General features: G+C 40.2%; 2 protein-coding genes across 2 annotated transcripts; both read right to left on the reverse strand.

The window, feature by feature from the left end:
- Window positions 1-12925: 12925 nt before the first annotated feature.
- Window positions 12926-37547, reverse strand: GRXS17 (thioredoxin family protein). Its single transcript, XM_088944138.1, has 3 exons — window positions 36775-37547; window positions 36451-36525; window positions 12926-14416 (listed from the first exon to the last, which is right to left on the reverse strand). The coding sequence occupies exons 1-3, from the start codon at window positions 36943-36945 to the stop codon at window positions 13175-13177; spliced, it is 1488 nt and encodes a 495-aa protein (XP_088800264.1). The 5' UTR covers window positions 36946-37547; the 3' UTR covers window positions 12926-13174.
- A 3534-nt stretch (window positions 37548-41081) lies between these two features.
- On the reverse strand, window positions 41082-44291 carry LOC148877798 (acyl-UDP-N-acetylglucosamine O-acyltransferase). The gene is made up of 4 exons (XM_088944148.1): window positions 42068-44291; window positions 41659-41922; window positions 41419-41538; window positions 41082-41319 (listed from the first exon to the last, which is right to left on the reverse strand). Exons 1-4 carry the CDS (start codon window positions 43259-43261, stop codon window positions 41266-41268), a joined length of 1632 nt encoding a protein of 543 aa, XP_088800274.1. The 5' UTR covers window positions 43262-44291; the 3' UTR covers window positions 41082-41265.
- Window positions 44292-72089: the final 27798 nt, after the last annotated feature.

Below are 72089 nucleotides of genomic sequence, written 5' to 3' on the forward strand. Positions count from 1 at the left end.
ACGTACACCCTTATAATTATTATTTTATACTAACTCTTATAATCCAAATTGGTTCGAGTTCAGATCATCTACAGTTCTACTTGTAATATTGGGCCAATACGCCATATATATATTAGTTCTGCATACGTGGGTTGTTCCACATAATGAGGCTGACATAGCAAATTATGATTGGCTCGGTTTGATCCGGGAACCATAATGAATTCAAAATGAATTGCTTCCTGTTTATAAGTAATATTTTCTAATATCTATTAACTAATATTTTTTTGAAAAAAAAAACAACTTCGTATATTATCAGATATTAGAGTGTGCTTAATGTGTCTTGCTACCAAATATGGAGATGAGGGCAATAAAATAATTTCCAATGTCCAGTGCCGATGGGTCCTACCTGTTAAGAGAAAGAAGATGTTAGAGGCCCCGAGAGTTATTTCAAGGTCAAAGACTAGGACGGTTAAGTTAGCCAAGAGTTGTAAAGGGTCAAATGAGCAAGACAGGAGATTTAGAGCTTAAGTTCCATTGTGTGTTTATCTCAATGTGGGAGCCCTTTTTAATAGTTGGAGTTGCCTGAGAGGAGTACTTGGAAGTAGGTGGCAGCGGTTGGCAGTGGTTGGTGATGGGTGGGTAGGATACGTCCGGCCGACGCCACATGTTAGGGTTTGCAGGATGGCCGAGATATGTTTGGCCAATGCCTCGTGTTAGGGTCTGCAGGATGGTCGGGATGCATCTGGCCACGTGCCAGGGCCTATAGTTCAACCGAATACCACTATATCACTTGCCCTCCACTCTCAAGACCATAGAGATCAGGGTTGTTTGGTGCGTTGCATTGAGGCCTCAATTACGGCCAAAGAGAGTATAGTGTACTTGCATGGAGGCGTCGGCCTTAGCTGCAGAGCTCTTCTTAGAGGGTTGTGTGGCAATTACTCCTCTGCTTTCCCTTTACGTCAATAAAGGACCATTTCAGGCCGAGGGGCCGTGACCGTGGCCCGTGTTGATATAGGTTGTCTGCGTCCGTTGTCTGTTCCTTGCACGAGCATTGATGTCTCCCATCATATATCCGTACGTAGGATGGGCATCACATTTCCGTATGCAGGACGGGCGTTGCGTGTTTGTATGCAAGATGGGCATCGAGGTCGATTAAATGAGGTCATACACAAGACGGTGTGGGGGTCCAGTTCAGCATATCCGTGAGCTAGAGTCGATGGGTGAACCGACCCCGTCTCTTGGCATCGTTTCATCTTCCGAGGTCGGTGCCACGTGGAGCTCGTCGGTTCGAGCTGTCAAGTCGGCAAGTCAACGGCAGTTGGATCAATTGGATTTGAATCGTACATTTTTCTTTAAATAGGGAGGCATGTTAAGCAACTCCTCACCATTTGTTTGAGACCTTCTACTTGGGAGCTATTAAGGACACCTCGGCTATCGACAGCCAATTCCCTAAACTTTTTTAACAAACATCTTTAAGTAAAGGATTTTTGTCCTCAACATATCGGCCTCGGATTCGGGTTGTGAGGAGTATAACCTTCCTGATTGGAGTACTCCTAGCAATGCTCCTAGTAGTGATGAGAGTGGCAGTAGTGACTCTAAGAGCTCCTCTCGGATGTCTAGTGCCCATGTGCAAAGGGAGAAACTCGCGTCTCGTGGGGTTGACTGTGATCAGCAAAGTGCGGCCTCTACCAATGAGAGTACCGGTTCCATGCGGCCGAGGGCCAATTGCCTAGGGAATATTCTTGGGCACCCTAATGTGGTGGGTGTGGAAGAGGTCGTGGAGCGAGCCGAGGCTGAGCACTGAGGTGTGATGTTAGGGCATTACCCCCGCTTTAGCTTGGATAACACTCTCGGCAAGGAGCAAGTTAGCGCGTTGGCCGAGAGGTACCACATTCCGGGGGACTATAGGGTTAGAGTCCCTATGTGGGTGATAGGTTGTGGCTTACTCCTGAAGGGGAGGTGTGTGTCCATGAGCATTACCTTCAATTTGGGTTGCGGTTTCCCTTGCACCCCCTTATCCCCGAGATCCCGCCCCCTAATGCCATTTGGACGATAGCGGTCGTATTGATGATGTCTCATCTCTAAGAGGTGACAGTGACACTGAATATATTTCAGTGTTTGTTTGCACTGAGGAAGCACCCTAACGAGGAGGGCCTATTTTACTTTCGGTGTCTGTCCACAATTGGAAGAAGAAATTCTTCTTTGTGAGTTGCCCCAAAGGCTGGTCCCTTCGATCTAGTTAGAGGAGACAAGATACGTTGACCGAGAGGATAAAGCCATGCAGCAACGATGAGGAGAAGGTCGTGATGACTCGGCTTCAACTAGGCAAGACGATTCACACTGGACCCTTGGTGAAGGAGGAGGCCTTGGTGATGGCCAACCTTAGTCCTACCCCCCTCGATATAGATGCTCCCGTTGTCTACCAGTTGTGGAGTTGCTTGAGTTTTGTTGGCATTCTTCTAATTCATTTGCTTCTCTTGTTCATAAAAATGGAGAGTGGTAGCAAGGCAAAATTGCTCAAGGCAACGCCAAAGAAAACTGTCGGGAAGGAAACTACCAGGAGCACACCTCGATGCCAACCGAAGGAGGGGACCACAAGACAACAATCGAGGCCAAGGTGGCCCGTAGAAAGACGTAGGCGTAGAAGCGCCTACCGAAATGGCCAGAGACCCTCAGGTAAAAAGGCTTTAGCTACGTGAGCAGCGCCGACCCAAGGGAACCTTGGGTGGGTCACATCAGGTGGAGCCTTGGTCACTTATCTACGGGACAACGAGCTACTCATCGCTTGTCGGATCTTCTAGCCGACATGGAGTGTTTGAGAGGGGGCTTCCTTGTCAGTCTTGGGTGTCGAATGACAATTAGCGGTCGGCATGGTCCTCCTCGGGAACTACCAGTCCTAGACTCAATATTTGATGGGCTCGGTCTGGGACACATTGTTGGACAAGGTTGTTGAGGTATGTGTATACTACTTCAAGTCTGTCGTGTCATTGAGGTCTTCATGGTATGTGACTAACATTTTTCTTTTCTTATGTGCAGATGGTCTCTTGCTCAATCGACCTCTATGACAAGGTCGAGGTGCTGATTCAACAACTTCGGCGGGCACAAGAGGAGATCAAGTGTCTGAAGCAACAAGGGGCCGAGGTGAAACTCAATCGAGAGGTGGCCGAGAGTCGGATATGCAATGTGCACGAGCATCACAAGAAAGTTGAGGTCAAGGAAACCAATAATAAAGAGCTTGTAAGGAATTGAAGTCCTCCTTGGCCTCAATAGTGAAGAAGCTGGAGGAATCATCCATGAAGGCAGTCAAAAAATACAAGGCCTCAGAGGAACATGAGACGGACCTGACATCCTTTGCATCTCAAGCTTACTTGGAGGGCTTCGAGGACTGTAAAGCCCAAGTGATGAAGGTCTTTCCGAGATTCGATGTCACTCAGCTAGATCTATTCGTTGTTGAAGCTCACCAAGTAGTAGATATACTGGGGACGGATGACAGCCCAACCGTCGATGCCTCCCTCATAAGAGGCCTTTCTTTAAAGACACTTGTTTTTCTTGCCAAAGATGTTCTTCTTTAGTTCTTTTATTTTCTTCTTTTTGCTTTGTGCTTGGGGCCGATACCTCCCCCCCAAAGAAGCATCTTTGTAAAGAAACTTGCCATAGTAATCCTTTACCTCTAAAGCGTCTTTTACTTAGTCTTTTTGTGAGGACGTTTTGTATTAGAGTCCTTTAGGCTGATGCTAACACCAGTAGTCATTCTTTACATATTCTTGGAGCTCTTTGCCTTAGTAAAAAAGAAAGAAGTTGATTATGGCCAAGGCTGACATCATGCTCAGCGCATCATTGCATAGGGGCTTTGTGCCTGAGGTCACAAGTGGTTGTCTTAGTGGAGAATCGCCATTTACTTAGTGTATTGTTCATCTTGTGTTTTTATTAAGTCATTGGCCGACATCAACTTGTTGTCCTCCAAAGGCTCGCTTCTTTAAGGGACTTTGAGGCCGAGGCCAGGTCGTGACCAAACTTATCAATAGTAGTCGATGTCTAAGAAGTTCTTGCCTTTCTCACAAAAAGTTAAAAGGCATCTAGGCATGTAACTCACAAGGTGTCGTGTGTGTTGGGGCCGAGGTCTGGTCTGAGCATATAACCTTAAAGAAGGTTGTATGTTGTGGTCGGTCAGCCAAGGGGTCTTGGCCACTATAGGGAACAAGAACGTTTACACAAAAGGAGATCCAATGTGAGAGGAACTTTGCACTTTTCATTCAGAGATTCTCAGAGTTCCAAGTGCGAGGCACCAATCTTTCAATCATGTGTTATAGCCAAAAGGTGTCGAGTCCTATTGCTTGCTTGATCCATAGGGCCCTTCCTAGTTTGCGCTAAGCTTTCTGATGCTGGGCTCAGGGACCATGACTTTTTTGAAGACGAGGTCGCCTTCCTTGAAGTGATGCTCTCTGACTCGGGAGTTGTAATATCTTGCGACTCTTTGTTGGTATGCCGCGAACCTGATTTGGGATTGTTCTCGGACACCTTTTAGTAGGTCAAGGTTGTTCCTTAACTCATCACTGTTCTCAGCTTCCTGGTGGGCCTCGGTTTGGAGCATCGGCTGGCCGATCTCTACTAAGATGATAGCCTTTGTCCCATATGTCAGGTTGAAGGGGGATTGACTTATCGCAGTCCGAGGTGTCATTCAATATGCCCAAAGAATATAGTACAATTCATCTGCCCAAAGCCCTTTGGCTCTGTCTAATCTTGCCTTCAATTCGTCTAGGATTGTTCTATTGGTAACCTCGGCTTGATGGTTCATCCCTGAGGTCGAGTCCCTCCAAGGGTAGGGCTTCCCTATTTGTGCCTTTAGCGCTACCACGTAGCATTATCTGATAGCTTGCCAATTCCCCCTAACCTCTCCTACACCATGCTCCATGGGGAACTTCATGGCAAGGTGGTAAGATGAGTTGACCGCCTTGAACATGTGAAGAGTTGGCCTCTCTATGATGGCATTGTAGGGCAAGCCTATCTTCATGACCAAGAACTCAGTCATTCAAGTGATGTGAAGAGGTTCAGTCCCTATGGTGATCGATAGGGTTATTTTTCCTTCAGTCCTGACAACTGCCCTGGAGAAGCTGGTGAGTGGCATGTCGATGGGTTGTAGTCAGTCTGGTGTCAACTACATCATCTCAAACGTCTCATAGAATATGATGTCGATTGAGGAGCCATTGTCTATGAGGATCCTCTTCACCATAAAGTTGGCAATGGCCATTAACACCACAAACGCGACATCATGAAGCACGAATACCCCTCGTAGGTCGTCATTCGAGAAGGAAATGAGGTCCTCCGACCTTAGCTTTTTTGTTGCTTGGCCCCAAATGTTGTATTGTCAAGCGTATGCCTTCTAAGATGAGGCGAATGCTCCCCCCGAGGTCGAGCCTCTGGATATGACTTCAACGACTTCAGCTATGGGATAATGATTGCAAGGCTCGGCCTATGGCTATTAGGAGGACGATGCCAAACATCGCCTTCAACAAAATCCTTTAAGTGCTCGCGGCAACTGAGGGACTTGATCTTGTTCTTGAGCTCATTGTAGTCCTCAGTGTCATGGCCAGTGCCATGGTGGTACTTGTAGTACTTATTCAGGTTCCCCCTTCTCGGGTTCCTCTTCAATTTGGCCAACCACTTCTTAATTCCTCATTCCCTACTTGCTTTAGTATGTGCGATCAGGAGGAGTTTAGTGGTGTCTACTTATTGAAGGGGTCGGTGGCTTCTTCTCTCCACCTTTGTTTATGGGGCCATTGTTGCAGCTGTCTTTTTTGTTCCTCTTCTTGTCATTGGGCCCTCAGCTTCTAGTTCTTGGAGGCACTTATTGGTTTCAACCTCTTTGGCAGTGATATACTTTTGAACTTTCTTCAAGAACTCAGCTTTGGTCATGGACGAAATCTTGGAGATGAACTAGTTGAGGGGTCCAAGCCAAAGGCCACTAATGGCCACGTGCATGGAGACTAAGGAGTCTAGGTCCTTAACCTCAAGTTCTTCCTAGTTAAACCTCTTCATATATGCCCAAAGGCTCCCCCTACGCTTTTAGTTAACGAACATCAGGGAGATGACTGTTTTCTAGCACCGTCAGCTACTCATGAAGTGTTGCAGGAAGAGGTCTATGAACTGTTCCCAAGAGCTGATGGAGTGTGGAGGCAGTGTGGAGAACCATCGATGCGCTGCTCCCTTGAATGTGACTTGGAAGGCCCAACACATGAGGGCACCGAAGTACACGTATAGGAGCATGAGGGCTCGAAAGCTTTCTAGGTGGTCTTCGGGGTATGATCTCCCACTATAGGTTTCCATGTCAGGGCCTTGAAATTTGGTGGGAGGGACTTGAAGATAATGGCATCTATGAACGCCTCCATTCAGTTGGATGAGGTAGGGCAACTAGTAAAGGCGTCACCTCACCCCTCCTTTACCTACCAAAGCTGGTCCTGAAGGGCGCCAATTTGTGCTTGAATGTCTCCAAGATTCTAGTCAATGTAGGGCATCATTGTTGTAGAATGATCCTGGTTCTCTTGTACGCAGGATGCCAGCATGTCCTGAGCCTTGTGAGTGCAGTGATCATTGAGGGGGTCATGGAGGTCGGAGATTGGCAAGGAAGAGGCGTGGCATCGGCCTTCCGCCCTTGGAGGGGGGCTATGGTGGCCTGAGCGCCCTCTATCATCCTGGTTGGTCGCAACACAATGGTGCTAATAGTCATGATTCTTGCGATCAGCATGGGATCCCATGGGGTCGCCCACTCAGTTGGGGAGTTGAGGGGTCTTGGAATGAGGTTTGATAGCCCATCAGCTGCTACTATCAGAATCTGAGGGTTGGCCCCTTCCAAGCCCTCCAAGCATTGGCTTAGTGGGGTATGGACGGATTGCCCTTCACGTTGTCAGTAGCTTCTAGTGGGGCGGCTACCCTGTGGGTGGCTTTTTAATGGATGCCCTATGTTGTCTAATTGTTGGGTCATGTTGTCTAGCCTGCTTAGGACCAACTCGAACTAGTCAATTGTGACTAAGTTTCGAACGTCAAGGATGGGGTCTTGCTTGTTAGCCAATTTAAGGGTGCTAGTTGATTAAATTAGATTAGTTTTTTCTTGATGGAAAGTTTTGAATACATTTGCCACAAATGACACCAATTATTGTTGTCAAATATGAAGTCAACGACAACAATGTAATTTCCAACATTTGAGGCCAACTGGTCCAACTTGTTGTCAGAGGCCCCATAAGTTATCACAAGGGTGGAGACTTCGACAATCAAGTTAGTCGAGAGCTGTGAGGGGTCGGACCAAGCAAGAAAGGAGACTTAGAGCTTAAGTTCCAGTGTGTGTTTACCTCAATGTGGGAGCCCCTTTTTATAGTTGAAGTTGCCTCAGAGGAGTAGTTGGGAGTAAGTGGCGGTGGTTGAAAATGGTTGGTGATGGGTGGGTAGGATACGTCTGACTGATGCCACATGTCAGGGTTTGCAAAATGGATGAGATACATCCGATTGATGCCACATGTCAAGATCTACAAGTTGGTCGAACAAATTTGTACCCTTCATTCCTTAATTTGGTTTTAGTGACCCCAAAATACTAACATCAATTGTTTTTTATTATTTATTTGGCAATTTGTAAACATTATTATTTTTAAATAACTCAAACCCATTTTTTTAATTATGGTGATATTTAGTGTTGTAGATGCTTCTACTCAAGGCACTGTCATATCAGCACGACTTAGGCATTTTGAGTTTACACATGATCAATTTCCCATTTGATTGATATTGTATTGAGTTAAAAAATCATAAAGCATAAACATAAACCTGGGGTGTTGGGGAAGTTCCAAATTGATGATTCCTCCGTCAGATGCAAATAGTTCAATGACTTTGGTTGCAATGTAAAAGCAATGCAAATGATTTGAGTGTAAATTCTGACTTATTTTTGTTTCAAATTTTAGTTTATTTTGTTTGATTGCATTATAAATGGGGTAAATTAAGACATGAAGTAGAATAATGCAAAATTCAAAATTAAATTAAATGAGAATTTGCATTTTTTTCATTTGTACTCCCATGCATTTGCACTAGTGCAAATAAAATTGCACTGGAACCAAACACGACCTAATGTTAAGTTTGGAAGGAGTACAAATACAAATATATAGAGTACAAAACCTTATATTTTGTATTATTTTCTATATATTTGCACCTATATATATTTATATTTGTACTTTTTCCAAATTGAGCCTTCAAAAGAATACAAATACAAATATGTAGAGTGTAAAACCTTGTATTTTGTATGTATTTGTACTCTAAGTCTCAGTTAGTAATATCTCATTGAAGGCTGGACACAATTGACTTGGACAGTGGAGATTAGACCTACTTGGAAAGGGTAGACTTCAGCTAGCTAATTGGGCGGCATGGAAACATCTGGGTGGCTCACCTTTGTAGTAAAACTAAGTTTGGCCATTTCATTTACCAAATAAAGAAAGTTTGGCCGTTTCACTGTTCTTTTAATCACTGTATAATTACTTCCTCATTTAGAATGTCAAAGGCCCAAAGTTCACACTATCCCCAAACTCAAATCAACTATTTGCAACCTTTGGAGCTGGAAGCCTGAAAGAAATTTGATTAATGGATTAATGTTAATTTAATTTACCAATTGTATTCAATAATTAAATCCAAAATTCAATGGATAAAATTTGATGTGGATCTGAACATTAAGAAACCAAATTTGAGATCTAAGTATATCATTTCAATCGAATCCATTTGCACACCTAGACCCAATTTTCTAGAATGAACCATACTACCAATCCAGCACTTCTTAGGGCCCATTTGTTTCATTGCCAAGTTTTGTCATGCTTGCCATTTCTTGCTGGAAGCAGAATTTGATTCTAACCAGAATTGGGAGCAAAATGACACGACTTCCAATTCTCCCTCTCTCTTACTGCAGAGGAGAATTTGGTTTAATGGTACGTAAGTGCTTTGACCATAGAGATGGCAATTTGACTCGTTCACAAGGGGCTCTGCCTCAATCCGCCCTCACCCTGGTCGGGGTGGGTTTTTTGACTATTGGTCGGGGTTCAGAGAAATCCGAAACTCTAAGGCAATGTTTGGTTTAAAGGAAAAAGTAAGGAAAGGAAAGAAAAGGTAGAAAAACATTTACAAATCTTGTATAGATTTTTCTTCCTTTCCCTACATTTTTTTTCAAACCAAACATAGCCTAGCGATTGGGGGTGATAATTGTCCACCCCACCCTGAATCATTTGATTTTATATATATATAACTGTTAATACCTATTATATTATATTATATTATTAATATTATATTATATTAAAAAGGTCTAAGCTTTAAAATAATAAAAAATAAATTTATAAATATACAAATAAAATTGACGAAAATAGGACGGGGCAAATTTGGGGATCCCCATTCCCATGGGGTTATGATTTCTAACTCGAGGTTCGGGGCAGGCAAAACCCAGCCCCGCCCCGCCCGTTGCCATTCCTATTTGACCATCCATAAAAATAAATAAATAAAACACGTTTGCCAGATGCACTCACGCTCTGTTTTAGAAGCAGAAATATGCAGTAGACGGTGCTTAAGTCAATATATTTTCATCAACCAACAACAACATGACGAGCTGCATGTGACTGTGAGCAGCAACCGCCTTGACAAAAAAAGTTTGTAATTAGTCTAAACCAAATCAGTCAATTTACGGCATGCCTGGGCCATGTCGCCATGAATCAATGGGAGCTACGACATCATTTTGGCTTTCTTTCCTCAACTTTTGTCCCTTCCGAAGGTAGCAGCCCACATGGTTTATGGATTCTGAAAAAAAAAAAAAAGGCGGTAGACCAGAAATTGAACCATTGCGAGTTTTCTTATGGACATGGATCATCCAAGATCTTCTTCATCTCAGTGACTCAGACAAAGCCCATAGCCCTCTTTCAAAGCAACTCTATCATTCTGTTTTCTGTGCACCCTGCTAGATAGCAATCTTAATTCTTACTCAGCTAATGTTGTGTAGCTGAGATATATTTAAGTTCCCCCTTATTGCCCATTTAACCCCATGCAAGCTAGAATACCATCTAATGAATTGGACCTTCAGTTCCTTCTCATACCTTGATTTCAAGTAATGTATTCCATGGTGGATCTTGACTGGTCTACATTTCCTTCAAAAGGTAGTCTACCAGAGCTGCATTATTTTGAAGAAAAACAAGATTCATGGTTGATAAGAGACCATGACCCGTCAGTCTCTGTACTTCGTCAGAGTTCTCGGCCCTTTCAGGACTATTTACACTACTATTATGTAAAACGATTGAATCATGACGTGAAAAGGGAGAGGTTAACAGATTTTGCCCAAATGCTCATTTAAAAAAAAAAAAAAAACTTCTCTAGCTTCATTTACCAGTTCATGTACTCATGTAGGCACACTGCAACTTCTAGCAAACAAATGGCATACTGTTATTCTTCTATCAGTTCCTTACGGTTAATAAAGAGTCAATCCATACAAGCGTAAACCACTTCTTGAAATCCCACCTTTCTGTATAAACGTAGAATCCAAGTTCTGAATCTCTCAACACCAAACACAGGAATCTAGCAGATAGCTCCCCGCCAGGTATTGACACTACACGAACAGAATTATTAGAACCAAACATCTCAATAAGGTACATTTGACATCACTAATTCACTATTGCTCAGTGTCGTCGGACTCAGACTGGACTAGACAGTCGAGCCAGTTAATTGGCAAAATGATGCCCCAGTAAGATTTAAATCCTAAAGGAATCTGAGTATGTAGCTGAGGTGTGCCATGATTGGCCTAATATTACTACTTACGTGAAGAATTGTGGAGGATTAACTCGAGCTTCAGAAACTGTCGCATGAAACCTGGACCAAGCCTCCTAAGGACAACCTCAAATTAAAATACATCTAACAGCCGGGCCATCGACCGAGGAGAGGCAACTTTCATATGTTTATCCATAAATTTTCCTTTACTGCGACCTTGCTACCATGGTTGATCTGTGCCAATATGAAGAAGGCTTTCAATAAATTCACCTCAGGCTAATGGAAACTGGTGCAAGAGAAAGTTCAGAAAAGTGTGTAAGCATCTGCTCATTGTAAGCCAAGTTTCTTTCCCAATTTTCCTGACCTCAGAAGAAAACGTGACTGCTGACGGCAAATAAACAAGCGTCTGCAACTAGATAGTGGAGAACAAGAGCTCTAGCAAAGAAAACTCAGATCTGCTATTACGGAATCGCGGATAGCATCATTCAAAGTCCTTGAGAGCAAGATATCAGCATGCCAATTCTGGTACATCAGTAGCAACAGTTGCAGGAATTTGGTTAGAAAACTATGAAATGGGAAACGTAACGCATATTCTTCCCATATGTAAGACCAGTCCATTGGTAAAAGAGATTTTTATCCTGCTCACGTTGCAGGGAACGGGGATGGCAAAGAGACGGGTTCAGGGAGAGTTGTAAATTCAAGACCTTACTTACGTCCCTAAACCTCACAACCTGTACCTTCCCCAATACCCATATCTGGCTGGATTTTAAAATCCAAACCTCCCACATTTGAGAGTGGGGCAAGGTGCCAAGGTCGGATTGGCAAGTTTGGTCCAAAACCCACATCTAATTTTCTATTATATATAAGCAAAAACCAATATAAACAAACACCAAAAATTCCAATTATTAGATTTAAACATGTAAAAAGCGCATAAACTATCAATTGTCCTTCACATAAAACTTAAAATGTTACTAAATTGAACACCTAATACATAAGTTAATATACCTCTTAACAATATGCCAGTCAAGAAGGGATGAATTTAGTCAATATCATACCCTACCTGTACACAAGGTTCAAAATATAGATACAGTCCAATACACAGGGGTGTATTGGACTGTATCGTGTGTTGCCCCCCTTTTTTTAGCTTTTTTTTTTCAACCTGATTCAGAGGGGTCGGTTTAAGGCATGTCTACCCCCTGAACCAGATTAGACCCCGAAACACATATTGGGAAGCTCCCGATACAATACGTATTGACTGATATGGTCCAATGCATATCAAAATTTCAAACCTTGCCTGTACACATACAGCTGTAAAATCCCAAAACCTGCCCCAGCCCTAAAATATATTTTTCAAGCAAAAAAACCACATGTTATAATTCAGGAAGGGCAGGGGCAAGTACCCACGAGTAGATAGAAATTGTCATCCCTAGAAATAAGCACAACTGCCTAAAATCATCTCAGTCAAGGTTCAGAGTATCAATACACCTAACATGCAGGAGCATGCATATCAAATGTTTTCTATGAATCAAAAACAAGGGGGAACAACCTTGGTTGAGTTGACCAATCATCTAGATCAAGGTTCAAAGCATCAATACACCTAACATGCAGGAGCATGCATATCAAGTGTTTTCTATGAATCAAAAACAAGGGGGAACAACCTTGGTTGAGATGACCAATCATCCCAATCAAGGTTCAAAGTATCAATACACCTAACATGCAGGAGCATGCATATCAAATGTTCTCTATGAATCAAAAACAAAGGGGAACAACCTTGGTTGAGATGACCCGCCGAATGATAAGATACACCCCATATAAACCTTAATGGAGAATGAAGTTGAGACTGATATCAGTCTCTCGAAGAACAAGAGGGAACGATCATGACATGCTCGAAATTTTGCACTGAAACTTGTCCAAGATCTGAGCTAAAATAAGATCATGCTATTTGAGTATTGTCTACTTCCCAGATCGTATGCAACCAGAAAGAGGAATGGCCATCATTGCAGAGATAAGAATAGATTTGACGATATAATTTTCAAGAAGCAAAATTTGACCCGTCCTGATTTGAACCATCTGATAAATGACTTTCTTTGAATAGTAGAAAAATATTTTACTGGATATCCTGCTTGTCAGGGCCATTTAGATGCAGGGTCCCCAGTCCATCCATTCAGCAAGTGCACCACAATAATAACAAGAGGTTAGCATAGAGAACCAATATGAGTATGAATTTTGATAGTTCAATTTTTCATGGATGCCCATATCTAGTCCTGGCTTAAGTACTGAATATCAATCAAGCATGAAGTACACGATTCCTATTTCAAACACGTATAGCAACACCAAACACAGTTAGAAATGGACTTCATCAAATAATCACGGTGAAGGTTGTGTCCGCATTATTTCAGAACACTTTCAATTTGGATGGTTGATCTTGGTACTACTCAGATAGGGTGGACTTCAGCTCACCACTGTTGCGCAATTCCAATACAATGTCACAACCTCCTATCAGCTCACCTTTGTAGTAAAGCTGAGGGAAGGTTGGCCAGTTCGAGAAGGTCTTTAATCCCTGCCTGACTTCCTCATCAGATAGAATGTCAAAGGACCCAAACCTCACCCCCTCTTCCCTTAAAGCATTCACAACCTTGGAGCTGAAACCACATCGAGGAGCATCTGGGGTACCCTTCATGAAGAGCATAACTGTTGAAGATGAGATTAGCTTCTGTAGCCGGTCCTCAAGAGTCTGTTTTTCAGAGATGCCTTTCTCAGTTAACACCCTCTTCAATTCCCCACTTTTCTGCATCTCCAACACAATGTCAGATCCTCCTATCAGTTCACCTCTAATATATAGTTGGGGATAACTGGACCAGTTAGAATAAACCTTGAGCCCTTGCCGTACTTCATCATCAGTGAGGATGTCAAAAGTCTGGAAGTCCACCTTTTCCTGTTGAAGAATCTCAACTACCTTGCTGCTGAAACCACACTTTGGTTCTTCTGGTCCCCCCTTCATAAACAGCATGACTGGACCCGAGTTGATGAGACTCTCCAGTCTAGAGGTCAAGGTTGCACTCAAGCCAGTGGAGTCAGTTACACCACCTTTCCCAGCCAAGGAAGAGGTTGTTGAAGTCTTTTCTGGGTCAGTCTCTTTTGCCTCAGAACTAGAAGTTAGAACCCCATGATCTCTGAAAATGTCTTTGAGTTCTCCACTTTCATGCATTGCTATTGCAATATCACATCCACCAAGTAGTTCCCCCTTACAGTAAAGCTGTGGAAAGGTTGGCCAGTTGGAAAACTTCTTCAACCCCTCACGAACATCATTATCTGTTAGAATATCAAAACTTCCAAATTTGACCCCTTCCTCCTTCAAGATGTCAACCACCTTTCTGCTAAACCCACATTTTGGCTCTTCAGGGCTTCCTTTCATGAAAAGCATGACTGGATGAGACTCGATTAGTGGCTGCAAGCGATTTTTAAATGGATCACTGAGGCCTGATTCTAACTTGGAAGAGCCATTGTCCTTGGCAAATTCTTTAACTGATTCAATAACAGCAGGTCCTGCAGCCATCCCCAGGCTAGCAGGAGCAGCAGATTCTCCAGAGTTGACAGACCCTGCAACTTTAGCAACTTTGTTGGCCAAACTAGATGGATTTGCACCCTCTAATGTATCCACAGTCTTACCATCCTGACAAAGTAATAGAAAAGGCATGGAGGATCAAAATTTGGTCACTTTACTAGGACAAGAATCAAACGAAAGATCAACTCCTGAACATACAAATTGCTTTTACTCTTTTTTTATGCACCGGAAAAAAAAAAAAAAAAAAAAAAAAAACTACAGAGATGCCACACAGGCACACACACATGAAAAAAACACGCATGAGCTTTATGTTCATGCCCATCAATCAGAGGAAAAACTACTAGAGGAGAAAAGCCTTATGAAGAGAAAATATCTACTGGTGCAATGCAACAATCGTAAAAAACAAGCAGCGTCTGCATATGAAAATTAACATCATGAGGGTTACCGTGGCAATGCTTATTCAGCTGAAAAGAAAAGGCAGATAGTTAAGAGTCACTACCTGATATTTCTCTCCCTTAACATTTAAGTGTGCATTCAGCCGATGATAACAAGGGGGGCTGCTGATTGGTGCAACAGTGAAATCTTGGGCTCGAAAACTTGAAAACATGAATTCAAGTCTCAAATAGGCCACTTTGTACTAAAATACCAGTGTTAGGTCCATATCCAGTCTACCCTTCCCAACACCTGGGACAGCTGCACCGGGTAATGGGCTTTTTTATGTGCTCTTTGGGTATAACCACTTTGCTTTTTGCACCAGGATTTGTTTCATGAGGCCAGCATTGCATTGCTAGTTAGGAGTGTTGCCTCATTCCCTTATCCATCTTACTGATTAGAAAAAGAAGAGTGTTTATCCATCTTAATTGACTGCTCTCATCCATGCAACCAATATGCCTTTTTCCCCATCCAAATCCTAACAATTCTAAAACCCAACCATTATTCCAGCCCAAAATCATCATTTCTACTTTTTTCTCTCAAAAAATGAAAACCAAAAAAAGAAAAAAATAAAGGAAGCAGGAGGAAGAAAACCAACTTAGGAACACTACATTTTTTCATGCAATGGCTAATGGAAGGAAAAAGAGTCTTATCTCTAAGTTAGAGGTGGGAGGGGGGTGGTTATTACTCAGCAGGATGAGACTGCTAGGGCCTTTGTAGAGCACTTCAAATCAATCTATAGAAGATCTTTAGACCAGAATTTTCGGTTGGAAGGTCTAGAATCTAGATTAGCCTAAGTTGGCAGAGGATGATAAGGTGTGGTTAGAGAGAAGGTTCGAGGAGATAAAGGAAGCTATATTTGCAATGGACAGATCCAAAGCACCAGGGCCGGATGGTTTTACCATGGCCTTTTATCAGGATTGTTGGGAGATCTTGAAGCAGGATATCATGAAAGTGTTTGACAAATTTTTTGATAGGGGTGATAATCCGGGGCTGAATTCGACATTTATTGCTTTAGTCCCAAAGAAAGTTGATGCATGCCATCCAAGAGATTTTAGACCTATCAGCTTGGTGAATAGTGTGTATAAGATTGTGGCTAAGGTCTTGTCTCGAAGAATTAGAGAAGTTCTCCCAAGCATAATCTCACAGAATCAAGGGGCCTTTGTGGGGAAGAGGCAGATTATTGATCAAATCTTAATTGCAAATGAATGTGTGGAGAGCAAATAGGAGGAAAGGGATTGTTTGTAAGCTGGACTTGGAGAAAGCTTATGATATAGTAGATTGGTCCTTCCTAATGCAAGTGATGGAATGCTTTGGATTTGGAGTGAAATAGTGTAAATGGATCTTGGGGTATATTGAGGCTTGCCACTAATCAATATTGGTTAATGGGATAGTAGTGGATCACTTTCCAACTATTAGGGGAATTAGACAAGGCAACCGTCTCTCTCCTTTTCTTTTTACCTTGATTGTAGATGTGTTGGGGAGACTAATAGAAAGGATAGATGATAGGAACCTAGTGAAGGGTTGGAGGGTTGGAAGAGATGGAATACCTATCACCAAATTACAATTTGTTGATGATACAATCTTGTTCTATGACGGGGAGGAGGTGGGGTGGGTTAGGAATTTGAAGATGGTAGTGCAAATTTTTGAGAAAATGTCAAATCTGAAGGTCAATTTTGATAAGAGTTGTGTAGTGGAGATCAACATGGAGGAGAGTGCTATGATAGAAAGTGCTGAAATTTTGGGGTGTGAGGTGTCACAATGGCCATTTAAGTATTTGGGGATGCCCCTAGGGGATACCCCAGGGAATAACAGCTTTTGGAGCCCAGTAGTTGATAGATTCACAAAGAGGTTGGCTTCCTGGAAGAAGAATAACTTATCCTTGGGCGGCAGAATTACTTTGATAAAGTCCACTGGCTAGTCTACCAGTGTACTATCTATCAACTTCGAGAAACTGATGAGAGACTTCTTGTGGGAGTCAAGGGAGGACAAGAAAGACCATACCGTGAAGTGGGAGATAGTCTCTAGAAATAGTGAGGAAAGAGGCCTAGGTTTAGAAAACATTCGGAAGAGAAATGAAGCTCTGATGGAAAAGTGGTTATGGAGATTAGCAGAGGACAGAGATAACCTGTGGGCTAAAGTGACTCTGAGTATACATGAGCTTGTTGAGGATGGGTGGGGCTTTGGACTGAGGACTACTAAAGCCTCTCCTTGGAGATCCATTCATGCCATTCTCCCTTCCATTTTACAGCATATTAGGTATGATCTTTGTTCTGGTAACCAAGTGAAGTTCTAGGAAAACCTTTGGGTGGGAGAAATGCCTTTAAAAGACAAATTTCCTTCTTTATTCTCCGTCACTCGGCTAAAAGGGGAACTTGTGTCTTCATTCCTGGTCCCTTCTGAGTCCAACTTTGGTTTTGATTGGAACTTGGGTTTAGAAGAGGTCTTAGGAACCAGAACTTGAGAGTGCTTTGGAGTTAGTTCAAATTTTGAATAATGTGGTTTTGGACCCCTCTAAAAGGGATAGTAGAATTTGGACCTTAACCCCTTCTATAGTCTTTTCATGTGCCTCTTTCTTTAATTCTTTGGTACACTCAGCTAACAGTAGCTTCCAGAATTTTCTTGTGAAGGAAGTTTGGGGTAAACCGATCCCTCTGAGGATTAGAGCTTCTTGTTGGGAGGCCTTCTTGGAAAGATGTAATACCTGTGATTTTCTCCAAAGGAAAGGCCTAATAGGTGCTTGTCTCCACACTGGTGCATCCTATTGCAAGGCTAATGGTGAAAGCCCTTAGCATTTATTAGTTCCCTACTCTTTCGGTTCTGATATTTGGGCTTGGTTTATGGATCTTTTTGGTTACAGGTGGCTCCTTCCTCCAAAGTATACAAGGCTTGTTTGCTACTTCTTTCTTCAGGTGGTCGAAGAAAAGGGGTAAAATCATGTGGAGATGTGTGAGAGCTGCCATCTTCTGGACACTGTGGGAAGAAAGGAATTTAAGGACCTTCTCCGAGAAAGAAAGGAAGAAAGAAGAGCTGATTGAAATCATAACAGTTAGGGTGATGCAATGGCTGAAAACTTTAGAGTTGTTTGCTGATATCTCCATGGATACGCAGTACGCTGCTGAACAATTGGAAGGATGTGGCATCCTTTGTATCAGCTCAATCAGTGGTGTGCCCTTTGTGGTCACCTCCAGCCCCGGGGTTTATGAAATTAAACTTTGATGGGAATAGTGAAGGAAAACCAGGACCTTCAGGTGTTGGAAGAGCAATCAAAGATGAAAGTGGGAAGGTGGTCACTTTGTGCTCAGGTCCCATTGGGATGGGTGACTCTCTTAGAGTTGAACTGTAAGCTTTACTGGTAGGGCTAAGGAAGGTAAAGGAACTGAACATTCAAAAGGTGATTATTGAAAGAGAATTACGGTTAGCGTTAAATTGGTTAAGGAGGGGTAATGGGTTCTAGATTTATGCTAATGAGAGGAGGGAGGTTAATGGGCTACTGAGGGGAGTGGAATTTCAGGTTCATTGGGTGCAGAGAACTGCAAATGTCTTTGCTGATAATTTGGCAAAACAGGGGGTGAGTAGGGGTCAATTGTTTTGGGCAATACTGTAATTCCCTTTTAATCCTTTGGGGGAGAGTTAAGCAATTTTATCTTTCCCTAGTTCTCTGTATGTATTTGTGATTCTATTAATAAAATTGCTCTTTGTTATTAATCAAAAATAAATAAATAAATAAAAGCCCTTGCTTCTAATATGGGGACATAATTTAGTTGAATGGTCCCATGGCTCTATACCCATCAATTTTGGACCTTTCCAATAATGATCAGTGATATTAGCCATTAGAATTCCAAAGTTTTTTATTTAATAAAAAGCACAAAAAGGCCTGGCATGAGAGTGTTAGGCTAAAACTTGTCTTGTCAAATATGGTGAGGTAAGCCTTTTTTTGGCTGCCAGGTGATGACAAATGTTTTATCAGCTTTTGCCAGAAAGGAAGGCAATTAGAAATTCCACTTTTATGAGAGAGTAATAGGAGCAAAAAATTGTGCAGAAAAAAAAATGTTTCCTTTCTTCTGTGCACAAGTTATAATGAAGGAAACATGGATGAGATTCTAGGTCAGCTTAGCCCTCCAAACTTCATTTTGCAACAAAGACCCCCCTGACATTCTGTATTTCAGTACTTTGCCCCTACTCTGTTGTGCACAAGTTATAATGAAGGAAACATGGATGAGATTCTAGGTCAGCTTGGCCCTCCAAACTTCATTTTGCAACAAAGACCCCCCTGACATTCTGTATTTCAGTACTTTGCCCCTACTCTGTTAACAGTGCTGGCTGTGGAGGTAAAATTACTAAATTGCCTATTTGGGACTTGGGCTGGGAGAAAAAGCTGTCAAAAGACAGAAATGAGCATGCTAAAGCACACTATCAAAAGACAGAAATGAGCATGATAGTGTTTGTTCTCAGGCCATCGGATCCCGAATAGGCAATTTTCATCATTCTGATAGTGCTGAAGGTAATTTTACCTTCACAGCCAACCCTGTTAACGGAGTAGGGGGCGAAGTAATGAAATCCAGAAGTTCAAGGGGTCTTTGTTGCAAAACAAAGTTCAGGGGGCTAAGTGTTACCAGCCCTCAAGTACAGGGCAGCAGTCTATAATTTACCCTTTTCTTTCTGACATAACTTGAAAGGAGATGTCACCTTGCTTAGTTAGGGTCCTGCCTCTTTCGATATAAATGACCTGATTGTTTTGGTCTGTATATATAAATAGCCTGATTTGAAAACCAATCTTTGCCAAATAATTACTCTTTTTCTGCACTATTTCGCACTTGATCAACTATTTCAGCAGGTTCAATCTATTTTGCATCCACTATCATTGTTAAGGTGCTAATGCTAAGGTGTTAGTTTCTTCTATCACCTAGCATACAAGAGTCAAACGAGGCACTTACCAAAGTAATCTGAGGTTCTACTAAATGCTTTTACATGTGGTTAATTTTATTTTACATAATATTTATAAAATATATTCAGTAGTTCCTGATCTTAAATGAAGGGGAAATGTTCATAAAATATAAATATTAAAAAGATGTGGAGAAATATACATGCAAAAACTTACAAACTATAGCATATTAGGCATATTAGAAAGATTTGTGTGCATGTATAAGAAATCTATGATATATGACCAGCATATCCTTAAGAATCCCTGCCTACACTACATATTTAAGAGTTCAGTAACTTTCTGAAAAACTACAAACAGATAGAACTATAAAAATCAAAATAGAAACTGAAATCCCTTAGGAATTAACCAAAATATAAAGAATGGAAACCCCATTCCATTTCCCTTTCTTTAGGTTCTTCCTAGCCAAAGTTTCAGGCTCTTTAAAGTCCTTTTTTCTTTGTCTTTAAAATTTTCAATCACAAACCCATTTAAGAAAGCATAGCTTATATTCCTTGCACAATAAGGCCATTTATATAAATGAATTAAAACTTAAAGTTAACTGTTCTAAGCAAATAAAAAATAAATTAAACAAAACAAGTCATTGTTGAGCAAGACCAAAAGGGGCATAATAATAACTTCGAAAAAAACAAAACATTTTATTATAATTTTAATAAGTAATGAATACAAGTATATGACTATTAACATTCCACAGTGGGGGAATCTCCAAAACATACAAGTTGTTTAAAAATGGTTAGAGTAAGAACCACGGGCAACCACATACAGGTATAAGGCTATATAAGCTTTATAGATGTAGGTCTTTGGCCCAATACAGAAGAAAAGTTTAATAAAGTGGGACCATACTTAGTAGAATTAACATCACATGAGCCAAAAGCAAGAACATTAAATGGAGTTGCTTCACTTATAATGAAGAGAGCCTAAGCAAGACTCCAAGTGCCTCTGAAAATACAAAAGAGTTTGATCAGTTAAAACCTATAAACTATAAATTTTGCAGTAAACCCAATTACCATCTGACATCTGTTCTTTGTTTGTCTCATGATTCTCCCACATTCAACCACTAGCACACCCTCCAATCCATCAGTCACCATTCTTGTTCTAAAAAGCATAAAATTTGAAATTTTACAGTCGAATCCAAACCCTAGCCTGCCTGTCCTTTACAAGTTGATTCTAATGAGAGAGATTTAGCATTAAGTTGCAGTTTTTTTATGGTAATATAAAATAGATTTTCATTAAATCAAAAAGTAAGTGGAGCAATTTGTTGAAAAGTTTTAACCAAATCATCCACAAGAATACAAATAAGAATAAGTCAAAATGATCCATCAGATACATCAGACTTATACATCTCCCATAGTCAAACCAAAAGTAGCCCATAGGTTTTATCCAAGATATAATCTGCTTATATCCTTAAACTCAGCATAAGATAATGACCAACGACAAACCAGGGACCAGGAACATATCTCAGCTACCACTTTTCCTTCTCAGATGATACTTATATTCAAAAATGCAACTGTTTCCTTCTTTCCAAATGCCCTCAACAAGTTGCAAACTGTATAGTGCTCCAAAGAATTTTCACTTTTATCCCACCCAAGATCTTAGGCCACTTTGAAAAGCTTTCTAAGGGATTGACCAGGCTTGGCTTCTGGATGTCAATCATATTGTAAAAGCCCCAAATGAAAGCTATCCATGAGCAATAAATAAACAGATGTCTCATATTTTCCTTTTCTCTACACAAAAACACGTGTTGGAAAACTGAAAGCCTCTTGATTTCGAATGTTCCAAGATCAGAATGCTGTCATTCTATGAGTATTCTGATGCTGTTAGAGTAAATAAGGGCAGCCCAGTGCACAAGGTTCCTGCCAATGTGGGGTCTGGGGAGGGACAGATGTACGCAGCCTTACCCTGCACATATAGAGAGCCTGGCATCTATCTATTCTTTTTTCTTGTTTCATCTTCACTCTTCTCAGATTTCTTTGACATCTTTCAGCTGTATATCATTGTCCCGAATTCCAAAGAACCTAATTCTGTACAGCATAAAACCCATCCACGTGCTCCATCTCCCAATCCATAAACCATACACAACCCCACAATATTTGTTCCTCCACCAGTGTGGCAACAAAGTTTTATTCTGGGAAGACTTTTGGGTTGGGGATGTGCCTCTTATGTTCAATTTCCCAGACCTCTACTCTTTATCAAACTATAAAAACAAACCTGCTTCAAGGTTTGGTGTGCTTTCTGAATCAGGGATCTCTTGGGATTTTGGCTTTAGAAGGGTTGAGGGAAAATGAGTGAGTCTCTAGTGCTGTTGATTTCAACACTTGAAAGGGTCTACTTGGACCAATCTATAGCTGATTGTAGAGTGTGGTGGTTTATTTTCCTGTGCATCTTTCTTTGGTTTGCTCACTCATATTAACCCTATGGGGGTGAACTTCCCAGTGAGAGAAATTTAGACTAAACCAACCCCTCCAAAAGTACAAGATTTCTGTTGGGAAGTGTTCCTAGGGAAGGTAAACACTTGTGATGTGCTACAGAAAAGGAAGCCAAACAATTGCCTCTCTCCTCGTGTGTGTCCTTTGTTTGGGATGTGGTGAAACTCTAACCCACTTACTATTATTCTGCTCTTTTGCTTCTGGTATTTGGAATGTTGTTTGTTTTCTCTTTGGATGCAGATGGGCTCCCTCACAAGATATGGTAAGTCTATTCAGCCCCTCTTTCCTTTGTCAATGGAAGAAAAGGGGAAAATGTATATGGAAGGCAGTGAGAGCAGCTACAGTATGGACTATTTGGGAGGAAAGAAACTTAAGAATCTTCTCAGGAAAAAGCAAAATAATGGAGGAAGTTATTGAAGCCATAAAAATCAGAACTGCACATTGGGTGAAGACCATGGAGATATTTTGAAACTACTCCACGAATGAGATACTAAGGAATTGGGCTGAAATAGCACAAACAAATGTACCCAAAGTTCTTGTAAGCATGGAATGGAAGCCACCAGCACGGAACAAACTAAAGCTGAATTTTGACGGGAGTTCTCTTGGCAACCCTGAAAGGGCAGGCATAGGGGGTGTGTTTAGAAATTATCTGGGTGTGATGGTGGCACTCTACTCTGGACCAATAGGTTATGGTGATTCAATACAGGCTGAATCTCTAGCCCTACTTCAAGGTCTAAAGATGGCTGAGCAGATAGGAACAACAGACTTAGAAATTGAAGGAGACTCTCTATTGGTCATCTCTTGGGCCAAAAAGGTTATGGTGATTCAATACAGGCTGAATCTCTAGCCCTACTTCAAGGTCTAAAGATGGCTGAGCAGATAGGAACAACAGACTTAGAAATTGAAGGAGACTCTCTATTGGTCATCTCTTGGGCCAAAAGCATCACATCAGCACCTTGGAAGCTCAAGTTTATTTTCAGAGAAATTGACACACTTGCAAGGAAGTTCAACTCTCAATTTGGTTGGGTTAAAAGGGATACAAATGGGATGGTGGATACCCTAGCAAAACAAGGGGCAAATAGAACTTAATTGTATTGGGCAGAATTGTAACTGATTGCTGGAGATTGCAATTTCCTATGCAATCTTTAGCTATTGTATCTTAATCTCTCTGCTATTAATGAAAGTTTTTTATTGATCAAAAAAATATATATTTGTTCCTCCACCAGAGTTGAGAACCACAGCAATTCTTCATCCCATCCCAATGCACCCTCAACAGGTGCAACTTGGGCAGACTCAGGCTGAGCATTTGTTAAAATTTGGACCCAAGCTTGGTGCTGTATAAACTCTTCAAATCCAGCACCCAACTTGCGCCCATAGCACCATCCATCATTAAGTTTCCCAGCACAGAACCATATGCAGTAGAAGAGTGTTTGTCAAATCAGGAAGGGTTGGAAAGAGAAGAAAAGAGAGGAAAACAAAGGGAAAGAGTGTCAGGGGAAGGCTTTGGTTGCTATCGGTCACATGCAGGAGAATCATGACATGAACAAAGGACAGAGGGTAACTGGTAATTGGGTTTACCACAGAATTTATAGTTTCTAGGTTCCAACAAATACAGATGCAATACAGAAATATATTTTAGAGTGGTTGTCTACAAACATTTATCTTTTTTTAAAGAAAAAGAAAATTATATTACAGAAATAAAGGGTTACAAACTAAAAAGAAAAAAGAAAAAAACAAGTATTGAGATAACACCCAACAACTAGCAACTACAAACTGACTTATTCTTGAAGATTATTTGTCCATGGATATGTCCACGAGTAAAAGAACTGATGAAAACTAATCAACTCTATACAACTAGTACCAAGCCAACAAGCAGGGGGTAAAATAAATCGAGCTCTGCATTGCCTTGCAAAGTAAGTGAATAAAAGATAACATATTGTCCTCTCCATCTTTAAGGGAGAGGAAGTTCAGCACATACAACATATTAGCATCCCAATTGTCTCTAATGAATCTATCAATCCCAACCAAAATAACCTCAATATCTACCATGGATACCAACTTCAATTCACAGTTTTCAAGGCGCCAAGGTGAGGCTAGGCAATAGGGGGCTAGGCGATAGGATTTGTTTGAATGAAAAACCATAAATCCTAGGCATAGTGAGCCTTTTCAACCCAACCTTCCTGAGGCAACAGAAGAAAGGGGAAGATGTATGTGGAAGATAGTACGTGCAGCTATGGTCTGTTCTATTTGGGAAGAGAGAAATCAGAGGATCTTCAATGAAAAAATTAAATCCTTAGAGGAGGTTATTGAAGCCATTAAAATCAGATCAGTACATTGGGTTAAAACCTTGGAATTGTTCAAAGATATTCCTACGGATGACTTCTTAAATAAATTGGAGAGAAGTGGCACTCTCAGAACCACATAGAGAAACCATAAGAATGGAGTGGAAACCACCAGGGTTAAAATATAAACTGAAGCTAAACTTTGATGGTAGTTCATTTGGCAAACCCAGGAAGAGCATAAGTAGGGGGAGTTTTTCAAAACCATCAAGGAGTAGTGCTGGCCTTGTTCTCAGGACCAATCAGTTTTGGTGACACGATTCAAGCTGAATCAAAAGCACTATTGCAAGGACTGAAGCTTGCTGAACAGTTAGGGGCAAGAGAGTTGGAAATTGAAGGAGACTCCCTTCTGATCATAACATGGGCAAAGCAAATGAAGTCAGCAACTTGGAAACTCAGATTCACTTTTGGACAGATTGACCAACTTGCAAAGAAATTGAACTCTACTTTCGAATGGGTTAAAAGGAAAGCTAATGGGTTGGTGGATGTGTTAACCAAGCAGGGAGCTGATAGACCATCCTTATTTTGGGCATTGTTGTAACCTAACTTTTGTTTTGGGAATTGTTGCAACTTAATTTCAAATTTAAATCAATAAATGAATTTCTTTGCTGATCAAAAAAATCTTCATTAAAAATGCATAAATTTCATTTAAAACATAGAAAATCAACAATATTCATGAAAAAGTGGAAGAAAGAAAAGAAAGGATGAAAGAAGAAAATCAATATGTGTTGATTTGACAAAATTTAGAGTTCTTTCATGCCTTATAGTCCAGGTTTTGAAGTCTTTGAGGGTCCTAGAAGTAGTCTCGATCTTATATGATAGTAGGTTGTTCTTGTATCATTTGGTGTGGCAATGGCAGCCATGCCTTTGCTGGGTTATTTGGTTTTTCATTTGATTGATAGCAGTGTGTTTGTGTTTTATTGGATGGTCACAAGAAGTTTTGTGACCATGTGAGCTCGTGAAAACGAAATCACCTAGGCAAGCACTCACTAGGTGATTAGGTTTATTCTTTGACTTATAGCAGTTTGGGGTTTTTTAAGAGGCCACAAGAAAGTTTTATGATTATGTATGCTCCACATGTTAGGCTACCTTCATATTTCTCGATATTCCTTGTAAGGTAGTGGACCGGATCATAGAGGTAAACTCCATTTTATCGTATGATAGTGGGTAGTTCATATATCACTTGGGGTAGCAACAACTAGCATGCACTCATCATTCATTTGATTGATAGAATGTTTATGTTTTATTAAAGGGTTGCAAAAAAGTGTTGTGACCATCTTTACCGTTGCTCCAAGGTGATTAGGTTTAAATTTGATTATTAGGATGCTCGTGACTTGTTAACAATGTTATCAAAATCTTACAATTCACGATTTGAATCATTTTTTTTTTGAATCATGAATCATTTTTTTTGCAAGGGTTTCAATTCGAATCATTTTTTTTTGCAAAAAACTTATGACTTCTGTTTGAATCCTACAATTTGAATCATAAACCTTATGATTTGTACAATTCTTGTAAATCTAATCAATTCAACTAAGAATTAGTTCACCATTGTCATTTTTGTTTATATTTAGCTTCGTCAAGGGTGACTTGTTTTTCAAGACTTCATTAGAAATTGATTCTTTTACATTATTTAAGACAATATATAGGGTTTATTTTCCACTATATATATGATAAAGAGCCATTATGTGTGGATCATTTCTTTCAAGTCAAACTTGATTATTATCATCATAGGCTTCTATTGCACATGTGGTACAAATTTGTAACAAATGGAAATAATCTTATGCTTTACAATAGGACTCACAATTCAATTTGATTCAACTGTCTCTACGATTTACAAAACGGCTATGATTTTCAGGACATTGTTATTAGAAGGCCACAAAAAAGTATTGTGACTATGTATCCCAATGACTATAGGCAGAGAAAGAAACTGTGGGAAGAGTTGAGTGATATTAGGGGCCTTTGGAAAGGACCGTGGTGTCTGGGAGGGGATTTTAATGTAGTGAGATTCATAGAGGAAACCAACAATCCTAGACAGAAAGTGATAACAAATATGAGGAGCTTCAATCAGTTTGTGAATATATTTGAGCTTAAAGAACTTTCAATGCTTAACAATACCTTCACCTGATCCAACCTCCAATCAAGCCCAATTTGTTCTAAGCTAGACAGGTTCCTCTTTTCTACAGATTGGGAGGAACATTGGGGTAACTTAACATCTAGAGTGCTTCCAAGGCTTACCTCAGACCACTGGCCTATAATAATGTGTAAGGAGGAATTGAGAAGTGATGGTCTGATGAGAAGGAAAATTATCATACTTTTACCCCTTAATATTCAGTCTTTTATACTTCTTTAGTACCTAATGGACTCACTATTCTTGTGTTTTGATTTAGGGCACGAAAGAAGGCGTTAGGTGAAAATAAGGCTAATCGGGTAACTTTGCACAGCTTCGGTACTGCGTGGTAATTTGGGCATAACTCACCCATCCGAACTCCGATTGAGATGATTCAAGATGCATTGGAAAGATAAGGAAAAACTCTACAACTTTCATGTTTTGAGTTTTGATAGATTCGGACTGCATCGAGGTCAAAATCGGGCCCGAAGTCTAAGCAAACTCGTAGTAGAAGCCCAGTTCGTAGAGAAGCCTTGCAACGGCCCCAATCATTGAGAAAGCCCGATACGAATTTAGCATGCAAGAATAAGAATTCGGCTGAATCATCAAAGAGTTTTATTAGATTCAAATTCTTGTTGTATTTCTAAAAAGAAAAAGAAAGAGAGAGTTAGAGTCCATCTTAGTTAAGGATTTTTGTTTAGAGATAAGGATAAGATTAGATCTGAATTAATCATTATCCCATTAGGAAATAGGACTTTCTATTTTTTAGAAAGAACTCCAAAAAGGAGTTGGAAACGGCCCCTCCTCCTAAAGCTATATAAATGGGGGCGGACTAGCACCCAAGGCATCATAAAATCCTCCAAGAGAGCTCCAGCCTTGAGAGAGAGCAATCAGCAACCAAGGAGGAAGAAGCAGAGTTCGCCCCCTCTCATCTGGAAGCTGCGATTTCATCATGAAGTATCTGTAAGGTTTTATTTTCTGGTTGAAGGGTTAGGGAAGCTTTGGTTCTATAACATTGTGAGATCTAATTGATTTTATTTTAGTTCACTGTTTATGGGTATTCATATGTTTTCTGTGATTTCCTGTTAAGATTACTTTTATTGATTAAGCAAGAAGGGCCCCTTGCTCATTTACTGAGAATAATCTATGGCCGATTGAACCTCAAATTTCGTATATGACGTGGTAGGTTTAATCATGGTGGCAACTAACATAAATTGATTGCAAAAAAGTTTTCAATCTATGTTAGGAAAATATATGATCTGGTTTAAACGGTCCGAGCTTGTGAGATCGCTGACCAGAATCGGGTCTCTCCCCTCTTAATGCTATTAATAGATTAAATCCTAAGAGCTTGTTTAGAATTGTCTATTAATAAGAGAAGCAATCAAAGAGCTTGTTTTGGTTGTCGAATAATACAAGTAGAGGCTGGCTTTTAGAGCTTGTTAATGGCTATAACCAATTTATTCATATCCTATGAATTCATCCTTGCATCGAGGATCAATGATAAGAATCAAAGCTAAACTTGTCCCTTCAACCGGAAGCTATCTCCCATCGATTTGATCCTTGCTTTCTGTTATTTTCTTTTATTTCATCTTATTTTCCTTAATTCAACAACCCCCTACTTCGTATACTTGGAAATAAATCCACCCAATCACTGTGGAGACGACCTTGCTCATCACTATATACAAATTATTCACTTCGAGCAAGACTTATTATCTTTGGTTGGATTCGACACCCACCATGGTCCTGTCCCGTTTAGGTTTTAAAACATGTGGTTGATCCACCCGAGATTCATTGAGAAAATCAAGGAATGGTGGCAGCACTATAATCTGCCAGTACAATGGGAAGGAATGAGGTTCCATAAAAAGCTTCAGTTCTTAAAATCCCAAATAAAGGAGTGGAACATGTTGGAGTTTGGGAGAGTAGAGGAAAGGAAACAATGTTGGTAGAGTAGATAGAAGAGCTAGATATGAAGGAAGGAAGGGGTCTTTTGGAGAAGAAGGCAGAGAAAGGAAATGGAGCTTAAGGAAGCAATTGGAGGATCTTTTGATTAAGGAGGAAATAAGTTGGAGGCAGAAATCTAGGTGCAAGTGGTTGAAGGAAGGGGATAGAAACACCAGGTTCTTTCACTTAGTGGCAAATGGTAGAAGAAGGAAGAATTTCATTTCAAAGTTGGAAGTTGAAGGAACAATTATTTCCCACCCAGTAGAAATAGCAGAAGTCTTTGTTAGCCATTTCAAATCTATTTTCAGAAGACCTTTAAATGAAAGGATCTAGTTGGAGGGTTTGGATTGGCCGACTCCAAGTCCAGAAAACAAAGAGTGGTTAGAAAGGAGATTTGAATTGGAGAAGATAAAGGAAGCAATCTTTTCAATGGATAGAACAAAAGCTCCAGGTCCGGATGAGTTCACAATGGCTTTTTATCAAGATTATTGGGGTATTGTGGAGGAAGATATCGGGTCAGTGTTTGAAGAGTTCCACAGAAGGGGAATGATCAACCCGGGCTTGAATTCCACTTTCATTGCTCTAGTTCCTAAGAAGAAAGAGGCATCACAACCAAGGGACTTCAGACCTACTAGTTTGGTGAACAGTTTGTACAAAATAATCGCGAAAGTGCTGTCTCTAAGGTTAAAGAAGGTTCTTCCTGCCATAATTCCACCTAACCAAGGTGCTTTTGTGATGGGAAGACAAATCACCGATCAAACCTTTATTGCAAATGAGAGTCTGGAGAGATTTAGGAAATCCAAGAAGAAGGGAGTGGTGTGTAAATTGGAAATTGATTCAGAGAGCATATTCAAGGAATTTAATAAAGGATGGAGAGTAGGAAGGGAGGAGATACCTCTTACTCATCTGCGGTTAGCAGATGACACAATCCTTTTCTGTGAAGGTGGGGACATTGAGTGGATCAGGAACCTAAAATTGGCAACACAACTCTTTGAGTGGGTATCTAATCTCAAGGTGAATTTGGAAAGGAGTAGTTTGGCGGGTGTGAATTTGGAGGAGAGGGAGCTTAGAGAGTATGCAGATGTGTTAGGGTGTGCAACCTCGGAATGGCCGATGGCTTACTTAGGCCTCCCCCTGGGGGATAACCCTAAGAAGGTAAGCTTTTGGAACCCGAGGGTGGAGAGATTTGGGAAAAGGCTTGCTTCTTGGAGGAAAAATTATCTTTCCTTTGGGGGGGGGAATCACTTTGATTAGATCAACCCTAGCTAATCTTCCTGTGTACTTCCTATCAATGTTTAAGATCCCCACAAATGTCTCTAACACTTTGGAAAAGCTTATGAGGGATTTCTTGTGGGAGCCTGGAGAGGAGAAGCGGGACCGTAGGGTGAGTTGGGAGGTGGTAACTAGAGGTAAAAAGCTAGGAGATCTTGGGATTGGGAATGTTAGGAAGAGGAACATGGCATTGTTGGGGAAATGGTTATGGAGGTTTCCATTGGAAAGAGATAAGTTGTGGACAAAGATTGTGGCTAGCATACATGGGTTGGAAGACAATGGTTGGGAACCTAGAATCTTGGCAAGGACTACAGCCGCCTCTCCTTGGTCAGCCATACACAAACTGCTTCCAGTCTTCCCCCCTTGTATCAGGTATGGTCTTAACTCCGGTACTAAAATAAAATTTTGGAAACAACTTTGGGTCGGGGACTCACCTCTGATGGACCAATTTCCCTCTTTGAATGCTCTTCTTGATTTGAAAAATGAACCAATTTCTTCCTTCTTAAGCCCCTCAGACTCTCCTTTAGGATTTGGGTGGAACCTAGGTCTAAGAAGGGCAATTCGGAAAACTTGGACTACATTTTGTCTTTGTTAGCCATCCTTGAAAATGTTTTGTTGGACCCCAATAAGGACACCAGATTTTGAGTTCCCTCCTCTTCAAGTATTTTCTCTTGTGCCTCGTTTTTTGAGTCTTTAACTCAGCCTTCTAATCCCATTGGGTTGTCTTTCCCGGTTAAAGAAATTTGGAGTAGGCCCATTCCTCCTCAGGTTGGTAGTTTTTGCTGGGAAACTTTCCTGGAAAGAATTAACACAAATGACCTACTTCAAAAGAAGAGACCCAACTCTTGTTTACTTCCTAATAGATGTGCTCTTGTAAAGCTAATGGGGAAACTGGTTACCACCTTATGGTTACTTGTTCGGTTGCTAAATCAGTTTGGGAGCGGGTCTTTTCCCTTTTTGAGTGTGTCTGGATACCCCCTGGAAGTGTCCAAAGCTTGTTCTCTCCCTCTTTTTTCAGATGGCCGAAGAAGAGAGGGAAGACTATGTGGAGAAGCATTAGGGCTGCAGTGTGTTGGTCTCTATGGGAAGAAAGAAACTCACGAATATTTTCAGATAAAGAAAGAACCATTGGAAACTTATCAAATCTAATTCTGTTAAGGGTGGCACATTGGTTGAAAACTATGGAAATGTTCTCAGACTATTTTGTGGCTGATATGGTGAGAAATTGGAAGGAGATAGCTTCCTCTGCTCTTTGTAAGAGGACCTGTAGTCCTCCGTGGTCCCCTCCTCCTTCTAGGTTCATAAAACTGAATTTTGATGGCAGTTTTTTAAGGAACCCAAGGCTTTCTAGGATTGGGGGAGTATTCAGGAATGAGGTGTGGGTTATTATTGCTTTGTTCTCAGGCCCAATTGGGGAAGGAGACTCTCTTAGGGCTGAGATCCTCACAGCCCTGGAAGGTATCCAAAGAGCAAGGGAGTTGAACATCAGATGTTTGGTCCTTGAAGGTGACTCAGAGGTGGTGATTAGGTGGCTAAAGGGGGAAGACAGTGGCTTATGGAGTTATAACAATGAAAAGAATAAATTTAAATGGCTGAGTAGGGATATTGTGGTTCACTACAACTGGGTGAAAAGGACTGCTAATTCTTTTGCTAATGGGTTAGCAAAGCAAGGGGTGAATAGGGATTCGACTTTTTGGGCTATTTTTTTATTTTTTCCTTGTTTTCTTTGGTGGGGAGTCAACTCTTTTTACCTCCCCTTTGTACCTAAGCTTCACATAGTTTCATATCTTTAATAAAGTTTCTTGTTATTGATCAAAAAAAAAATGTAAACTCATCAAAACCAAATCACCCAGGCATGCACTCACTAAGTGACTTTGGTTTTTCTTTTGATTGATAGCATGCTAGTGTTTTATTGAAAGTTCATAAGAAAATATTGTGACCATGTGAACAAATCACAATGCATTTAGGCTACTATTGCATTTCTTGATTGTCATAGTAAGGTCATAGACCTTAGAGGTAGTCTTTATTTTTTCATATGTTAGTGGGTTATTTTTGTATCATTTGGGGTAGGAAAAAGGCATGCACTCATTGATTTAATTTTTCATTTGATTGTTAGCATTTTTGTGTTTTATAGTAGGGTTCTAAGAAAGTGTTGTGGCCATGTGCACTCATAGAAACTAAATAACCTAGGAACACACTCATTCAATGATTTGGTTTTTCATTTATAAATAACATCTTTGTGTTTCATTAGAGGGTTACATGAAAATGTTCAGGTCTTGTGGACTCATTGTTTAACATCTTGGGCTAATTTGGTATTTCTAAATTGCCAATAGTAACTTAGAAATATAGTGAACCCTAAAGGCAATCTCTATCTTTCCATATGTTAGCAGGTTGTTAGTGTGTCATTTAGGGTAGCAACAGGAGGATAGACTCACTAGATAATTTGGTTTTTTGTTTGATTAATAGCATGTCTATGTTTTATTAAATGATCCCAAGTGTTGTGACCATGTCAACACATCAAAACCAAATCAACTAGGCAAGCATTCACTGGGTGATTTGCTATTTTATTTGGTTGATAGCATGTCATGTTTTATAACTTTTATTAGAGGGTCAAAAGAAAGTGTTGTGACACTACGAACTCATCGATCCACATGTTAAGCTATCTTCTTATTTTTTTATTGTGAAAGTAAGGGAGTGGACCATAGAGGCATACTTTCAAGGCATCAAGGTGAGGCTATGCGACAAGAGGACGCCTTATCACCTAGTCACCTAGGCAATGGCCTTTTTTGATAAAAACATGAATCCTAAGTCAGTTCCTTAGGTTACATGGCAAGCAACAACCATCTTTCACTATTAATTGTTCATAAAAAGAGTGGGAGAAAATAAATTTCAGAAAATAGAGGGTTTGAGACTTTATTTTTGTCATAGGAAAGGAAAAAATAAATGAAAGGATGGAAGAGGAGGAAGAAGAAGAAAATATGTGTTGATTGGACAAAATTTTGAGTTTTTCCATGCTTATCAGTTCATGTTTTTAAGTAAGGGTTCAAGACAGTAATACATGTTAATTGAAACCTAACAAATGAGAAAAATAATAAAAAAACTAATATTTTAACTTAAACTGAATAATTTAGTTTAATAATGTATATTTACTATAATAATCTCAAAAACTACGAATATAAAAAGTATCCAAGAGCACCATATAAAAAATATCTTGGAGATTAAGCAGGGCAGCCCTCCATGAGTGCCTTATTGCTTAGGTGTTGCCTTGACAACTATATGCTTCAATTTATGCATCATTACTAGAACTAGTACCAAAGGTGTCCCTTGCAATGAAGATTTTATAAACAATTTCTCCAAAACTACTGATGATACAATCAACAATAGGCCCCCTATACAGGGATGACTCTGTAGACCTCCCAAGTCTACTAGAATGAACAAATGTGCAAACATTTTTTATGACTAGGGAAGAAAGAAAAACATGCATTGCTTTATGTAGCTGGCAAATTGGATAACACCAAAGCAAGTTCAGTTCCTTAGAGATTGACAAATTTTCTTAACAAGAAATGATGGTTTCACCATCAACATTCCACTTTTTTTTTTTTGAATAAGGTAAGGTAATTTATTCAACACAGAAAATGAGAAATAATACAACAAAACCCAGGCCAATAAGACTGCCTAGGTACAAGTCAGATCACAAACTCATCCAGGACTGAGAACAAAACAAATGAGTCAGATTCTGATGTTTGAACTCCTCAGTAACCGACACCTAAGAGATTAACTTGCGCACAGCTCTCTGCACTAATTCATCCAGACTTTTCATTTTACTACAGAAAGTTCTGTTGTTTCTCTCAGCCCAAATGGACCACAACACAGCTGCAGGAATGGTTTTCCATACTAGATTCCCCTTCTTGTTAAGGCCTTGTACTCTCCAACAGCACAACAGCTCCCTCACTGATCTTGGCATAACCCAACTAATATCCAGAGCTTTCAGGAAGTGCCCCCATACCATGGAGGAAATTAGGCAGTGAATGCACAAATGCACTGTAATTTCTGAAAGAGATCCACACAAACCACAAGAAGGATCCAGAATCTGAATGCCGCACCTCTCCAGATTAGCTTTAGTCAAACATTTATCAAGAGCCATTGTCCAAACCAGATTAGCTTCCACAAAATCAGATACAATGGAAGAAGAGATCGTAACTAAGGGCCTACCAATAAAATTAACAGATGAACTTTCACAAACTAGAGCACAAACCAGTAATAATATATTAGAAAGAGCTACAAAGTAAAAACTAAAAGTTCAAAGAGGTAGAAAATTCGTAACTTGCAATAAACTGACAGAAATTATGCATCTCACGTTTTCACCCAGCATTTTTTTTATAAGTAACCAAATTTCATTAATGTCAATAATAAAAATGCAAAAGTACTGCTTCCCACAAGGAGGCGCAAGGTGCTGCCTGCAAATCAAATTTACAATTGAACCAAAATAACTGGTTTTTATGCACCCCTTGCTTTGCTAACAAATCTACCAACCCATTTGCTGATCTCCCTTCCCATCTAATTCTCATTGTATTATTTGTGGTTAGTGACTTGAATCTTCTCAAAGCCCCCGGTAGGACCATGCAGCTGACTCCAGTTCTTACAACCACCTAATAACCAATTTTGAGTGCCCTTCAATTAACAAATGTTCAAATCATAACTCTTTGGCTATCTCTACTCCTTGTATAACCACTTGGACTTCTGCATTAACAGAGTCCCACACCCCAATAGGACCAGGAAACAAAGCCACAGTCTGACCTTCCACATTTTTTAAGACTCTCCCAATGCCTGAAGGCTCTGGATTGCCTAGGCTACTTTTTTTATCAATAACAAATAAGTTTCATTAAGAAAAATAGAGATTAAGTACAAAGGAAAGGGGGATATAAACTCTCTTAACTTCCCAACCAAAAGAAGCAAAAACAAAGTTACATATGAGCCCAAAGCAAAGCATCCCTATTTACCCCTTGCTTAGCAAACCCATCAACAAAAGAGCTAGCACTTCTTTTAACCCAATTCAGCTTAATTCTAATATCCTTTGCCATCTACTTGAATTTCCTCTTTTCATTGCTATAGTTCCAAAATCCAATTATCTCTTCCTTCAGCCAGCCCACCACCAACTTGAAGTCTCCTTGTATAACTAGTTTAGTAATGCCCAAATCCTTGGCTCTTTGTACACCTTCCAAGGCTGCCATGATCTCAGCGAAGAGAATCACCTACTCCTATTGGACCAGAAAAAAAGAGCAATTGCGTCTCCTTCCTCATTCCTTAGTACTCCCCCAATGCCCGAAGGCCATGGATTCCCAGCACAACTCCCATCAAAATTCAACTGGATAAATCCAATAGGAGGTGGAGCCCAAGCTGTTAAGAAGGCACTACCACGAGGGCTGACCTCGCAACCTCCTTCCAACTCCTTGGCAAATCATCAGTTGAAAAGTCATTAAACAATTCCAATGACCTTAGACAGTGCACCACTCTGATGTGAATCACCTCCAATACAGATTGTAACCCTCTTTCCATATCTAAAAATATTCTTAAGTTCCTTTCTTCCCATAAAGTCCAGAAAACCACAGCCCTTACACTTCTCCACATAATTCTCCCTCTTTTTAATGGCCATCTGAACAAATTTGGGGCAAACAAACTTTGCACATTCAGTGGGGGAGTCCACCTACACCCAAACAAAGGAAAGAACCATTCCCAAATACATTTAGCAAAACGGCAAGAGATTAATAAGTAATAATCATTCTCACCTTCATATTTGCATAGAACACACCAACGAGGAGATAAACAAATTTTACGCCTCTTTCTCTATATTAATTCACAAATGTTGATTCTTTCCAGGAATGCTTCCCAACAAAAATATTGACCAGAAAAACTGATAAAAAAAATGCAAGGTGATCAATAGGTTGAGTTAAGGCATTGAAAAAGAAAGCACAAGTGAACAACCCCAAGGCTGAGAGAGTCCAAACCCTGCTATCACATTTCGTAGGATCCAAGTAAACCCCATCAAGGATACCCAAAAGTGACACTATACTATTTTCACCCACTAATCAAACCATTAGGAAATAGAACTGCCTAAAGTTCCTATGCTCCCTATTTCAGAATAATGTTTTGGTGGGTAAAACAACTATATAACATCAAAATTTTAGACAATGTAATCAAATAGAGCTAGAACGCAAACAGTAACCCCTCTCTGGTACTCGGCTCACTATCTAACTGAAATCAGAGAGATCTTGACAGGATTGATGGAGCAAACTCTTTGGACACCTTAGAAAAGTTATAATTAAGGTTAATGTCCTTGCAAAACATGAGATAAACAGGACTTTTTCTTATGGACAATGATATACCTTAATGGAGTAACTTTTGTGGAGGGAAAGGTGCCTATTTATAGAACATGTGCATTCTTCACATCCAACAGAACTTCCCGTTAACATAAAGTACAATTCTACACCTACCTCTTATATATAATCAACATATGTATATTATGCAACAGGGAAATTATAAAAAATATGAATCCATTAAAAGCTACAAGCACGCAGCCATACTAACTCCTGTGGCGATCATTATGCTTTGATCAAACTAATAGATACCGACTATCTGAATTTATTGATTTTTTGGGAGTTATTTCTTGAAATCAACCATCTTACTTTGAAGAAGACAATGTAAGGTACTGCAGAAACTGAAAATGCTTCAGACATCTCAGGTTGCTCCTCAGCTTCAACCTGCAAGGTATTAAAAAATAAATAAAATAAAATAAGAAAAGTAAGTAGCACAACGATTTTAAGCGACCATTAGTACACAACCCCAACCACACCCCCAGGAATGGAAAAACAAAATGACAGAATAAACAAAAAAAGAAAAGATCCAGCACAATTTGCAAAATGCAGTTATCATAATCCTGATGGGTTTTCTCAAAAGAGTTATCCGATAATCAAAGGAGAGTAACAGAAGGGGGGACGAAGAAAACAAACCCTGAAGAAATGGGCATGCGGGAAATCGGTGGAGAGATGGGAGAAGAGTTGATCCATCTGCTTGGAAGCTTCACACCAGGATGCCCAGAAGTGAAGAATAACCGGTGAGCCCTCATGAAGCACAGTATCGAGCTCTTGCTTTGACTGAAGATCCTTTACAGACCCACCCATCTTCCCCCGCTTCAGAGAACAGCAAGACCGGTGGAACGAGTGAAAGCGGCGTTAAAGTGGTAAACGAGAGCACGAGAGAGAAAGAGAATTAAATCGAAAGCAGACTTCTCCGCGCTTGCTTTAATTTTTCTCAATATTTTCTGTGATAGCCAAATGTCCTATCTGCCAGTGGAAAAGGAAAGACCGCCGACCCTCTTCTTTTAGTTCTTATCGGAATCACTCCGAACGACTAGAGAAGGTGGCAAGTGGCAACTAGCATAATATCTTAGATTATGCCCCGCTTAATAATCAATAACAACCGTCGGATCAGCTGGTAATTAGGGACCTTGGAGAGGGAACTGATTCGTGATCGTGCCGATTAGGTTCCAAAGGATTCGAGTCGGATCAATTCCAAAACTCGGTGTAAATCCATGGCCTAACAACATGGTCACTGGTCAATCGACCGAAATTTTTCATTGGTCACCTTTGGTGCTTTGTTGGTGTCGACCGTGGTCCGTGTCATGTGTTTGTTGAATCTATTGAACCCCAATATGGTTGTAAAGTATCATAACATATTGATACGGAGGGGAGATATTCTCGATGGGCTTGGTTTGAAATTACTTGGTTTGAACCTCGTCACGCCAATATGGTTGTAAAGTATCATAACATATTGAGATGGAGGGGAGATATTCTCGATGGGCCTCTTTTTTTTTTTTTATTCTTGATGGGTTTCACTGCAAGCAAAAACTTTACTCCCATTAACAATATTCATAATGTGCAACTAAATGTTATATGTGTAGAATTTTTGCTTGCAGGAAATAATAAAATTTAGGTGGTTTTGAAAAGGATTAAATAGTAATTATTATTTTATCATATCCATTTGCAAATGATCATATATTAAAATTAAAATAACAAAGAATATGGTTCAAATTACACACTTAATACGTGTCAATATTTTGAACTTGCATCATGATTCATAAGTTGTTTTGCATTGTGATCTGAATACATTATTAACAAGACATTTAACAGTTCCCAACATTTTCTGTAAATGACTGAATAAGATTTTAAATAAAAATACTTCAATCATTTATTAGTTATTTCATTGCATATTGTAATTATCCAATTCACCATGGTGTGGATTGATCCAGACAAATGATGTGAAATAAATACTATATATTGTGTGTTTCAAAACCATGCACAAATGATTTCAAAACATGCTACACCCTTTAAAGAGTGCCCAATGGGTATGGCGTGTTTCCAAACCAAGCAATTTACAAAAATCCACAGTGCCAAACACCCCCTAAAGAGAAACTTGACCATAAACTAGTGTGATGTCTAAAGTCATTAGATGCCATATAACTGAAGTGGGAAATGCCCCAAATTTTAAGACATTGAAATGGTATGGTTGAAACACATTTTTTGAGTTGTTTATTTTAAGACATTGAAATAGACAAAACATTCATTTGCTAATAGACAACATAAAATTTAAGACATTGAATTGGTATGGTTGAAACCCATTTGATGATGTTCTATAGATAATTTGCTTTTAGCTTTTTATTTTTGTTCAATACAAAGCTTCACTTTTGAAAGAACCATGTATACCTCTTTCTTGTTGAGAACAATAGACTTTTTAAGTATTCAGAAAATGGATAAGCTTTCTGTTCCAGGACCATGGGGTTAAGCTGATACCCATTTGCATTATTTTGTATGTATTAGCACTGTATATATTTGTTTTTGTATTCCTTTTAAACTGAACCTAAACTCACTCCAGGAAATTATTGTCATTCAAAACCAAAGAAAAACAGAAACAAATCAGAAACCATAAACTATCTTAAAGTTCATTCCTCAGCTTAGCATTTGACGAATAGCAAATACTGTCAGATGGCAATGTGAACAGTAGTTATTGCGGGAAAAGTATTCTCAAGATTCAAATGTCAACGGGTTTTTCTTCTATTCTTGTGTTTTTTAAACGTATCGTCTCAGGAATCAGCTCAACCAGATAAAAAGTTTACAAAGTTTGTCAATTCTGATTTTTGAGAAGGCTTAAGCCGGGTTAATCGAAAATGAGCTATGCTAAGCCATCTAATTTTTAGTGTTTTTTTTTCATGGATTATGCCCCCCAATTTGTAATCGAAAGAACCATTTAAGTAAGACTTTTGTTTAGTGAATAGCCCCTGAAGTCTTTGTCCTGACAAAGCAGCCAAATACGATAAGAATTTGTAATAAATAAATAAAATTAAAAAGAAAAAATAAGCTTCTAATGGTTTTCACATTCCCTCCTTCCTCCGTTCTCTTACCCTGCATGTGTACTCTTAAAGCTAGCTTTCTGAGCTGCCAAAGCTTCTTTCTCTTGTCTAGGCGAGGACTGAGGACAAGCACAAGGCAGGGAGAGAGGAGTGGTCATTTAGAGGCATTTATTAGGAGGTTTGCCAATATGCATTATTTTGAAAGACAACATTTGACTGTATATATTCAGGATCCAAGTAGCTTGTAATCATTTCTAAATTACTCTTAATTAAGGAATTTATGAATTGAGAATTTGAGATGGCCACTCCTTGGTCTAATGATAAAATGTTGACCTGACAAGCATAAGATTGTGGCCATGAGTCTGGAGGAAAAAAAAAATGGTCCATATCCAGTGCACCCCTTCCCAGGACCAAGACACCAGATATTGAGTAATGACCGTTTTATGTCTTGATGGGATGCTATCCATTTAAAGTTTAAACAAGTAAAATTTAGTTGCTGATGCAAGCCAATCAAATTGAACCAAGAAAAGAAAATGGCTATAAGATCACCATCCTTTTTATGGGAGTAGAACATTGTCAAAATGTTATAGCTGAGATAGATAGAAGCGAAAGATAACTGTAAATGTTGAGATAGATGAACGACAGAAAGATAAAAGTAAAAAATGCATGCATTTGAGGTGGCTTAGAGGCAGCAAGAGCTCTAACTGAACCTGATCAAATTGATTTCCAAATATGTAAAGGAATCAAATTCAAATCAATGTTTTACATATCCATTGGATGTCGATGGGGTTTGGGTTGGATTGCCCAAGGCCTTGACCCTAACCAAACCTGAATCAGGTTCATATTTTTCAACCCTAACCCCTAGTCTGACTTTCAACCAAAATCAAACCCAACCTGACCTTTTCAGGTCGGATTCAGTTCAGGCTAAACGAGCCCAGGTTGCACCCCTGATTACTAAATACAATCTCAGTTACTAAAACAGACAATCAACTACTTAGGTTAAAAAAAAAAGATTAAGAAGTTAAAAACATACAATCAACTACTTAGGTTTTTTTTTTTTTTTTAAAAAAAAAAAAGAAGATAAAAAGTTAGAAGCATACAATCAACTACTTTCATTTGCCCATACCGAGTGGCATACTAACATGTAAGAGCTGGGAAAAGGAAATGCTTTGGAATTCAAGCCACAATTTTTCTTGAAATGAAGTGCCAAGAAGCATATGAAATGAGATGTGTTTTTCTTAAAAAGGACACATTCATTTGACATTTTTATTTCAGTTATATATTTGGCCCTTTTATGGATGCAGCTCTTATTTCCACCCCTTTTACAAAGTCAAAAGAAAACTTATATCAAACAAAAGAGTGTATTTGTTGGAGGGGGAAACCAGAAGTCTAATAGGTGCCTCATGGACGGCTGATCAAATGAATGAATACTGAGATGTCATTCAAATGACCATGCAGACTTAATGGTATAAAGGACAAAGGAAAATTATCCAAAGTAATTTAAATCACAACCAGAAGAAAGAATACTAAATATCCTAACAATTAAACCTAAATGAAAAGAACCAAAAACAGATGTAAATAAAAATAGCCAAAAAAGAAATAATAATGAAGCAAATCACCGAACAGAATGAATAGAAGACCAATTTTTAGAACTTAACAGAATTCTCCAAATAAATATCCTTATGAAATTTGAATTACTGATAAAAACTATATCGTAAAATCAGTCTATGAAAATTCAACCAAATATATTATAGCCCTACAAAGAGAAGACCTACAGAGCTTAAATTACTAAAATTATTTATTTACCAGGAACAAAAAAGGAAATTTAGGACCAAGCAACTCAGGAAAGCAGAATATTATGGATCATTGAACCTAGTCTTGACAGAGAATAACCATGGGTGACAAATGAGATACAAGAACAGAACAGATTCTACTATTACAATGGAGAAACTGGTCATCAACTGTTCATAAGGAATGAATGCACATGTTTGTACAACACTCTGCAGAGATATGCTCAGAGTAATAAGTCCTACTTTAAAGAACTACTTAGAAAATATTGACATCTATGTAGTTCAGAGTAATTTTGTTCTATGATCTATTCACCATTGGCTCGATAGAAACGTAGCAACTTTAGATTCAAGACCTTTTCCTGAAAACAAGAGAGAGAATGAAAAAGAAAAGTTAGTAATAACAAATCCACAGAAAAGTCAGATTCAAAAAGCAATCAGAAAGCATTGTCAAGCAAAACCTGAACAGTTTCTTCAGACAGATCAGGAAACCGTAGACCAATTGAGCAATTCTGTAAAATCTCAGGACCCTTCATCCATGCCCTGTGTGCATCACTTGCTTCTATTTTGCAATTAAACATCTGAAACAATTAAAGCAGCCATTAAACAATGAAACAAATGGAAACAAACAAAAGGAACAGAAGAGGAAAATGGGAGAAAAAAAGATCCATTAATTGGAATTTGGTTTGTGATATATGAACCTCGGAAAGAGGGATGGATGGTTTCTCCAGCTCATCTCCTTCAATGATTATACCCGTCCCCTGACATTCAGGGCAGAATACAGAAGAGACTTTTGTTTCTGCAATTCCCCTCCCAGCATCTATTGGAATTTTCTTGCACTTTGTCCCAGACTTTCTCCCAGATTGGTTGGTCATTTTTGTGCTGGATGATTGATTTCTCCATATCTCAAGCTCACAGAGAAGAATCCAATGTATAAGACAGGAAGTGTGAAATACATGAAAAGCCTACATGACAAAGGAAGAGAATAATGCACAAATCAGATAAACTACCTAAATCAGGTACCATAATATAAAAACAAAAGCTAGAAGAAAATACACAGAAATATCCTAAAATAACACAATGGAAAGGAAATTGGTGGTTATAACTTACCCCATTCAAATTTCTACTGCTGCAAGCAAATCTTCCTGTCTTCATATTTAGCAAGGTTGCAACATCCTTCCCAGGCAGCATTTTATGTTGACAGACATCACACATTCTTTCAGCTGCTACTCGTTGTTGCCGCCTCAATTCCCGCCTAAAGTTCTTGCTTGATATAAGCCTTGTATGTTGAAGATGATCATCATATCTATCTAATAGCAATCTTGACATAGAGCTGTAAGAATCTCCAAAATCTTCTCCTGATGAACCACAGTCACTTAAAGATTCACTAATATCCTCTGGGTCAGAGAGGGACTTTCTTCTTTTCTTTCTGGTGCCAGTGACATTCTCAATTTCTGTATGAGGACTAGAAGAGAGCAATGGGCTTAAATCATCTAATAACCCTTTTCTACCTAAATCAAAAGTAGAAGAAAAAATAACAACACCAAACTCATAATCTGGTATTGACAACATGTCCCTGTCACCTGGATCCTGTTTTCCCAACCAAGCACACCATATTCTACTAATCCTTTTTGAGATCTCGTTTTCACAGATCCTTGCTGATATCTGTCCAAAACCCATAAGCTTTACTTGTAAATCTGAAATTTCATCTTTAATGACAACTTCACGAATAATCATAGTCTGGTTCCCCCCATTAGCATCCAAGTTCTTGTCATTGATGTTCAATATACATCTTGATTCAACCCCACAGGAAACAACTTGCTTTCTATGATCAACTCCATCAAGCATAAGGGGACCATTGGGCAGACAGTTGGAAATTCCACCATGGTTGACAAGAGCGAGACCATTGTTGTTGTGGTCATTGTCGTCGTGGTTATTGTTAGAAATCAATAACCTCCTTTGGCTAGAACTAGAGATAGCCAGGGGCTTGTCTTGTTCAGGTGAATCATGGAAGAAAAGAACTCCATCATTAAAAGGCCATGGGTTTGATCCTAACAGAGTAACCTTTGCAGCCTCATACCTTTCCCTGTGAAGATTACCACTGAGATGGTCGAACAATGTAGAGTCGTTATAACATGGAGCACGACAAAGGGTGCAGAAGAAGATGAACCGTTTCCCTTCCTCTCTCAGTTCAACGTACGTGTGCCCTTGTAATCTTACCTTTCGAAGTGTAGTTCTGGCGGCTTGTTCTCTTAGACTGGAAGCCGTTGGCCTTGGAAGTTCTAATTCTCTTCTTCCAGCCATTCAAAATTTCCCGCTCTTATATTCAAAGAACCAAAATTTTGAGCCGTCAATAGTTTTTAAACCCTTTTGACTTCTGAACAGAAAGAAATCGTCTTCAACATACAACAACCACAAAGAATTAATAACTTTTGAATCCTTTCCAGATAAAACTCTAAGAAAGCCCTAGCATACGATTTTTGACAGCATTTTTCATCGAAGCCAACAGACACAAGTGGTTTCAACGTTTCTATTCAAACGATTCATCGAAGCCAACAGACACAAGTGGTTTCAACGTTTCTATTCAAACGATTCATCGAAGCCAACAGACACAAGTGGTTTCAACGTTTCTATTCAAACGATTACCATTAGAACTCGTTCTAACACCTCGAAACCCACAAAAGAAAAACTCAAATTCAATTCTTCATGTACCTTCAGCCCAGACAACGAAGAACGCTAAACAGATGTTCGAATTCCATAAGAGAAAACCTAATTCCACAAGAGAAAACCTAATTGCAACTCAGTAACCCTTAAACCGACCACTACCGGCCGTACATACCTTACATCTCTTCGGCGCCCAACGTATTCGTCGCTCTTTTCCAGCAATCACTTCACAGATATGTGAATAAACGACGCACGAACGAGAATCCGCCATTGTCATCTCCATCTGTTGCAGCGAAAGATTACTGAAAAGCCTGGAGCAACCGAAGAGACAGAAATCCAGGAAGGAGTAGGCGAGAGAGAGAACAAATCACACCAAACTGAAACAGAAACTACTAACTGAATTGGTTATGTTAATTAATTTCATCGAAGATTAGCCCCAGGTTTCGGGTGTCCTGGCAGTAAGAAGGAAGAACAACCAACAATGATATCGTAACTTCCGTTGGCGGGCTAATATAATCAAGAGCCTACCTAATCCGTTCAATTTCTAATCGTCAAATCATTGATCAAATATCCAACGGTGTACGCTGATAACGTATTGTAACATACTACAATCAAGATTACCCAAAAGGGAGATAAGAAAGAGAAGGAGAAGATTCGAGTATTGATTCCTACGTGTCGTCTCAGAGCGGAATGGTAGTCAACGGTTAATTAGTGCCGTAAGTAAGCAGTTTTTTATGTCCCGACTCCCGAAAATGAAAGTTAGGCCCTTAGCCCATTAACGACCATTTTCTCCTCTATGAACTAAGAACGGCCCATGGGCCTTATCATGTGGATTATCTACAGTCGGATGCACTTGGGCTTTTTTAAGCCCAAATCAACTGGTGGAACTAACATTCTCCTTTTGTTGATCAAAAGCATGAGCATGTATGTGTGTGCGAATGTGATCAAGATTCCCATATAAGTGATGTCAAGTGAATTGGATGGTCTGAGGCTTCGTACCATTCAAGTAACGCAAGAATTTGCCACGTGGCTATTATTCATAAATCGGGGCCCTAAAACATTGTTCAGTTGAATTTGACCTTGCAGTCTTACAGTTGGTATATTTGGATGGATGAAAGCAAAAGCCTATCCAAACACAACCATGGGTCTTCGACAACTGCAAAAATTGGCTTTGAAAGTGGAATGCAGAAAAGATTCTAAACTTAAACGTAGCTAAAATGCAGGGTATATTGATATATGATAAATTTTTAGGGGCATAATTACACTGTTTCTCATGCTTCATTTTTTTTTTTTTAAATCTTTGTCGGTATCCTACTTTCAGTGCCTATTTCTGCAGATATCAAACACCACCTTAGGCTTAGTTTGGAAGGAGTAGAGATGCAAATATGTAGAGGGTAAAACCTTGTGTTTTGTATTATTTTGTATATATTTGTACTGTACATATTTGCATTTGTACTCTTTCCAAACTGAGCCTAGGTAGTGATCCCAATTCCAAGGAATAATACATTCAAGAGTTCAGCCACCGTTCATTGATATTAAGTACAATCTTTTTTTTTTCCATTAATTCATATTTCATAAAATGTACTTTCGTGTATAACAAGGTATATTTTAACATTTAACATGGCATGAACCAAAAATATCATTGATCCATGTCCTTTGATGCACAGTTGATGCGTCATAGATTTTGCCTAAATTCATATCCAGATCCACCTTTGTGATCCTAAGGTAAAACTCATCCAATTACAACATTCCACGTATAAGTAGAATGCTTAACAGTTCAGGTCATTTACTTGTATTGGCTTTCGGTCTATTTCAATAGTAACCAAATACTAGTTCAAAGAGGATGATTTCATTTCCGACAAGGAATATATTCAAACCCAGATCCACTTTGTGGTCTAAAAGGTGACATTAATCCCATCCCAATGTTGGGATGATCTCTTAAACATGAAAGATGGGCCGAGTTATGGCTGTCAGACAATAGCTACATATCAACAGCTCCAAATCTGAATTTAGGATGCCAAAATAGGGTTTGTTTTAGTCAGGTATTGGGGCAAAAAGGAGCGCAAATTTACTCTGAACAAATGCTATAAGCCATACTGTGTAGTTTATCTGAGTTAAAAACTGTTAACTGAACATTCCAACAAGGCTCTCAAATGCCAATAAGTCTGGACAGCAGTAGTGATGACAAACATATTCATAGCGAAGGTGCCCACTGACTTGCTGTTAAAGTCTTCGAGTTGTAGAGGAGACATGGGATTAAATCCTGCCTCACCGCACACCAGGGTTGGAACTTGGAATGAGTATGGGGTTTTGACGAGGGCTATCCCTGTTGGATAGCCCATTGGGCTAGCCCGCAGATCTGGACTGAGATGGGATCTATTGAACGCAAAAATCGTATACATACCTGAGAGCACGACATAGGGAGAATTGGGATTTTCTCCTCACAGCATATCCCAGAGTGTATTGGAAACATCTCCCTGTGAATAACAACACAAGTACAAAAAATGTTTCACATGTGCTGCTGAAACTTGCTGTAAGGTTGGTGTGAGGAGTAGTAGATCCAGACTCACATAAGGAATATCTTCCCATAAATTTAACACAGTAATAGGGGGGATATTCTCAATGTGCATTTGGATGTTGTGCCTGCAGGTGTATACATGACTTTTGCTTTCAGAAGATACGAGCTAATCTGGACAAAACCGGATCTAGCCCCAACAAAACATTGGAGTCATATTTCAGAAAACATCTCCCCAAGTCCCCATGAATAATAAGGGAGAAGTTCCTGAGATGCGGCTGTAATGACTTGTGGGAATATGGGACCTCATGTAGTCATGTGCATCTTCAGGAGACAGCAGTACAACACTGATAGGTAACATATGAACATAACATTGCTTTGATTTTATTTTGCACACTAGATCCATATTCATGTGAAAGGATTCCTTGGAAAATGCTTTATTTTTGGATCCAGTTAACTGTAATATACCATTTCCCCCTTTGGAATAGAATAGACTAATGAAACCTTCGTCTCTTTTGTTTTGGCATATAAAAGTAAAAGGTAGCTCTAAGTTATAAAGAGAGGTGAAGGATGACTTGAACATTAACACAAAATGAAGAAATTTATGAAAAATATGGTAACATAAGAAGATTACAAAAAAGATGCTATGAATTGGATATAAATATAAAGTAGGTTAAAACTAAAGCAAAGCAAAGAAAGAACACAAACTGTCAAAGAGAGGGCTTTATTTAAAACACACACACAAAAATTAAATGTAATGCCAACTAAAGGAAGCAGAGCAAAGTGTTGGGGTGCTTTATTTATTTACTTATTTTTGTAAAGTATTGGGGTGCTTATAGAACAAATATGGGCACTCTTCAAAATGCAATGCCAGTTAGGGGGAGTAGAGCAAAGTATTGCTGAATTTTAGTTCCTTGGAAACTCATGGCCAGTCCCCAACAAATATTCTAGTCTCTGTTGTCTGTTATGCCTAGTTTATATAAAATCAGAGAGGCCTAGTGCACAAGTTGCACATGAGTTCCCAACGAGAGGAACTTTCCTTAATTGGCAACTTACACAATTTGAAATTTGGGAGGGGAGGTGGTGAGGACTGGGGAGGGGAGGGGAGAATTTTTTTAAAGCCTGTTAGGCAAAAATTTGCTAAACAAAAGAGGTAACCAAGAGCATCAGGATATAACAGCTCCAGAAACCTTTGCAAATGGCGCAGACAGAAATGAGAAAGAATTACCACCACAGAAAAAGGATTGCTGCATGCAAAGTATTTCTTCCTAAGTTTTTTCAATGCCCCAAGTTATAAAGCTTTTGCATTTTTGCATTGTTTATTTTCTTTCTTCCTTTTTTTACACATATGAAAGACAGATTTGGCTGTGGATGGTAAGTTGGATGCAACTTTAAAGTAACTCCTTTCTTTGAGGGAAAAGGAATCCTGTGTGTGTGTATGTGTAGAGACTAGAGAGAGAGAGAGAGAGAACATGGTAGAAGTAGGTCTTGCGTTGAATAACATTCACAGCTAATCATGGGGGAGGGGGATGTTTTGGCCCATGGTCCAAATACTCACATAGGATGCTGTGTACCGGGACTAAAAAAAGGAATCCTCTGGACCAGTAAAGTACACAGAGAGAGAGAGAGAGTACAGTTAAAGCATAGAGATTACAGCCTGATTTTTCCAAGGTAAACTCCTAATGGAGATCTAGCAACGGATCCAATTTATAAGTAACCAGCGGATCCAGGGTGGAAAGATAGTATACTAATAAATCCTGGCATTTAAAAAGGATTCTAATCCAACGGTCCCTCTACACCGTTTACATCCTGGCAATGGTAACTTAATTATGAAGTACGAACTGTGTAACTTGGACAGCCTGTGAAGTGAAGGATTGATTGCATGCAAAATGAGAGGAAATGAAGATTTCCATGGAAAATAATATTCTTTCTCTTCGTCGAAGGGAAAATAATATTCAACAGGAATTATTTCTCTTTTTTATGGTGCTTTGCTTTAGTTGGAAAGTACAAATTATATTTCTCTTTTTTTTTTATAATAACTCAACTAGTTGAGAAACACATGAATTTTCTACAATCAGTGGAAGAATTGTGATTTTACCCGTAAAATAGCAGCTTTCAGAAAATCATCCGTTTTCCGGTGCTACTGAACGGAGCCTTTAGTCGATCGTCTTCTAAAATTCAACAGAAAGTTGATTAACTAACATACAGAGGAACACCAGTCATGTGATGAGAGGCGCTCTATCAATCGTTAGTATGGATCTGTGTCTGGTAAAGGGTAAGAAACCATTCTGCTGATTCAGCCCACCTTGAGTTGTACACCACATGAAGCAGAGACCGTTACAGATGAAAACACTAAAGAAAGATATCGTATAGACACCGAAAGGTAAACGATTTACATTAAAATAAAATCAATATAAACTCAAGCAGAGATGTTCATGGAAGACGCTCAAACATCAAACCAGAAGCAAAAGAGAAAGCAACCAAGCACTCCGAGTCTGAAAAAGAGTAGATTTTCTAAAACTAAAATAAGAAACACAACGACAGGAAGGTAGACTTGTACGATTTACATTGAAAGCAAAAGGAATCTAGTTTTTCTGCGGTAGATCCTATTAGATCAGCCTCTGATGTGTCTGACCTTGTGCCAGCCTTTCTTGCAGGAGTCTCCGACAATCTTCACACTCTTCTTGAAGAAGGACTTGAGCTCCTTCGCTCTCTCCTTCAGCTGTTTCTCGAAATCCGCCATTGCTACTCTTCAAAGAAATGGAGTTTGGACAAGCTAGATTGAGTTTCGCTCTAGGGCTAGGGTTTTGATTCTGGTCTGGATCGGTTTCCCTCCTCACTACACCGCTGCCCTTTTTCAGCTTCGTCGTCTTCGTGGGCTTTTTAGCGCTGGCGATGGTTCTCTTTTAAACCGGAAACGTATATGGTATCCAAGATCTGGAAAACACGTGGCATCAATCGAATGGATGATCGCTCTTTATTTTCATTATGACAGCGTTGATTGCGGGATAAAGACGAAATATAGTTACGGATTAGCTCTAACGAAAGTGAAAAAGAATAATATTTGTGAATCTGGGCTCAGTATGGGTTATTGGGTTATACATTTTAGGTGTATGTGCAGTGCAGTTTGCGCACCACCCTCCCCAGTCCCCACAGAAATAAATTTATGGGCGTAAATGCTTCATCAAATTGGGCCTACTTCATGGGCTTTTGTAAATTTGCTGTGTTGTTTTCATAAGGCTCAGTTTGGAAGGAGCATAAATACAAATATCTATGGTACAAATACATAAAAAATAATACAAAATACAAGATTTTGCACTCTAGATATTTCTAATTGTATTCCTTCCAAATGGAGCCTAAAGCCCAATAATACCAATTCTTTCGGCCCATTCACTGGGTGAGGGGTTTCTAGTTCTTAGCTCTTACCTCTTAATCCTAGTAACTGTTTGGAATGGATGACATTTTTTTATGATCATTTTCTTAAAAAACGGCATTATTTGCTGTTTGCTTGCATTTGGCATTCTTTTTTGCTGTTCAAATACCCTTATGAGTTTTTAACTGCAAAAAAAAAAAAGGACAAGTCCTTAAAATAAGGAATGCCAAATGAAAAAAACGTTTTTCTTAGATCACGACTTTCCTTATTTCGAAACAAGGTTCAAAATTTAGATACCATGTGTTCCATATATCATATCATTTTAGTGGCTTTATAATACACCCCTATATAGGAGCGTATCAACCTGTATCCATATTTAAATAATGGGCCTAAATGAGATACGTTAGTGGGTTCAAAGAGACAGCTTGTACATCAGAAGTGTGGGTTGGGATGTGGAACAATCACGGATTTATTCAAGATGTGACAGGAGTCCTGACGACAGGTAACTTTGCTTATTTATTGTGAAATTGCAATTAATAGTTTAATACAGGTCCACAAGTTTTTTTTTTTTTTTGATGAATTGATCAGAAAACCACACTTGGCAAAACGTGTGTTCCATGATTAGTGACCCACTGACCCTACATGCTTAGTACTACATCACCACCCTGAGTCTCAAAACATTTTATTCTTATCCAAGCTTAATAAATTTCATTTAAAATAAACTTGGGGTACTTGTAAAAGAGTAAAAGTTTTGTTCAGATGCATGAATGAAAATATGAAATCATTTAAAGGAAGGAATTTAGGAATAACTATAAAATGAGAAAAAAATATATGGTTAAGGAAAGACTAAAAAAAGACATGAATTAAAATAGTAAGAAACGATTTAAGCATTTATAATTTAACAAAGCATATGATGACAATGAGAAAGGTTAAAACTTTGTTTCAACTAACCCTTAATAATATTGAATTATTTATGAATTAAAACTTAGGAAAATAATATCTGAAGTCGACCTTGCTATACAATTAGCATACAATCCAACTTGGGAAGGTTCCTGTGATTCTTCTTATTTCTGTTATTTTTAGGTGCAGTAGCTTTCATCCACTCTTTTCTGATGCAACTATTGCTACTTGTACATATAACTTGTGAATGTTTTAATCTATTTCATTTCTTTTGAAAAGGCTGAGTATATAATGACAGCCGAACCAGAAGGATGTGTTGGTTCCTCTAATTTGTCACTCTTTTACAAAGAGAGTAATAGGGCCTCATTCCTTATTCCCTTTGGACTGTATATGAGGTTGTTCATCAAGAGCATGCAGACAGCTCTTAGCTTTGAAGGATCAATCCTGAAGGAGAGACAACATCTTCAAATGTGGGGTGTTTATAATTACTCGATTTCTCCCCCAGTTTCACTCATAATCGTGTCCCCTACGGTCTGATGGACCCAAAGTTCTGATCTTAAATTTGAAGATCTGTTTATAATCTTCAAGGTTAAGGATTTATTTTGATCTGATCTCATTTAATCTGATTAAGATGTAAACAGATCAATAATATAAATGATAAATCTATTTTTGTTCCTCTTTATTAGTACATGTTCATATCTGGTTGTTTGATGGTGAGGAATGACATGTTGGGTTAATTATTTGGCCTCAAATACTTTTTATATGACTATTGTATCCGCAAGAAAACAAAGCAATAAGTCATTCAGTTCAATCGCTTTCATTGTTCCATTAACAGTTGGGTCTTGGATGTGGGATAGAGAGGGAACCTTCCAATAAATCCATAGCCCATAAAGTCCAAAAAGAAAAGAAATGGACTTTAGAAGATTAAACAATTAATTGAAAAAAAAAAAAAAAACATTGACCTTTCAATGGATGAATGCCTGGTTAGGTGAAGCATGAGTCTTCCACTCCACATGAAAGCTCAAACGGTGGTATAAAGCATTCCACATCTCTCACTTCCACCTATTGTGGAACTAAATATATGGAATATTTATTCTAGACTGGTGATCATATTAGAACCAAATAAACATTTTAATTCAAGGGATTAAGAAATCCATTCTCTAGAAATGTTTCCAGCTAAGGCCATTGCAAAGCTAGGAGGCATTTGAAGATTCTAGTGCATTTTGACTTAAGATCGAGCTTATTTCCAGAATTACAAGTAAATCTACTAGAGGGGGTGAGGTCCAAATCAATTTGTCTTCGATACAAGATTCAATGTTTGGGATTTGAATTTGTTGAAGTTTTTGAATGATCTCTGATGGTGCGTGATCTGACTATTCCTAGATGGAGGACGATCCGGATTCTAGGTGGACGACGAGCTATATCGGTGGTCTGCGAATCTATCAAAGAACCTGGGGTGGCTAATCCGGTGAGGTCGCTCTGATTGCTTAAGTCAATATGTTGTAAATGCGAGCTAAGTGCTTGAGAGTTTGAGTGCTAGAGAGTAGAGTAGTCATGCGTACCTTTGCCTTGAGGTTTCCGTCTTTATATACTAGAGTAGTCGTGGATCTCACGAAAGAGCTCTGGGATCTTCGGGGTGTGGAGATAGGGTTTGTTCCGCTTCCGAAGGAGCAGTACGTAGATAAGGCTTTATCGTTTCACTTTCGACTCTAGCAGAGCCGAGATGATTCCTCATCGTGATCTCAGAAAAGTCAAGATTTGTTATCTTATCGTGATCTCGAGAGATTCGAGATCTATTAGGGAGTTGGTTATATGGTGCTTCTGAAGGAATGAGAGGTCCATCATATGGATGACCGAACCCTGCAGGAAGGTTGGGCGGAATTTCAAAAATTTCCTCTCCCCTCATCAGGGAATCACATTCCCTCTTTTAGAAAATATGCATTTTTAATGATCAATCTTGAACTCTAAATCGAACAAGATCTGAAACCAGAAGCAGGAGAGGGATACACCTAATACAGAGAAATAGTATCTTCCAACGAAGGTGTTCAAGCCCAAAGAAAGACTCCAAAGACTACTCCCACTGAAGATGACATAGTGAATGTTGGAGCAGAATCAATAGTGTTCGTCCAACGAATCGAACCCTTTGCAAGAATTCACTGGAGGCTGTGAGTACAACTTCAAATCATCCTTTCCCCAAAGGCTGATATCAAGATCTGATCTTGATCGCTCCTGCTTGAAGAGGAGATCGAACTGGCAGTTATGGCGACGGCAGGAAGGAGGCAGCAAAGAGAAAATAGCGCAGTCTCACTGGATGCTATGTTCTCTCTTCTATAACTCTTCTTCTGAAATTGAGGATGTGATCTTCTAAGAGGTTACCGCCCCCTCCTCCTTTTATAACCTTAAAGGGATCAGCTCCTAATCTCATTACGAGTAGCTAATCCAAATCATATTTAGATCTGAATTCCCTTTAAGTGATAAGAATGGACCCCTATCTTATCTGCATATTAGATCAGCCCCTCTCCTAATCTCATTAGGAGGTTTCCAGATCTGAATTTGTATTAAGATCAACCCCTATCCTATCTGCTAATCTAATCTCAGATCTACCCCTTTATTTAACTGATCAAATCAGCCCAGTTCAAAAATGGGCTTTAGGCCCATGAAGTCTTAGTGCTTAGTATGCTTCCAAACTGTTGCCCAGTTGGGTTTCTTTGTATGGCATGGGACCCAAATATTGATCTACACATTAGCCACATGGGTTCAACCCAGCCTTTGTTACAAGGCTTGGCCGAATACACTATTATGGACAGTGCACCCCTTGAGCCCATCACATGGGCTCCTAATGGGCCCAACACTTACACTAAGTGGTCCTTGGGCCAAGCCACCTTATAAAAGCACAGGGACCGTGGGCAGATGCAAGATTAACTCATCAGGTATTACCCTCAATGGTCTTACACTTAACATCTTAGCCCATAATGATCATACACTGCCCGACAAGAGAGGACCTCTCCCTCAGCTGCAAGAAATAGTGTTGCACTCTCTGCTCACATGGATCCCGGGGATTAAAACCTTTTGCAAACATTTTGAAACCATAATATATATTTATATCCGTATATAAAATATATTTTGCAAAACAAATTTCAACGATTGAAATCGGCTGCCGGTAGTCTTGATTTCCATCAGAGAGAGTGCAACCCCGATCATTACCTTTGTCCGACAAAGGGGATGATCCTATCACTATGATCACCCACTCAGATGAATTCTCAGACTGTCCCAACATACCCGGGTTTTGACCCCCTCTAAGGGTCTCACTAATTGGCATATCAAAAACAGCCCAATCCGGCACCTAATGCAGTACCATAATTGAGTCTAGGGGTCAGGTGTAGCATTCCAGTTTTGCCCATCAATCTCCAACGTCTAGGGCAACACTAGAAATCTGGTCCGGTTCAGGGTTTCAAGTAAAACTACACTACATGTGCCTCGGGTCTCACCCTAGCGACTGAGACAGACAACCCCAACATTTGGCAGCACACCAGTGTCAGCTTTGGCAGGATAAATCTCCCCAGACTTATCCAATGGGTGTGAACATTCTAAACTAACACGAGTCTCATAAGTGTCCAGTTTAAGGGTATTACACATAAACACACCACAAGAACATGAATCAAATATGTACTTTATTCATTTATAATAAATGTAATAATGTACATCATTCTGATTGGAGCTAAGGGCTAACAACTGTCTAACATTTTCGGCTCCTTAGCCCTAAGCTAGAACTTCGATTCCTCAGTCCCAAACTGGACTGGATACCCGAGGTGCCTCTACACCGAGGTGGGTCTGAGCCGAGGTGACTGGATACCTGAACTGCGAATGTGGCGAACTAGGCTTGCTAGGCTGAGTTGTCATCCCTTGATTAGATTGTGCCCACGTGTCCTCTTCTCGCTAGGTCGAGCCAAATCACCCTTCATCAATTGCCCCCTACTCCCCAAGCCAGGGGTCTCAACCTGGTGCGGGGAGTTCATGACGAGTCCAGGTGGAGTTGGCATGAAGTCTAGGCGGTTTGACGGGCGAATCGTTGATCGGACCTATTCGACCGCCTGGCTCAACCCAGGAATAACTAGGTCGTGACTGAGTTACGCATGGACATCAAAACACATGCTAAATTGATTTCAACCCCGGGGTCATGCAACCAGTTTCCCTAGGAGCCGTTGGATCATGTTGATCTCGACCGTTGATCCCCAGATATACTGGCTATAAATAGGGGCCCAAGGGCTCATTTTCCTCGCCACAAGTCTGCAAATCCGCAATCTTTGAGGTCACGTTCAAATCTTTCCGAGGTCGCTTTCCTTTCTTTGGTCATCATTTTGGTGAGTCTTTCTTTGCTTTTTCTTTTTTATCCCATGTCTTTTTAGTATGTCTAGCTTTAGCTTTGATAGTCTCTTAGACGGGAGCGGTGAATTCGATGAAGCCGAGGTGGGTACCTCGGCTCAGACCATGGATCCTCATCCTACCAAGGAGGTTACTTCGGGCCAGGATGTGGTCTACGGTCCTCCTGAGGTGAACTCACCTTGGCGGGAGCGAGAGGCCTCAAGTAACCTAGCTTCCACCTCACATCGAGGTCAGCTGCCAGACAACTTCAGCCCATTAACAATGATGACGGACAAGATCCTAACCTTAGTATCTCGGTACAGACTTCCCAACGACTTTGTGTATAGCATCCCCTTAGGCAACTTCCCTTGGGATCACGATCATGACGAGATTGTTATATTCAAGGAGTAGCTCGCAGCTGGTCTTCGCCTTCCACTTTACACTCTCATAGTTGAGATCGTAAAATTTTTCAACATCACCATAGATCAGTTACACCTGAACTCTATTCACAACATCATATGGACCATTTCACTTTTCCACGATTACAATCTTCCTCTTGACCTCGACATTATTTCTTCTATTCTTTCCATAAAGAAGAATTTTTGTGTTCTGATTGAGCACAGGAAAACTTACTTTCTATCACCTTGCCCTGGTTTCAAACTTTTGCATGAACTCCCTAACAAGGTCCCAGCTTGGAAGAGACGCTATTTCATGATCCGCAACACTGAGGGGTGGCCTTTCCTGACTCATTGGAGGGTAGCCATCCAGGACACCGATGTTAGGTTGGACCTAAAGACAATGGAGGCACTCCAATCTTGGGTGAAACTCAACATGAAGTTCGAAGGCTTCGTGACCGAGGAGAAGCTCATGCAGGCCAGTCTAAGTCTTGGTAGGTCGTTGTTTGATGTAGTTTCCCCATCAGTTTTACTTCGGTACTGTATATGGCAACTCATTTTTTTTCGCAGTTGTCATGGACATCCCTGCCAACGAGCTCTTCGGGAGCATGAAGAGGGGGGAGAAGAAGAGAGACTTCAAGAAGGCTCACGTTGAGCACTTACCAACTGTCATTCTTGAGCCCGAGCAACCATCAACTGTTGATCAACCTCCTGTGATAGATCTGGTCGAGGAGGACTCGGACAAACCCTCCCCACCCCACATGCCCAAGGAGGCTACGTCTGCGGAGCATGTCCCGGCAACTGCCGCTTCTTCGGGCAGCAATGATGCAGTTCAGAGTATTTTGACTCCAAAATTTGGCCTTCTCAAGAGCAAGGGCATGGTATTTGTTGAGGAGGTCACTAGTTGGGCTGAATTGTCAGTTGCTCAGCTCGGGTCCCGAGCGGCTACTCACTGCATGGTGGTAAGTTCTTGTCTCTTCAAACTATCTTGTACTTGGATTTTTGTATACCGACGCTTGTTTTATTCTCTTGGTAGGTGAATTCCACCATTCACGCCTTGGCTTATCAGTCCGAGGTGAACTTGAAGCGGGTCCTCGGAGCCGAGGAGTCTTCCCGGAAAGCCCATGCTGAATTGAACTTAGCTCACAATGAAAATAACCAGCTGAAGAACAATGCGCAGGCTAAGAAGGAGCTGCTCACCTTGTTGATGTCGGAGAAGAAGGAGCTCGAGGAGCATGAGGCAGCATTGAAGAGGGAGGTGGAAAATCTCAAGACCCATGTGAAGGAACGAACTGAGCTACTTCTTCAAGTGATGGAGAAGGCCAAGGCTAAGGCTATCGAGGAGTACAAGTCCTTAGCGGAGTTTCAGAAAGAGCTGGTCGATGTAGGGATGGTGAGTTACCGCAAAAGATTCAAACTTAGTAGGTGGTTGCCTTGGCGTGAATTTCCCCAGCTCGACCTTAGTGCCATAACCACTTTGAGAATCACAGAGGAGATGATCATTGAAGCTGCCCAAGATCCAGACTTTGAAGCAGAAAGTGACGGTGACCTGCTCGACGAAGATAAGGAGATTGGTGCTGGCGAGAGCCGTATGGAGACAGATCCTCCTACCGAAGCCTCCAATAAGGATGAGGAGCCTCAAAGTGACTAGATGCCTTTTTTCTTGGACCCCTTTTGTAATACATTGAGGTCGGTCCATTGTAATTTTTTTTTGCACTCGAAATTCCATATCAATGAAATACTAGTGTTTTTGCAGTTTTTGTGTGCACATTTGTTTTTCTAATTGTAGATTATTCCCGAACTGGAGAACTAAACCAATAGGAGTGATTTTTTTTCTAAGTGTAGGTTACCCCGAATTGTCGAGCTAACGAGTTGGACTCCAAGTAGGGATAACTTCATATCATTGTACGCCGAGGTGGGCAGACACTATAGGGTATATAACCGACCTGTTTGCACACGGGCTACTCGCTTAGGTGTTGGTTATCCCCTAGTGCTGAACCAACGGGCCTGACCTCAAATGAGATTAACTTGTTGTCGTACGCCGAGGTGGGCTAGACGTCGTAGGGTTTGTATCCAAACTATCCATGCCTTAGGCGTGATAACTGGTTTTCCTATGCCGAAGAAGCGACTAGGAATTATCTGCCTATGCCAAAGAGGTGACTAGGACTTGTCTGCATATGCTGAAGAGGCGACTATGACTTTTCGTAGTGCCGAGGTCTTATGTCAGCTCGGCACCATGGCCCTTAGGCTTCTGGGAGTGATTCACAGTCCTCTCTCCAGTTCGATGATCCTTTTTTACCAGTTCGGTGGTCACAAGTAGTACCTTATCAGATTGTCGATATTCCATGCTTGAGGTACCTGCTTCCCTTCCAAAGCCTCGAGCTCATATGTGCCTTCCTTGAACACCCGTCTTACTCGATACGGACCTTCCCACTTCGGTCCGAGATTACCAACACTAGACTCAGGTACCATAACCTTCGGAAGAACTAGGTTGTTGACGCAAAAGTGTCATTTTCTGACCCGGGCGTAAAGTAGTCTACTGCTACAACCAGGAACCTCCTCTGTCCTATCGCTGGTGGGAAAGCGCCAAGGATGTCGATTCCCCACTGGGCGAAGGGCCATGGGTTAGTGAGGTATTTCAAATCAATAGTAGGTTGATGGTGAATGTTGGCGTGCCTCTGGCACCTGTTGCACTTCTTGATGAGCTCGAGTGCATCTGCCTTCATCGTGGGCTAGTAATAGCCTTGCCGCAATGCTTTCTGTGCGAGAGCTCTTCCCCCCAAGTGTCCGCCGCACAAGCCTTCATGGGTGTCGTGGAGTACATGCTCTGCCTCTAAGGGTTGCAAGAAACGCAGGTAAGGGAGCGTGAAAGATATTCTGTACAACTGTCCGTCTATAAGGACGTACTTAGCTGACTAGCACTCTACCTTTTGCGCCACATTGCATTCTACATGTAGGGTCCCGTGAAACATATCTTATGAGTGGGTCGATCCAGTTCGGTTCTGTTTGTGATATGGGTGTGACCTCTTCTGCCCCCCTCCCCCCGAGAATGTTAGGTCGAGGTAAATCCTCAATGTACACGGTTCGCATGGTGTTGCTGCTCGTACTGGCTAGTCGAGACAAGGCATCGACCTCAACGTTCTCGGACCTTGGGATTTGTCTGATGACGTAGGAGATGAAGCTGCGCAGGATCTCTCTGACTTTGGCCAAATAAGCTGCCATAGTGGAGTAACAGGTTTTGTACTCACCAGTAACTTGGTTGACCACTAGTTGCGAGTCGTTGCATATGACAAGGTGTTCTGCCTTCATTTCCCTTGCTAGGGTTAACCCGACGACCAATGCTTCGTATTCTGCTTCTTTGTTTGATGCCACAAATCTGAACTGGTTGGACGAGCCGTCAATGTGGAGAATCCAGGGCTCCTCGTCCTAGGTCGGTCTTGCTTTGACTGGGACCGGCATCGCACTGGTTGAAGCTTCCGTCGTGTGTTCGAGCTCGGTTGGCTTGGGGGTTGCGATACTGAACGTGCATTCTTCTACAAAATGCAGAATCTACCTACCAAACACATCGGGTATCATACTCACTTAGTTCGATAGACCACTTTGTCAACCTGCCAAACACATCGGGTTTGAGCATAATCTGCCTCAGAGGTTTCTTGGTGAGGACGACGATAGTGTGGGCCTGGAAGTACAAGCGAAGCTTGCTAGCTACTATGATTAGGGCATACGCTAATTTCTCGATCTTCGGGTACCTAGTTTTTGCATCTTGCAAAATTTTACTAACATAGTAGATGGGTCTTTGGACCCGATCTACTTCTTTGATTAGTACCGAGCTGACGACCTCGTCGCTCGCGGAGAGATACAACTTTAATACATCCCTTCCTCCGGTCGAGTTAAAATTGGGGCGGTACCTAAGTATCTTTTCAGCTTGTCGAAGGTGAGCTGACATTCTACAATCCATTCAAAGTCTTTGTTCTTTTTTATGGCTTTGAAAAAGGGTAGGCAGCGATTTGCCGACTTGGAAATGAAGTGACTCAGGGCGGCTATCCAGCCAGTTAGCCTTTGAACCTCTTTTATTTTGTGGGGTGGTATCATATCTAGGATGACTTTTATTTTATCCGGGTTGGCTTCGATGCCACGTCGGTTGACTATATAGCCTAGGAATTTTCCTGAGGTGACTCCGAAGATGCACTTGTTTGGATTTAACTTCATGTTATATTTTCACAAAATTTGAAAAACACTTTTTAAATCATTCAACAAGAAATTCAAAAACTGGGTCTTCACGACCATGTCATCAACAAAACACTCTATTTTATTGCCGATTAATGGATCAAAAATCTTATTTACAAGGCGCTGAAGGGTTGCCCCGTCATTTTTTAGTCTGAAGGGTATGACCTTGTAACAATATAACCCAAGCTCGGTTATGAAGGCAGTATTCTCTTCATCAGCAGGGTCCATCCTAATATGGTTGTAATCGGAATAAGTGTCCAGGAAGCTCAACAAATCATGCCTGAGGTCGCGTCCACTAGGCAGTCGATCTTGGGCAACGGGAAGCAATCTTTCGGGCAAGCTCCATTCAGTTCGGTGTAATTGACGCACATGCGCCACTTGCCATTGGCCTTTTTCCCTAGAACTGGGTTAACCACTCAGCTCGGAAAATGGACTTCCCTGATGAAGTCTGCCACTAGGAGCTTCTTGACCTCTTCATCGACTACCCTCCAACGTTCCAGGGTGAGGTTGCGCTTCTTCTGCCTTACTAGCCTGACTAAAGGGTCGGTGTTCAATTTGTGAGTTATAACTTTTGAATCAATTCCAGGCATCTCTGTCGTGGACCAAACAAAAATGTCTAACTTTTCAAGTAAGAAACTTACTAGCTGGGAGTGGAGTAGTTCGTTGATCGAGGCATTGATCTGGAGAGTCTTGGCCGGTTCGTCAACAAAGACTGGTATGTGGTCCGTCTCCTCTATTGGAGGAGCTCGCTCATCGGTGTACTCCACAGGTCGCTCAAGCTCAACATCTTCTCCTAGCTTTGCCTTCCCTTTGAGAGCAGCTACATAGCATTTGCGTGATTTGAGTTGGTCACCTCGCACGACTCCTACCCCGTAATTAGTCGGGAACTTCTTCACCAGATAGTATGTGGATACTACCGCATATAGAACATGCGTGATGGGCCGACCTACTATGGCGTTGTAGGGGGAGGGAGTCAGGGCTACCAGGAAGGTGTGCTCAAACCGCACAATGTTTGGCCACGTGTTGGCTTCTACAGGTATTGTGACTCACCCGAGAGGTCTGACCTCCTCGCCGCTGAACCCTACTAAAGGGGTGTCTGTCGGTTTCAAGTCGCCTTGTTGTAGCTGCAATTTATCGAACGTCTCCTTGAAGAGTATGTCGGTCGAGTTGCCTGAGTCTACCAGTATCCGCTTTACCTCGAAGTCATTAATCCGCAGCTTTACTACCAGGGTATCATCATGAGGATATTGGATCCCGCATGCATCGTCTTCAGTGAAGTATATCGGTCCGTCAAGCCAAGGTTTGGCGGGTTTTCTTCTTCATTTTCTAGCTCACGCATTGAGGTCCTCTCGGCTGCCGAGGTACACCCCGCGATAATGGACCCACCGGTAATCATGTTAATTATCCTACGGATTAGTCTCTCTTCTAGCAACTATCGTGGCGGTTACTCATTTTGCCTACTGGCTTCTGGGGCATTCCTCTGATCTCATTGTCAGTTTGCCTACCAATTTGTCTATCTTTTTTCTTCGCACAAGATGAAATTCTTTAGATATCCTCATCGGATGAGTTCCTCAATCTCATCGCAAAGGTTCCTACAATTCCCTGTACTATGACCGTGATCTTGATGAAAGTGGCAATAAACATTTGGGTTTCTTACTGTTGGATCTCCTCTTAACCTGGGAGGCCATTTGACAAAGGAGGAATCCTTAATAGCCATTATGATTTCTCCTTTTTTAGCATTCAGGGGTGTGTAGTTCGCTCTCTCCACAGGAGGGGTCTTGGAGCGCTGACCTAATTTACGAGATCACGAAGGGGACCGACTTCTAGAGTTGTTTCTTCCCCTGGTTGGGGACTTGCTTTTCTTCCGCTTTTGTCTGCCACTGCTCGTTCCTTCACTTTCTCTCTTCCTCTTCTCCAAGGGTGGGTTATCGACTTTCTGATTGATCTCCTCCTTGGTGCCAATGAACTGGTCTACGAGCTTTAGGAACTCGATAATGTCCTTCAGTTTGTTTGCTACAACATGCCATTTGAACTCCTTGTGGGTAATTCCCTTCTTGGCTACAGTGAGCCTCACAACTGGGTCGAGATCCGATATCTGCAGGTAGGTGTCATTGAAGCATTTAATGTAGCTCCTAATCGATTCTCCTTCCCTCTGAACCACATTGAGAAGGCTTTCCTAGGACTTTGGACACTTTTTGCTGGTGATGAAATGTGTAGTGAACAAGTCAGCGAACTGCGACCAGATTTTGATCGATCCTGGCGTGAGGTTCCGATACTAGGTTCGAACTACCCCTTTAAAGGTAGTAGAGAAGGCTACACACATTCAAGACTCATCAACCCCAGTTAGGTGCATCTAGGACTGGAAAGAGTCCACATGGTCGTTAGGATCGAAGGACCCGTTGTACTTATCTAATGGGGGCATCTTGAAGTCTTTTGGCATCAAGGCCGCCAAGAGCTCGGGAGACAGGGGAGATGACCTGAAAAGTAGTGGAGGAGCGGCCTTTGTAGCCACCGAGCTTGCTTCTTCCTTCCCATTGGTCTGCCCTTCTTGTTGGCTTGGCTTTGCTAGCAGGCTGTTCTAAGTTGAGGTACGGTGTGTCTTGCGACGTCTCCGCTGTTGTTTCTTCACTGGCTTGGCATTGGTAAAACTGCCTTCAGTTCGATCTAGTACTACAGCCCTGTCACAAGGCAGATCCTAGTTTCTCAAGGGATTTTGGGGCTGACTATCACGGGGGACGGAGAGGTCCTGTCTCAAGTTTGCACCCCGAACTCTGAACTAGTTATCTGCTCACGAGCCATCATTCTCTTGTTGTGAGTGCCAAGGTGGATTTAGTTGACTATACCCAGACATATTCCTGAGATTTCCTTGCGAGGTCAGTAGAGTGTGTTGACCGTTTCTCCTCCCTCGGGGTGAGACCTGACTCCTGAGAGGAATCAGTGCTTGTGAGGTCTCTTCACCCCGATGGGAGGATTAGTTGATGTTCTGGTTAACTCCGAGGCGATTCGGGTTCTGACCATGATTGGCCCTAGGTACCGAGGTGGAATCAACTACTGGTTTGGCTACAGAGGGGGGAACTGGTGTTGATATTGCTGGTAGAGGTAATAATGTTGGTACTACTAAAACTACTGGACCCGCTGCATCTGGATTTGAATGGCCCATACGCACTGAATGAGGTCGTGAAACTGGGAACTCCCCACTCCGGGAGGAACCACGGAGGGCTCAGAGAAAGTTGTGCCTACCACCGGGGGAAGCGGGGCGCTCACCTGTGCGGTGCTCAATAGTGCAATTAATGATGGGACTCCAAACGCTGTGAGCAGAATGGTGAACTGTTTGATGCACACCGTGGGAGCTTGGGGAAAGGTTGGCTACTAGGCTTGCCCCTCGGTGGTGTTCATCTCGACGCTTTTCCCGGTGTGGCTAGAGGTTGCCATTGAAGTTGAAGTTGCAAAGAGGTAGGAATGACCTTTTGATCATTTTCCCATAGACGACGCCAATTGATGGTGCGCGATCATTTTCCCATAGATGGCTGGAGGTTGCCATCCAGACTCCAGGTGGACGGTGAGCTGGATTGGAGGTATGTAAAACAATCTATTAGAGAACCCGGGGTGGCTAACCCAGCGAGGTCGCTCCGATGCTTAAGCCAATATGTTGTAAATGTGGGCTGAGTGCTTGAAAGCTTGAGAGCTTGAGTGCTAGAGAGTATAGTAATCACGCATACCTTTGCCTTGAGGTTCCCGTCTTTATATACTGGAGTAGTTGTGGGTCTCATGAAAGAGCTCCGGGATATCTGGGGTGTGGAGATAGGGTTCGTTTCGCTTTCGAATGAGCAATACGTAGATAAGGCTTTATTATTTCACTTCTGACTTTGGTGGAGTCGGGATGAGTCCTCATTGTGATCTCAGAAAATTCAGGATCTATTAGCTCATCGTGATCTCAAGAGATTCGAGATCTGTTGGGGAGGCCTTCGGAGTTGGTTATACAATGCTTCGGCTTGTTAGCCCCGAGCTGGAACTTTGATTCCTCAGTCCCGAACTGGACTGGATACTCAAGGTGCCTCTACACCGAGGCGGGTCTGAGCCGAGGTGGCTGGATACCCGAACTATGAATATTACGAATTAGGCTTGCTAGGCTGAGCTATCATCCCTTGATTAAATCGTGCCAACTTGTCTCATTCTCGCTAAATCGGGCCAAATCACCCTTCATCAATCTCTTCATTAAAAATAAATAAATTCTTATTATTAGAAGTGGAAAATTCCAATCACAACAATCATGTTTGATAAGCATTGCAACATTGATCAAATTGGTACGATAAGCAAGAAGACTTGACCAGATGGGGGAACCAGAGGGTTTATACTTTTGATCCCAGAAACTCCAGGAGCTGAGATATTTACCTTCAAGAAATTTAACCCACAAATAATCTTTTACTGTAAAGAAACGCCAAGCAAGTTTCATCATCAGGGCTTTATTATTCAGGCTTGGAGAATCACTGATGTGGATCTGACATGGCACCTATTTTTGGAAAATTGGCATTGACTCCAAACATATCCTCAATTAATCTCAAATCTGCTACTCACATGCCACTACAACTTTACATTGGAAGCATTTTCCTATAAACGATGTTCCAAAGTGTGGCTGTAGTGTCTTGTGGGTAGACTTGTGGGTAACAAACCCAGACCCTACATACTCAATCAACATGCATGCTCCCATCAAATCATTACTTCGGTTATGTTCAATCTGATTGAAAATTAGAGAAAAATAGAAAGTTCAGGGAAATTCCTTGATAACTTTTCCACAAATTTCTGTTTTTCTTTTATTTCCTATCAATCAAAACTCAGCCCTAATTTCTTGCATCACCTAAAGTGGTTTATTCACCAATTTTTGTGTTTTATACTACTAAAAGATTATATTTGAGCTCATAAAAATACAGCTCCGCTGCAATCTGCAATCAAATAATACTACTCAGTGCATATTTGAGAGAATAAGAAAGCAAGTTGAAGAATGCTAATGGAAAATATGAATGCCATGATCAATGATCAATTATGAATTTCAGATAACATAAAACTCACTTCATTGCAGCTATGTATTTATCTTAGAGTTGTGCATAAACTGAGATTTTGTTGACTGCAAAGATGGATCTTACCTGGCTACAATAAGGAATTATTTGTAAAGTCCCATCTAATTGATAATAAAGAGTAATTAGATCATCTATGGATCATTGAATGCTTAGAAAGACCTGCACTAGCTAATAGAGGCAAATTAAGAGGCTTAGCATTTTCCATCTGAACTTGATATAGTAGATCAGTAATAAGGAGGCCTAAGGTCATCTAGTAAGGTACCAAGATGATGCTTGGTAACATTGTTGTTTCTAGCTGAAATGTTTTGGGTTGGTCAGTGGTCAATAGAAATTGGTGCACAACTATTATTTGAGGGTGTTTATATGCATGTGTGGCAGGTTGTTTGTAGCCATACCCCTACTCTCAACTATTTGCATGAATCTTAACAATCAGGCAATGCTCTTGCAAATCCATTAGCATGGTGGAAGCATCCAAGTGGGACCTATTAAAAAGTCAAACTTAAATTTAAATTCAAATTTGAATTACAAGTTTTAGTGGTTTATGGAAATAGTCCAACTAGAGTCCATCTCAAGTCCTAAAGATGAAAATCTAATCAATGATTGAAGAAAGAATGATTGCTTAAAAATCATTCTCTCCATAAATCATTGCAGGAAAATGGGGCTATAGCTATGACCAAAAAACCATGGCTAAAACATGTGATATAACCATAGACAATTTATGACTGTGGCTAAAAGTTGAGCTTTAGCTACGAACAATTTGTCTGTGGTTAAAAAGTTATTATGTCCGTGGCTAAATGATATTTATAGCCACTGTTATAATGTATCAATGGCTATAAGTTACAAAAGCAAAAGTTGAGCTTTAGCTACGAACATTTTGTCTGTGGTTAAAAGTTGAGCTTTAACTATAGACAATTTGTCCGTGGTTAAAAGTTATTCTTTTCGTGGCTAAAAGATATTTATAGCCATGGTTATAATGTATCTGTGGTTATAAGTTACAAAAGCAGAAGTTGAGCTTTAGCTACGGACAATTTGTCCGTGGTTAAAGTTATTTTGTCTATGCCTAAAAGATATTTATAACCACGGTTATAATGTATCTGTGGCTATAAGTTACAAAATCAGAAATTGAGCTTTAGCTACAGACAATTTGTCTGTGGTTAAAAGTTATTCTATCCGTGGCTAAAGAGCAATTTATCACTATAACCATAGATAACTAAAATTCCGTGGCTATAATTACGAATTTAATAATCTTTAGCTACAATAATTTTATTCCTAGCTCATAATTAATAATCATATAATATTCATTTAAAATAATTATTATTTATTAATTAATTTTTATAGTAAGTTAATAATTAAGAATTTATTAAAGTAATTGAATATAATTAATAATTAATAACTAACAAATTATTAGCTCATTACTATTGCATAACAATAACAATTAATGATTTCTATTTAATAATAATTAAACTAGAAAATAAATTATTAATAATTTCATAAGCACATTAATAAAAAGAAAATACTTTCTAAAATAGAAATAAATATTATTATTTGATTAATTAAAACTAATCATCCAAAATTAATTTAATAATTTAAGTAAATTAAAAATTAATAGAAAATAATAAACTAAACATGAAAACCACTAATAGTAAATTAATTAATTACCTATGAATGAAAATAATAATGACAATTCAACTAAATTATTTAAATTCATAAATAAATCATTAATAATGTAATAGTTATACAATATAGATAAATAATTATTAATTATTATTTTATTAAGTAATAACTAATAATTTGTTTAATAAATATTTCAACCACTTTACCATTTTTTTGCCTCAAAAGTATAACTTTTTTATTTGTGAAAGATGAAAAACTAAACTAAAATATAAATAAACCCTCTCTCTCTCTCTCTCTCTTTGTATATATATATATATATATATCAAAACAACATTATTTATTCTATATATAATAAAACATATAACACTAACCAATGTATAGAAAGTTGGACGAGACCAGCTAGTCAGATTATTATTAAACCATGACCCAACGACCCTTAAACAATTCGATCATACACCTAACCCTATTTACTAATGAATTGGTCTTGGGTAACCATTTTTCTGTGTGTTTAAAGTATTGAAGGCACCTTACCTTGCTATTTTTGCCAAAAAACAAGGGTGACCATTTTAGCGAGTTGGAAAATTTCACTGTTGGACCTAGATTTTGTGTTTAAGCCCTGGCCGAGGCTCGGGCCCTCATTATTTCCCCAATTTTAGGGTTGGGCATAGGCCAAATACTTTAAACCCACCTTGGGCTTAACTTAAACTACATATATTTAACTATATTTATATTATAGATAATTTATAAGTTATTTTATATTACATAGAAATAGGCATTCAATGGATCAGGTTCGACCCAACGAACCCAATGTTCATGAACTGATTACGTTGATTATGGTTCTAGGAATTGTAACCGATGATTTGACTCTGGTTTCGAATATATTGTCCCGATGGATCACTAACTTGACCCACATTCAATGGGTCACTAAGTCATCGGAAGAAGTAAGAAAATTAACTACGTGGGTGCTACATGTATGCTTATAAGGCCACCTAAATGTTCAGGCTGAGGTTTGTTTTATTCCTTCCACTTTATAGCATTTCATTGGTTGTTTCCGGAATGGCATAATAGAGCCATTTGACAAGGGGTAAACCCATTTATTGTGTCTGCACCATTTGATAACATTTCCTTCATGCACTGATATTGAGTTATGCTTGAATTGTTTTTCACGGGACTTGATATTATTAATTTCTCTAGAATTTTCCTTAATTTCTCAAAGAAAATTACCGATTGCATCATGAGGATTATTTGATTAAGCTCTCAGTGCATGCACCATTATTTTTGTTATTCATGCTGAAGGGAAATGCAAGCCAGTTTGCACCTGGCAATAAACTACAAGGTGAAGGACACTAATCATATATGGCAGAATCAGCCAAGAGGATTTGGTAGAGTCCTACCTAAACAATCTGGGATGGAAATGATTCTGGGTGAGCTTACTAACTGGTCATATGTAGTTGTAGTTGAGAAAGGTGAAAAGAGGCATTGCTACATTTTCTTCTTCTTCTCTAACACTAAAATATGGGCTTCACTATGTTATCTATTGATCCTTCTTAGGATTGAATTGGGAGTCTCCGGGACTAGGAGACTCCGTTGAATTGGGATCGAATTAGGAGTTCGTTTTGAATTTGAGTTCCTGTAAATTTAGGAGATTTGATGTTCGACGGCTGTGTATGACTATGTATATATATCTAAATCTTCAATAAATGAAAATAAGAAAAACAAACCAGAAAAGCTCTGGTTTTACATGGTATCAAAGCCATGAGAGGTCTGTGTTCCAAGACCTCTGATGTGTGGCTCATTGTGACACTAGCAAGTGCACTAGCCGTTCAAGTAATAAAGTAGTGAGTGAAGTATCGTTCCCACGAGGATTTAGGAAACAATTACCAATACTAAATTGAGCACTTCTTATTTGATCAACAAATAAATGAAAACTTTAATGAAAGCTAAAAAATTCTAAATTAAAATCTATCTAATTCATTGGCCCAATTGCCTTCAAATCAAGTTAGAAGAGTAAACAGTAAATGTCAATCTCAGAATTCAGCAATCTATCAATTTGGATCATTCGAATAAATCATGATTGAGCCTTGGTTTGGTGAAACCCCAAGGTCATGAACAGCCTCTCTCAAGCGCATGTTCATCCTATGCATGAGTGACGGTTCTTCTATCTCTAGCAAGAATCTAATCCCCATGCATGCATTTCTTCAAACACTTCTAGGGCATCAATTCAAATCTGAATTGATCACCAACTGAATTGTGCAAGTTATCTCTAACCTTGCACTCAATTCAGTTCTTGAATAGTAGATCTGAATTCCTAGAGTCTCTCTCAAGCACTCTAGGAATTCCAAGTTGTAGATTAATTCGGCCAATCTGAAAATTTTAGATCTGAATTCTCTTTCAAGCAATTCAGATCTTGCAATCTCAGATCTGAGAATTCAGATATGAGTTTTGAAGGTTAGTTGGCCGAATTACTCTACAATAACACCCTTATTCAAGAAACTTCAAGTACAATTCATGACCATTTGAATGAATAAAAAAGAATTAGATTGCTGAACTGAAATTTTACAAGCTGAAATACATCAAGGAAGAATGGAAACAAGGAGAAAGAAGAAAGAAAATATAACAAAGAAACTGAATTCAAATCAAAAGAGAATGAAACTACAAATGATTTATTACAAAAGATCTTTGAATCACAAACCCTCAATTCGAACTCACCTTCTTCTTCTAGCTTGCTTGTCTTGAACTTCCTTCAGCCCTTCTTCTTCTTCTTCCTTGCGCCTAGCCTTCTTCTCTTCTCTTCTCTCAAGGTGGCCGAACCTCTAAGAGTGGGAGAGCCTTCCTCTCAAGCAATTGAACACCTCTCTCCCCTCCTAGAGGCCTCCTTATATAGTTTTTCAAGGGGGCTCTTGCCCCTTCTTGAAGTCTCTAGAATTGGGTGTATTACACCCCTCATGAACCTTCTAGAGTGCTCCCTCTTTCTCTTCAAGAAACATCTAGGAGTTGCCGCCCCTAGCTCCCTTTGGGCTGCTATTTGGGCTACAACTTAGCTTGCTTTTGAGCTCATGTGGGCTACACTCTAGGCTGTTATTTGGGCTAAAAATGGGCTGGGCCGAAATTTCCTTCTTGCTAGGCTTCTTCCCTTGGGTTTTCCAAAGAGTTAGCTTGCACTACTTGGGCCGAATGAAACTCCCTTGCTCTCATGTCTGGGCCGGACTGAACTTGATAAATTTTGGGCTTTCTTTTCTTGCTTTTGCCTTCTTTTTGTTGATTTGGCTCCCCCTGAAATCTTTCTTGCAATCAAGTTAAAATAGGGCAAAATCTAATTAAACCAGCATAAAATTTCATGCAAAAACCTCATAAAATATAGATAAATTATAGGTTCATCAACCTCTAGAGATCAGTGGCGGAAGCGACGATATTCGGTGCCGGGAAAGGAGAAACTCTACACACCAGATTCCGATCGAGACTCCGGATTCCACAGAGTTAGATTTTTGTCTTCGCCCTACCAAGACTGCAACCGGCGGTGGAAGCGGCAATCTGTTACCAACGGTGCGAACAATGAGAGGTGAGAATCGTTCCAGTGGCAGCGATCCATTACCAGTGGTCGTGTTTCATTCCGGTGGGGCGATCCCTTACCAGCGATGGCGATCTCTTACCAATGGTCATGTTTCATTCCGGTGGCGGCGATCTCTTAGAAACGTTGTCAACAGCACTGCTTCTGCTTCATATAGCTTCCACATCCAAACAAGGGAAGAAGCCTGCAGTTTTGGGATATCAACGGAACTTTCTGTTGGAGTTGGTGAAGCCCCTCTTAGAAACACTGACTGTGCCTTGTTGACACAGGTTGTGACTTGGAGAGAGCCAAGAGTTCAGCATCACGGTTCTATCTCTCGTTTGTGGTAACCACATCCCGGGCCTGAATAGAAGCCCACTGATCAAGTATCTGTGAGTGCCTACGTCGAACGTCTGAAGATTCTACACTGACTCAAGAACCCTTCGACTGGATTAGGACGGTCCTGGAAGGAATCGCGCATTGAGGTTGTTGGAAGATCGGTCTTAGATTCTATGGCTTCGAAATCGGTGCCTCTTCAGGGAGTTCCGGATAAGACTCATGAACGTCCGGATCTTTAACGGGTTTTCGACAAGTCAAAGTTCTATGACAGGTTTTAGGGAGATCTGGTTTTATGTTTTTGTGACGATTTTGCCGCCGATTGAGGGATTTCAGACACGGTGATTGATATGGTTGAAAACAAAGAAAAAGAACACGGTGGGCTTGGTGGATGAAAACAAGGAACAAGGGCAGTAGGAAAAGGTCGTGGTGGCCGAGTCAAGGCCGATACAGCCAAAGTCTTTGCGCAAGGCAATGCGTCTCAAGGAGAATCAATTGATGCAATCAAGACGGGGTTAAATGGACTAAGTAGTGAGCAGTGGAACATGTTACTCAACCTTTTGAACGCATAGAAAGAGGGGAGTCAACGACTAAGTGGTAAGCAAAAATTGTCTGAGTGGATAATAAAAACAGGGGCTTCTCATCATATGATAGGAAGCCTCGAGTCGATGAGAGACATAAAGAACATCATTCCATGCTTTGTCGGGCTGCCAGATGGGAAAGCGACAATATCAAAGAAAGAAGGCACAGTTGCGCTGGATGATCATCTAAAACTGACTAATGTTTTATATGTGCCTAGTTTGAATTGCAATCTAATTTCTGTGTCGCAATTGATTGAAGAGTCGAATTGTGTTGTTCAGTTCACTAATAAATTTTGTGTGATACAGGACCGAACTATGAGGATGCTGATTGAAGCGGGTGAGCAGCGAGAGGGACTCTATTATTTTCGGAGCATTGCATCAGCAAGAGCAATGAAGACTACAGAGAGCAAGACATGTGATATTTGGCATCAAAGGTTAGGGCATCCTTCTCATAAAATTGTTACGTTGCTGCCTTTTGTTAGTACTAAAAATAATAAGGATGACAGTATTAAGTGTTGTGATGTATGCTTCCGAGCTAAACAATGTCAAGAAGAGTTTGTTTCTAGTAATAACAAAGCATCCGATATTTTTGAGTTAATTCATTGTGATTTATGGGGTCCTTATAGAACTGCAGCTTCTTGTGGTGCTCATTATTCCTTGACAATAGTAGATGATTTTTCTAGAGGTGTTTGGATTTATCTTCTGATTGATAAGACAGAAGTGGGATAAGTTCTTTGAAATTTTTTTGCTATGGTTCAAAGGCAATTTAACAAACCTGTCAAAGTGGTTCGTACTGATAATGGGACTAAGTTTGTCTGCTTGGCTAGTTATTTTGCTAAACATGGTATTATTCATCAAACCACTTGTGTCGGTACCTCTCAACAAAATGGGAGGGTTGAACGCAAACACCGACACATACTCAATGTTGCCCAAGCATTGCGTTTTCAAGCTAGCATGCCTATTGATTTTTGGGGGGAATGTGTATTGACCGCATGTTATTTGATCAATCGGACACCATCCATTATGTTGAAGGGAAAGACTCCCTATTAAGTTTTATTTGGGCGACCTCCTTCTTATGATAATGTGCGAGTTCTTGGTTGCTTGGCATATGCGCACAATCATGGACGCGGAGGGGATAAATTTGTCAGTCAAAGCATACGGTGTGTTTTTGTTGGGTATCCTTTTGGAAAGAAATGATGGAACTTGTATAATTTAGAATCCGACACGTTCTTTGCATCAAAAGATGTTACCTTTTTAGATGATGAATTCCCATATGCACGCAAAGAGGATGAATAACCAAACAAAGCACAAGGCTAATTTCATTGTAGAATAGTGGGACAGATGAGGTGTTTGTGCCATCCACTTATTTACCAGGACAAGCAAATGGCGAGATGGAGACTAACCAGCGAGGTGAACTCACAGAAGAAGGAGTTACTAGTGAACCCATGCATTCTTCTAACGTCACCACAGAAAATACAAGCGAAGACAGTTCTAACGTCGGGGGGGTGGCAATGTTGAGCAACAACAACACTCTGATTCTCAT

This window comes from Nelumbo lutea, chromosome 1 (assembly GCF_056320005.1).
Source record: "Nelumbo lutea isolate HS-2025 chromosome 1, American lotus-T2T, whole genome shotgun sequence".
Classification (NCBI taxonomy): Eukaryota; Viridiplantae; Streptophyta; class Magnoliopsida; order Proteales; family Nelumbonaceae; genus Nelumbo; species Nelumbo lutea.

Excerpts from the sequence above, each read along its gene's own strand:
- GRXS17 (XM_088944138.1), bottom strand. The coding sequence starts at position 36,945 with ATGGGTGGGTCTGTAAAGGATCTTCAGTCAAAGCAAGAGCTCGATACT. Across the intron at positions 36,526-36,774 it reads CGCATGCCCATTTCTTCAGG|GTTGAAGCTGAGGAGCAACC; the intron begins GTTTGTTTTCTT and ends AATACCTTGCAG. Across the intron at positions 14,417-36,450 it reads CTTACATTGTCTTCTTCAAA|GATGGTAAGACTGTGGATAC; the intron begins GTAAGATGGTTG and ends TTACTTTGTCAG.
- LOC148877798 (XM_088944148.1), bottom strand. The coding sequence starts at position 43,261 with ATGGCTGGAAGAAGAGAATTAGAACTTCCAAGGCCAACGGCTTCCAGT. Across the intron at positions 41,923-42,067 it reads GCAGTAGAAATTTGAATGGG|GCTTTTCATGTATTTCACAC; the intron begins GTAAGTTATAAC and ends TTTGTCATGTAG. Across the intron at positions 41,539-41,658 it reads CATCCATCCCTCTTTCCGAG|ATGTTTAATTGCAAAATAGA; the intron begins GTTCATATATCA and ends TAATTGTTTCAG.